Source organism: Stegodyphus dumicola, chromosome 7 (assembly GCF_044657685.1).
Source record: "Stegodyphus dumicola isolate Sdum_Otavi_A_Nest chromosome 7, ASM4465768v1".
Classification (NCBI taxonomy): Eukaryota; Metazoa; Arthropoda; class Arachnida; order Araneae; family Eresidae; genus Stegodyphus; species Stegodyphus dumicola.
The window spans coordinates 160816925-160881957 of NC_140774.1; the positions used below are offsets into that span (position 1 = coordinate 160816925).

At 32.9% G+C, this 65033-nt stretch overlaps 1 protein-coding gene across 1 annotated transcript; it reads left to right on the plus strand.

Annotated features, from left to right (window-relative positions):
• Positions 1–21069: 21069 nt before the first annotated feature.
• Positions 21070–49890, plus strand: LOC118185539 (uncharacterized). Its single transcript, XM_085820995.1, has 6 exons — positions 21070–21209; positions 21292–21394; positions 40770–40870; positions 47400–47459; positions 48536–48592; positions 49378–49890. The coding sequence occupies exons 2-6, from the start codon at positions 21390–21392 to the stop codon at positions 49455–49457; spliced, it is 303 nt and encodes a 100-aa protein (XP_085677121.1). The 5' UTR covers positions 21070–21209; positions 21292–21389; the 3' UTR covers positions 49458–49890.
• Positions 49891–65033: the final 15143 nt, after the last annotated feature.

A 65033-nucleotide genomic window follows, 5' to 3' on the forward strand; every position in this document is an offset into this window, starting at 1 on the left:
ATCATTCCACTATTAAATTTTAAAAAGGAAATCCAAATAGAATTTTGAAAATATATCTCTTGACTCACATTGTATTGTCAGCCACAATGAGTGTACGGGCAAAATTTACGCTAAAAAACCTATTAGGAAATAATTTAAAAAGTCGGTGGCAAAGTTTTGACCGTACTGACAAACATCATAGTTGATGATTTTTTTTTTTTTTTAAGTTTATAAAAACGCAGCAACTCCAGGGCTACCTTCAATTCGGAAGGGATGCCTTGGTGGAGGTCTTTCTAAGGGAAGCCGGCTAGCATCTACATTACACATGGGAAAAACCACGAAAACGCCCACGTAAGCCAACCCGTTTTTCGGGAGCGACTTTAGCACTCTGCCGCTTGTGAGCACTTGAACGACGTTAAAGAGTTTATTTAATAACGTTTGAAAATTTCAAATCTTTGGTTGGTTTATTTGATTTTGGTAAAGCATTCAAGGGCTATGAACCTTAGGAGAGGGATGTCTTCCTGGAGGACTTCTTAAGGGAAACAGACTCGTACAAACTTAATAATAATAAGGTTTAATTATAAATAACGTTATAATATAAATAAGGTTAATTTAATACTAATAAAGTGTAATAAGGTTTTTTCATGTATAATTTTGTATAATCTTTAAGATTATACATGAAAACAACCACGAAAACGCCCATGCAGCCAGCCTAATTACGGGTTTCGAGCCTCACACCGAACTACCAGTGTTCGGCGACTTTACCATTGGCTGGTGGTAAAGGTTCGGCGCCGGTGGTTCCCAAATCTTTGTAATGGATATATTTTAGAATGTCAGAATTTCAAAGCCCCGTAAAAAATGTAATATTATATACAACGATGTAGAAATGTGGAAAATCTTCAATTAATACTTTTTATAATTCTTATTTTAAAAAAAGGACTAAGTTTTTATTTTATAATCTGTGGGAATTTCAAAAATGTTTATCTGATACTTTTTTAGATCCTGAAATTTTTCAGCAACCTCCAAAAATTCGCCAGAAATTAAATTGCAGTTTTCATATTGTAGAGACATTAGGTACTTTTTTGGAAGCATGCAAGGTGAAAAATTAACAAGGCCTTCGCCGGGAATCGAACCACGGACCTCTGGAAAACCGGCCGAGCGTGCAGAACCACTACACCACAAAGGCACGCTAGGAAGGAGGGAGAAATACCTTATAATATAAAAGGGCTAGCTAGAAGGGGTCAAGGGGTGACATCTTCCCGGGAGCAGCATCCAGGAAGTGCGAAACTGTTGCTACGAAATTTTAGAATTATATGTTTTCCATTCTTGGCAAACAGAAGAGATCGCCAAATCTTCATTTGTCTCCGGGAACTACGACTCTGCCTAAATACAACAATTTTTCACAAAATATTAACGTCTGAAAAATTTCCCAGCTCGTTTACACAGTTGCTAATAGTACATTCAATTTAAGTACTGCGAGCCTGAATTACTATTTCAGATGGTATTTATCGACATAATCATTTAGCAACTACGACACAATCTACCTTTCCTTTCTACATTCAAAAAAAAAAAAAAAAAAAAAAAAGTCGATGCTTTCATTCTCTAAAGTTTTATTTATATTGCATAATGTTTTCACAAATTCTAGGAGGAATGACTTGTTGGTCAAAATCTTTATTGTTAACCGTATTGTTCAGTTGTGAATCTCTGGATAATAATCATGAAGCGCTTGAATTAGCAAAATTTACGATTATTTTGTCGAATTCGAAGCACATATCTTTTTATAGACACATTAAATTCTAAGCTTTCATCTCTAAAAGTGCATGACATTTAATGCCATTAGCGTATCTGTAAATCATTGTAATAAGGCTAACTTCATGCCCAGTTGGTTACCGCAGAAGGAAATTCTACGTTTTTCAGAAGAAAACACACGATTTATCAGCAATCATAATTATTCTAATAGAGATCTCTTCAGCCCTCGAAATCATCTCAAGCATCACATTGTCTTGACCAGAGATTGGACACAGAAAATGTTGACCCTCGTTTTACTACACGCAACTTTTATGACATAGCCGGTTGACCACCGGTGAAGAGCAAACGATTTTTGCTTTCACGTGTCTTAATTTGGTGAAGAAAATATGTGGGCCACGGAGTTTTATCGACCCTTCGTTTGCAGGAAACAACAAAACTGTTCATTATTCAACTTCTTTCCATTGTGCAATTTTCAAACGTCATCATTGTCTACGACAAACTTTTTCTTTCGTTCTATATTTACTACCTCGGAAGTGTCTACTATTTTCTCGGTTAATTATTCAATAGGAATATAATTAGTTCAAAATGTAGTTTAAATTCTCTTCTCTTCTTTTTATAGAAGTACTTATCTAAAAGTAGGCTTAATTAGATGTTATAAATTAAACGAATTTAAATTAAGTCATTTTAGAAGTAATTTTCATTTCGTGATTCTTCGGAATTAAATGAGAATTTTTTTTTTCAGATAGAGCTGGAATTACCAAAATAATAATAATACCAATAATTTCTATTTACAGAACTTTTAAATGACATTGTAACACAGAAGAATTAACGGCAGTGTTTTGCTTCAAGAATGATTGGCTTAATTTAGATTAAGGTTTAATTTGTAGATCTCGTTACTTATTGGCGGATAAAATCTAATTGTTCAAAAAGTTCTGAAAATGAATTCACATAAGTATTGAGTTACTTTGATCGAAAATTTTATCTTTATGCAGATAACGGGATATCCAATACTTCTTTAGGTAAAGTTATACTTTTCCTGCGCTTTGGCACGGATTTATTCGACAGGAATATTCCGCTTTGTTTCATTCCTCTAAGTTTTCGAAGAAATATCCTGTTTACATACTTTCTTCAATTCATTCCATACAGGTTCGATAGGATTTAAAACCAAAGAATATGCAGGAATTCTAATAACCTCAAAACAGATCACGATTCTGATAGAATTTGAATGTATTTTGTATTCCAAATGTGGTGCAGATGCTTTCAAATTTTCATTAAGAATATTTATATACTGATCTTTATTATTTCCCATAAAAAGTAAATTTTCCACCGCAGACGCAGTGAAACATACCTAAATTATTTACTTCCAACTTCATGCTGAACAGCAGGCAATAGGTTTTTCAGATTCAATTCTTCAATTTGGCTTTCGCCTCACCCATCGAACACAAATACTATATTAATTTTTCACTCATCTGCAAATGTAACATTATTTCAATATGATAAATATTTTCTTACCGTGGATTTTCTCCATCAGGCGTATTTTTATTGTTCTGTTATTGATGAAGAATTTTCGGTACTCTTCTATTATAAGAAACCGGATTCAGAAATGTATGGAAGTATGTGTTCATTTATGAATGTATATATGTGCATGTATGTATGTATATACACACGTACGTACATACAGACACACGTGCACTCATATATACCTTTCTGATTCCGGTCCTGATAACAGAAGAGTACCGAATTTTCTTTTTGCTGATGACTCATTCTGTCTATGTGAACTTTTCTAACAGTTTCAAAGTAAAATTTTATTTTAAGCACGTCTTCTAAAACCGCTGCAAGTTTTTACAGAATTATTTCAGGTTTTGTTTGATTTTGCTTAGGATAAATCTTCAACTCCTTCGTGTTATAGCGGAATGTGATCCATACTAGTGCATTTTGAAGAGATCCAAGACATTTCCGTCGTTTTAATACATGAAAGATAGCTGAACTCTTTCCATTAAGGATTTTTTAAATATTTGAACACTTTTATCATTTAAAACCGTGAATAGTTACATTTTGAGCGGGAAACGTTTCGTTAATTTATAGCATCTTACCATTTTTACTAGAGATATGGAACTATTGCTAAACTAGTTGCTCAAATGCAGATGTCCAACTTCCAACTTCATGCTGAACAGCAGGCAATAGGTTTTTCAGATTCAGTTCTTCAATTTTGCTTTCGCCTCACCCATCGAACACAAATACTATATTAGTTTTTCACTCATCTGCAAATGTAACATTATTTCAATATGATCAATATTTTCTTACTTGCATGTGGTATATTTTTACTTAAAACCAAAAAAAGTATGACAAGACATTGCTTTCTAAAGCATCTCGTCGAAACTTTCGAATGTTCCAAATTATTATGGGAATTGCAGATTGATATTTTTGGAATAAATTATTTTATTACAAAGAGTACTTTGTTAATATTTGTTTTGTAATAAGCAAGTCTTAAAACTGAAAAAAAATTATATATATGAAAAAATTGGGAGTCTGTTCTTCAGTATTACAATATTTATGCAAATAAATCAAGAACACAAGGGACCACAACAAGCGGAGGATACTGTACAGATTTTAAGTAAGTATATTACTAAATAAATTATAAACTAGATTACTAAACGGATTGTTTAATTTAAATGATTAATGAGAAAGATGATGTCCAATTTCACTTATAAGTTTTGGAACGATTTTGATTTCACATTTTGAAATCCAGTTTCCTGTTTTCCAAACTGAACTTATTTTTAAAGTCAACACACGTGCGCACACACACACGCATACACGTAAAAAGAACTGAAAGATGTCAGATTTTAACTGTCCCCCAAAACAATTTGGTAATTTGATTTTTTTTTTTTTTTTTTTTTTCCCGCTGTCATTGAGCTCGCAATCTACCAGCCTGTTGGTTCACTTACTCTTTTTAACCCTTTTTTTCTGTCTTTTTAGCTTTATTATTAAGCATCATTTTCTTTTCAGTTACGCCATATACAATTCAATAGCAAAACTACAAAAATTTTAAAAGCAGCATAGCAGTACACGTTTAGAACTTTAAAATTCCCGACGCAGCGTTAAGTGTTGGTATACACTTTTCTTTTGTTTTCGGTCTTTTCTCAGTTCATGATATCAATGTTCCGTTTTCTCACTAAGATAGCTTTACAAAACTGTTTTTAAAGTTTTAGTAATAACGTTTTATGTGTTTATTTTATTTATGGCGCTTACGCCACGTAAAATTCGCCACATAAAACTCTTGGCGTTTACGCCACATAAAATTCGACTTAACATCAAAATCACAAAATGTTTAAAAGCAGCGTATCTTTAGAATTTCCGATAGACAGTTTACGCGCTAGAGATAAAAGATTTTATTCCGAACAGTGTTGCCACTACTCGCTTTGAAATCTTTGAGTTTGTTCATTAAGGTTTTAGAAAATATGAAACAGACTTTACCACATAGCACAAATAATGCGTGTACAAAATTTGAATTCAATAGTTTATCACGAAGTAGATTAAAATCGGTGAAAAACTCTTGACCATACGGCAAACACTATGAATGAACTAAATAAAAGCTTATAAAAATTAACTATACACAGCATGAAAAATTACAGCAAATAGCTTAAGCAGAATGCGGATATTGAACAATTTATCTTTATGCGTACGGGATATATCGCCAGTTCTCATAATCACTCAAAAATTAAACTCTGGTGTGCAGTTCAAACTAACTCTGGTTTGAACCATTAAATATCTTTATTGATTAACAATCAACTCATCCTTTCTAACGGATCCCGGAGATTTAGCTGACAACTGTTAGCCAGCACAAACAGTTAAACGACAGGGCATTTAGCCGACAAGGACATTTAGCCAACTTTCCGACAGCACATTTAACTGGCAAGACTGTAGACAGTATTTTTGGGAGCAGGCAAGATGAAAAATTAGCAACGCCTTCGCTGGGAATCGAACCGCGGACCTCTCAATTACGCGCTGAGCGTGCAGACCAGTACACCACGAAGGCTCGCTAAGAAGGCGGGAGAAAGTACCTTGTAAGACATCTAATTAATAAGTACAGGTAAAAGTGGGCGGAACAATAGAATTTCACCTTATGTTGCACAGGTAGTCCCACTGCTCAACTGTGCGGCTGTGCCCCAGTAGTGAGAAAGAATACCCCGGCGAGTGGTCTAAGAGTAACTAACCTCTCCTCTCCTACTAATAATCACTCGAGAGGCCTTTCGGCTCGCCGTGTATTTTGAGTGCCTCTCTCCGCACAGATACTAATGAATATCCATGCCTTCTCTGGGATTCGAAACTGGACCTATCAATACGCATTCAGCATCACTCACAACCTAGAGGCAACAATTTCTGGTATGCATGGCATATTGTACTACATCAATTATCATACAACCATGCAGATTGTGGCAGGATTGCCTTGACTAGATTTATTCATCGAAAGAGAAGCGGCTATAGTAATCGGCTCGTTTCGTTGCAAGCGGCAACGAAACGCAAGAAAAGCGGCTTGTTTCGTCGCAAACGGCGTTTCCTGGTAGCCACAAACAGGTCTCTTTGTGGTGAGTCAATGTTCATACAGAACTTGAGCAGCATAAACCTCATCTTCCCTGCCATGCACCTGAAACAATCTTGTCGAGATCATTCACTTTAACAGGATACTCCAGATCAGTCACTAGAAAGTGTATATACGGATGGCTCCAAAACACCAGAAGGTGCCGGGAGCGGGTTTAGTGTTCTTGTAGAGGGTGACGCGACAGAGTATGGAGACGGAAATTAGGGTTTGGAAAACTTCGTTTTTCATGCTCAATTAATTACCATTAGAGTTATTAGAGTTGCACCGTAGTACATGAAAAAACATCCCAACATGTTCAAGCACATTTTACACCGATTCTGCCTCGTGCCTAGCAATAGCAGCCGAGACCAATTCCAGAAATCCAATAGTACAGTGTATTCGAAGCAGTCTCTTACAAATGCCAGTTTCAGAAAGATCCATTCTTAGTTGTATTCCTGCTCATACGTGAATTACAGGCAATGAGTCAGTGGACACTGCTGCCGAAGAAGCAACGAACTCCGATTCATTAAGAAAAGTCCCAACGACGCCTATCACATTCCTGAAGAGACAGACTCCTCAAAAATTAGTCAAAAAAATAGCAAGAGCAAAGGGACCAGGCCATGACAGGATGTCGGGTTTATAAGTTGCTTCTCAATAAAATGCCTTCTCAAAGTATATCTTCAGCTTCAATAGAAAGTGCTGACGAGACCAGGCATAGGTAAGACAATAGAAGCAATTTACAGTTTGCACTTGTCTTACTAGTAAAACAAACAATTTAAGAAAAAATATTTTTCCGCATTTTCAATTTCTGCTGCTCATAAAACCTAAGAAATTTCCTCTTACTTGAGCAATTATTTTCAAAGAAGAGGAAGTCTTTTTTTTTTTTTTTTTTTTTTTTTTAATTACTGGTAGTCACTCTGTATCGATTATCTAAGCTTATGTAATATTGTAGCATAAAATAATAGTAACATAAAATCTAAAGTGTAATATTTTTATCGGCAGTTCAGAATTAAAAATAATAGCTAAGCATTTGCCCTAAAGTAATAAAAGATGTAAATCGATTTTATGAAATTTTAGATGCTTTACTAAATATCTCTGAGCCACAAAACAAAGATTCGTTTTTAAATGTAATAAAAACAGCTAATTTTGTATTCAGAACTGCTAATAATGATTATAGTGATAAGCAGAAAACTAGAGCATTCATTTTGGAACAAATTTCAAAACTTATTTTTAAAAAGGAAGGTATTCCAGAGCTTAAACTTCTCTTGAATCCACCGCAGAAGGACTTCTCAATTTTTTTAGATAAATCGTAATTCTAGCGGCATTTCTTTTATGTAAGTGAAGCAACTGGTTCCAGTTGGAACCACTTGGAACCAATTTTAATAATAAATATACCTTGAAAATCGATTCTAAGTTCTGAATGTAAACTTGTCTTTGCTTCGGATACAAACCTCGAACATAGAATGAGTTTTTTTTTAGAACAGAAAAGCCCCCACCCATATATCAAAGGCTTTTTCCCTAGGAAATGCAATCAAGTCAGGAGAGCGAGTAAATGTTTCGTTCCCTGAAAGTAAAAAGTGCCCCAAAATTCATGCAAGAAATGATTTTATATTTAAAATTTATATTTAAAATTTTATATTTAAAATTTATATTTAAAATCATATATTTTATTAATTCATAAAGTATACATTATAGGATTATTTATGAAGTAGCATATCGGGTAATTGGCCTCTACGGATTAGCTAGTATATACACACTCTTTTATTGAAATTCTCCATAACATCACTTAAATGTGGCTGAATTGCGTTGACACAAAGCTCAAATTCTTCTTTTAAAGCGTTGGTGATAGTGGACTTATTGATATAAATCTTAGACTTTAAAAAACCTTGCCAAAAAAAAAAAAAAAAAAAAAAAAAAAAAACGTCCAGGGTCGTTAAATCGCCTGATATATGCGGCCAGTTCTGATCACCTAAATGAGAAATTGCACGACCAGGAAATGACTGTTGCAATAATTGAATTGTTTCTCCGGCTGACAGGCATGTGGCATCGTCTTTTTGAGTTGTTCACATCCGTACCTTGCAATTTAGGCGAAACCACTGGATTACCATGACGCGATAGCGTGTACCATTTCCTTTTATTGCCTGACCAGACACATTTTCGAAGAAGATCGGTCCGATAATGTCTCCAGCCCAAAATCCGCACTAAACAGTTATACGTTTGTGGATGTGTTTGCTTCTCACAATCATCACTCATCTATTCTTTGAACCTCAAATGTGACAACAAGCTATCATAATGAAACTAACGCTCATCACTGAAAATAACTTTGTTCGAAAAATCAACATTTTGTTCCAAAATCCATTCAACGAATTCTCTTCGTTGTGTGGGGTCAGTAGGCTTCAGGTTTTAAATCAATTGAAGTTTGTGAGCATGAAGATGCAAATCTATCGTGAGAATACGCTGTAGAGAGCTGCTCAAAATATCCAATTCTTGACTACGATGTCGAATTGATGTCCTTCGACTCTCGCAACACTCTCATGAACTGCTTCGATATTTTGATTGAACGACTTGGACGGCCAGACTGTTTAAGATTATTAATTGATCGAGTCATCTAAATTTCTTAATTAATCTCTAACTAGATAATGAACTATTCCGACCATACTTTGTGAACTGTAGTTGCCAAACCAGAAAAGCTATGAATCGTAGCTGCCAAACTTTCATTATCTTAAAATATTGCTCACCAATGGAAATGCGACGCGTTGTTCTTTCATATAACTCTCCATTTTTAATAACTGTCATCTGTTACTCTGTCTTTTTGTCTTCGTTGACAACACTTTATCATACAAATGGCACAAAATTCAAATCTTGCATGAAGTTTGTGACGCTCTTTACCAAATGTAAGCATCCTTGTCGTGCAGGTGCCATGCTAGTGACTACAAATTGCAAAGCTTTATCTTGTTATCCTTTTTATTTATCTAGTTATTTTTTTATTTATCTTGTTATCCTTTTTATTGGTGTAACCAAACGCAGGAGAGCACTGCTGTCACTTGCGCAGAGCAATCCTACGCTTATTCTCAAGTTGTTATCGGATAGTACTCAAGGAAAATTTCCTCTTGACAGTTTGAATCTTACGGACTGAGCATCCGAATCAGAAAGTCTTGAGTTCTTCTTTCTTTATTTTCAAAGCTACACTTTTCCGTTAAAACTTACTTCCATATTCTCATACTGTTTCTAGTATTCTCATTATTCTTTCTAATTAAGCTCTAATCGTTTTATCTTTTTCATTGGTAAGTTGAAAAAAACAATGGATTTTGTACCTATCATCCTTTGAAATAGAACATTATACCATATAATCAGGGCTTAAATTCAGACTGAGGTCGGCTGAGCTATTTTTTAGCATTTGAGTGGCATTGTAATACCAGTCGGACCCCAAATAAGACAATGTCCATTAATACATTTTTATTTAACTATTGGTAATTAATTTAATAAATTTCTATTCATCTCTACAGTTTTTAAATTTTAATTTAATTATTTTAAATTTTAATTAATATTTTTTTCATTCCTTCCTGACAGTCTTCCGTAGGACTCCGGCACTTCTAACTTTAGAATTTAATCACTGAGGTATCTATATTTTCTTCACTATTTTATATTCTATTTGTTCCTATGCAATTAATGTTTTCAGAGGTGTAAGCAATTTACATTATGGATGATTCTGAAACACCTAAGGATTTTTGAAAATAATTTTGGAGCATTATTATGGGTATGATTAGGTACTATTCTTGATTGACTTAATTATGTGATGATTTTGAAGTTAGTACTCAAAGTTCAAAACTGCTAAAATTATATTATACTTATTACATCTAGTTGCTAAAATTATGCTGAAAAACTGCAATGTTTCGAAAAAATAATGTTTTTAAATGGAAGCAAATGTTTAAGTAGCAAGCTCTTTCAATAAACCTTTTTAAGAATTATACAACATTTTTTATGCTGTAGATTTGTTTATCAAATACATGTCTTGCAACAAAATGTTAATTTTTTAAAAGCAACAGAAATTTAAAAACGATTTATAGTAATTTATTAGAAAATACATCAGTAAATGTCTTAATTTCGATAATATAAACGGAAACACGCTCACCTAATATAGTACTATTCGCATCGGTGTTAGGAGAGAGGATTTTTAACAAGCGAAAAACTCTCATTTGTGACTTTCACAGCATAAATTAGGTGTTAGCGCTTTCTTTCCTTTAACTGCTACTACTGACGTCACAACCCCAGTTCCAAAGCGGCCCCTACTTCTGGGCGGCCTTGTTCTTTTGGTGGTGATGGCACAATCTTCTGGGCGACACCTGTAACTGAAAGCAGATTTACCTGAAACCGTGTACAAAAACATGCGACAATGTTTTCCATATTTATTAAACAAAAGGCTATTTCCGGAGTACACAACGAGAAGGCTTATGGACAAGTAACAAGCATCACATTTTTGTCCCATTTAATGTTATGCAAGGTATAGATTTTAAAATTAGACCAAAAAAAAACTTGAGAAAATTTTGAAATCAATTTCGTGAGCAATCATACATACATCAATCAGACATCATCATACATCAATCAGGCATGAGTTCCTCTATTTCAGAAGGGGAAAAGAACATTTCAGGAGTAGGAGGAGCAACACGATTTTGTATGGAAACCAATAATGGTGCAAAGCAAAAACGAATGCAACGTGATCTGTCAAGACAAATAGTAATTAAACGTAAATAAGCTAAGCTACAGTCAAAAGTCTTTAATCCGGACTCGTCTGGACTTCGGCGATTCCGGATTATCGATTTTTCCGGATTATAGATCATCAGTTTAAATCTGGTAAGATGGCATGCAGAAATTATAAAATTAAAAATATGAAACCGTAATTTATGAAATAAAGAGCAATTATGATCTAAAGGGTATCAAAATTTACCAAAAAAAACTTAATATTTATTTGTTTACTTTATTAAACATTTCTTTCAACGCGCGCATGCGTAAAGCATACATTACGCATAGTCGAAATTAGAAAATTACGACCAGAAAACTATTTGATTTGCATTCGTGATATTTATAATGACGGAAAATTCGATTTTAATCATATCAAAGACAGAGTACATCGAGATGAAATACTGCATTTAGTAAGGAATTATAAGCCGAATATAATAAAAACATCTACCCTGAAGATAAGGATAGTGCTGACAGATCAACTTCTAGTTCATTGCGCTCTGCGACGTCCCCCCCCCCCCGCGCAGAGCAGCGTGAAACTGATAAACAGATTTCGGAATGGTTAGAGAAACAAAGAAGTCTTTATCCATTTTTTGCAGCAATTCCAAATTTTGTTTGATGGACATCGAAACATGCTTTCCCTTTGTAGATCCTTTTGCAGCTCCAGCATCGGAAATTCTATTTGACATAATCGGAAGTTCCAACTTACTTTTATAAAATTGCTCTAACAGTCTGCAAAAAATAATAAGCCGGATCCAATTCGAAGATTAAGGAACAACGCAATCTGCAACATTAACTGAAATAGATAATTAGATAATTTTAGCTTAGCTTATACCGTCCGTTATACATTAAACGCGCATGCGTAAACGTATTACGTACGTATGCGTAAACGTATGCGTCAACGCATTTGACGCATGCGCAGAAAGTTTGTAGCTCTGAGGTCCGGATTATAGATCATTCCGGATTATGGGTGTCCGGTGTTAACGACTTTTGACTGTATTAGAATTTTGGAAGCTTTGGGAACAACTAGATTAGAAAATAAAATGTTATTAATTAAAGAAGAAATCCTTTTTAGCATTTTTATGCTAAAAAGAAGGGTTAAAGAAAGGTTAAAGAAGTTCGATTTATTATCTGGGTTAGCTTTACGGATAGTGTTTGCAGATGATTATGATTAAATGTTCGATTATGATTGGTTATCTAAAGTTCGTTTATTTCTCTTTTTTAAACACTTGTAACGTAGCCAACAATCAAAATCTGGATTTGAATTTCAAGGCTAAATAAATTTAATTTTATAAAACTATGTACAGTAGATACACTTAATTTTAAAATACATCTTTTCTATAACAGAGCGAGAGAAGGCCTACGTCCATTTTCTTCCTGTCTGAATTCAAATCTCCTTCTTAGCTACTACGGGGAAAACGTCCGTCTCCTTCCGGCAGAGGCGAGGCGAAGTTTTCCTGCCCCTTCCTGACCGGCCCAAAACTCTAAGCATGGTGTAAGCCATGGAAGTTCGCTTTCAATCCCCGCGTTTCTTGAGAAAAGGGACGACGTGATTCATGCTCTCTAATTTAAAATTTCAAAATTCTTTCAGTTTGGACGATGTATGTCAAACCACCTTGATACGATATACTAAATTTTAATAAGAATTCAATTGAGAAATGGAATCTTTGAGAATTGAACAACGAATGTTACTGATAGACAAGGAAATGATTTGGAAGTTAAACTTATGGAGAATCTGAGCAGTTTTGTTGCTTACAGAAAAAGTAAATAGGTTGCGGATAATTATGGTCAAATTTTACGAAAACATTGTCGAATGTTTTTGTATAAATGTACGCGTTGTCAGCTAAACTTGCTGCCGATAAATACATGGTCAGCAAAATGTGTTGTCAGCAACTGACTGTGTCGGCTAAATGTCCTGTTGGCTGACAGCTGTAGGCAAGTCGTTGTCAGCTAAGTGTCACGGACCATCTCAAAATGATATTCATATAGTGTAGAACAGTCTTAATGAAGAATCGACCATAAAATTTCGAATATTTTTTAAATTTCATAAAAGTCACTAAGTGGGCGAAAAAGTGCCAAATGTAGCCAACTGTACACAAAAATTTTTTAAAGCTCCAGTCAAGAGCGTATTTGACTATAATTTCGCATTCTACTTGAGCTATTTTTTAAATTTAAACGTTGTTGTACGAGGAATAAAAAGCTGTGCAATTTTGTAAGAGAAATAAAAATTTATATACGAAACATGAGGCCCCAAATTCATCTACGCAAACAATAAACCCTAAAGTTTTCACCGTAAAAGCAAGGAATGAATAATTAAATAAATCAAACAATACAAAATATCACAATAATAGGTAACAATAACAGTGCAATCAAATGAATTTAAATATTTATGGAAATTTAGAGCAATACGAATTTACTATAATAAAAAATTCTGAAACGAATTTTGAAAAATAGCAACACTACATTGCATTAAGTGTGGTGTATATACAAATGGCGTATATGCAAAATTTGGTCTCTATCACAGAAGTATGTTAAAAATCCTCGACAAAATTCTGACTGTAATAAAAGACGTGAACTAAATATAAGGTTGTTCGGAGTGATCAGGCAGGTTTTTAAGAGAATTCAAAGCATTAATAAACTCAACTTGAACATAACATAGCTTGTTTAACAGCTTATTAAGTATATCATTCATTTCCCTACCATTTAAATTATTGTCAGTGTCTAAGTCCGAATTTTTCTTTTCACTGTCAATATCTTTCGAAGAAGGGGTTTAAAAATCACAAGGCTCGAAGAGAAAAATCGCATTAAAAGCACAATTATTATTCAGAAAGCACACAATAATTGAAGAAACACTTGGTCCACGAAAAGCTTACAGAAATATGTCCTTCTTCTTGCTCGACGTCTGCAAGCCGAATCTAACATACAGGTACAACTATAATTTAGGTATTCCTGTTTCCTCCAACTTAATGGCACTCACCCCTCAGAACCAGGCACCTCAGAAGAGTCCCCTTACCCCTCAGAACCAGGCACAGGTGTTTAACCCTTGCCCTCGCACCTCGGAGAGAAGGACGCTTCGCTTTGGCGACTCCGGTCGTTGATTACGATTTGCTGCCTGCTAGTTGCTCGGGCTCATCTGCTCTAGGACTTGCTAGACGCGGGGCCGGCGGATCAGTGACCTTTCCGGAGGCCCTAGAACCACTGGGTTCATAATTTGTATACCCCGTGGCCAAGACTGCCGGACTGCCTAGGTACATATCCTAGCCAGTAGCTTCACAGAGTTCTCTACGTCAACCCCCGGGCGATCCATACAAGTACAGGAAGAAGTGGTGGGATTGATTGTACATTACTTATAGTCCTGCCACAATAATTGTGTAGTTCTTTCTAAAAAAGTATTTCTTAAAAATACATAACCTAAAAAGGTATTTCTAAAAATAAAGAGAAAAACGAATAGCAGAGCAAAAATACGATGCTTTTATTGGAATTACAAACTATAGCTTTATATATATATATATATATATATATATACATATATATTATTATTATTATTATTATTATTATTATTATTATTATTTTATTAACATACTTTAATACTTCCCTTTGTAAAAAAAATAATAATAAATTAAAAGAAAAAAGTCACAAAAGTCCCATCTTATCACAAAGAATTAACAGTCTCGGTTTAAATAAAGGTTTAGTCATTATGTCAGCAACTTGCGCCTCTGTAGGTACCTGCTGCACAATGATTTCCTTTTCTAGAACTTTCTCTCGTATGAAAAAGTGCTTGATATCAATGTGTTTTGTGTGTCGATGAAACTCCGGGTTTTGTGACAGTCTCACTGCAGCGGCGTTGTCTACTTGAATTACTGGAGTTTCACGTAACTTGGTTACATCACTAAATAGTCGCTTTAACCAAATTACTTCTCTAGAACATTCACTAGCTGCAATTACTTCTGCTTCAGTCGTCGAAGTTGCAACAACTGATTGCCTTTGGCTAATCCATGATATAGCTCCACCACTATATAATATCACTACTCCACTCGTTGATTTTCCTGTTTCTTGACAGCCTCCAAAATCTGCATCACTATAGCATTCTAGAATTCCTGGTTTGTATTTATTCTTGTATGTAACACCTTTAGTTAGAGAACCTGCTATGTATCTGAATACACGTTTCACTTTTGTCCAATCATCTTTCGAAGGATTTTCTAGGTAACGTAATAGAATGCCAACACAGTAAGCTAAATCTGGTCTTGTGCCTACCATAAGATACATTAAAGCTCCTACAGCTTCTCTATAAGGAAAAATTTCTCTGTTTGATTTATCTTCCTTTTACTTTTCAGTTAGACCTTCCTTCAGGATAGGAGTTGACACTGGCTTGCAATCTTCCATCCCAAATTTTTGAAGAATTTTTCTTGCATAAGCTTGCTGACTAATTTTAATACTTCCATCTTCAAGATGTTTAATTTCAAGTCCAAGAAAGTACACTGCTGGTTTAGTTGTGATTCTGAATCTCGACTTCAATTCTCTGAGAAATTTTTCAAATTCTTGTAGATCTGTTGATGCTACTAAACCATCATCTACATATAAACATACGATTAGCTTCTTGCCGTTATTGTTTCTTATATATAAGCATGGATCAGCTTCACTTGTCTTGAAGCCTAGCTGTGACACAAAATCTCCAAAATATTTATTCCAGCAGCGTGATGATTGTTTAAGTCCATACAAACTGCGTTTTAACTTACAGACTTTCTTCGAACCGTCACTATATCCTTCTGGTTTCTGCATGTATATAGATTCTTCAAGTTTTCCATATAAGAATGCTGAACCGATATCAAACTGAGAAAGATGCATTTTTTTATTGGCTGCGATGCTCAAAACTGAACGAATAGTTCCTAACTTTGTTACTGGACTAAACGTTTGATCATAATCAACTCCAAAACGTTGAGTACATCCTTTGGCAACAAGTCTAGTCTTGAATTTATCAATAGATCCATCGGGATTCCTTTTGATCTTATAAACCCACTTGCATGGTATAGCTTTAGCATCTTTTAGTAATTTTTCTAAACTCCATGTTTCATTCTCTATCAATGATTTCATCTCTGAATCCATAGCTTCTTTCCAATTAACACTTTGCTTACATTTGATCGCTTCTTCATAAGATTCGGGCTCTTTAGAATCAATAATAAAAGCTTCACTTATCATTATATAATCTCAAAACGCTTTGGCTTTCTCAAGTCAGCTCTATCTCTTAGGAATCTTGACTGTGCATTATTGTGCAAATTAATATCTTCACATTCTTCTCTTTCAGAAGGTTCTTCTGATATATTTCCAGATATTTCTTTGTTGTGTTCTTTTTCTGAATTATCTTCTTCACAAAGAAACTTTTCTGACTTATCTTTTTCTGAATTTTGTTGATGTTCAGAGCCAGAAATTAGGCTATCTTGATCTTGAATAGGTAACTGCACTCTTTCTTCACAATTTGTAAGCTTTTCGTTAAATATAACATCCCGTGAACAGATCACACTATTGGTTTCTTTTATCCATAGTCGGTATCTTTCGTCTCCATCATAACCAATTAAATAAGCTTTTGTAGCCTTATTATCCATTTTCCTTCTTCTTTGTTTAGGAATATGGGCATAACACACAGATCCTACTATACGAAGATGCTTAATTCGAGGTTTCTTTTTAAACCATAGCTCATAAGGACTCATGCCTTCTACTAATGATTTGCCAGTTCTGTTTAGTACATATATGGCAGTGTTGAGTAGTTCAGCCCACATTGCTGCAGGAAAATGAGCTTCAGAATTTGAGTACTTAAATGTTCTTGCCATTTCGATTATTGTACGTATGTCTCTTTCACTAGAGCCATTTTGTTCAGGAGAATAAGGTGCTGTTAGTCTTTGAGTTATACCTTCAGAATGCAAAATAGCACGCACTTTGTCATTGTCAAACTCGCCTCCATTATCGCTGAGAAATTCTTTGACTGGATGTCCTAAAATTTCAGCGTGTGCAAGCATGTGTTGTAACATATTTACAACAGCAGATTTTTCCTTGATAAAATACCCATAACAAAACTTTGTGTAGCTATCTTTAAACACAACTAAGTATCTTTTCTTCTGGAAAGATTCATCAAAAGGTCCACAGACATCAGCTGAAATTAATTCACCAGGCTTGCTGGCTGGCTTTCTTATGCCAAATGGTAAACGGTGTGCTTTGCCAAAAATGCATGGTTCACACAATTTTCTTTCAAATGGGATTTTAATTCCTAATTCTTTCTCAAGCATGTTCTTAATGTGACGTTTATCTTGATGTCCCCATCTCTGATGATATAACTCTAACAAGGACTTGTCTGCTTCAGCAGCATGAACTTCTATAATTTTATCAGGCTTAATAGGTTCGATAGCTGCCTTGTATAAAGTACCATATACTTTGCGAGTTCCAAAAAGCACTACTTGACCATTAACCTTTAACCAGCATTCTGTAACTGTTGAAATAAATTTACTATTCGGATTTCTATCGTGAGCAGCAAGTAAAGAAAATAAATTTCTGTTTATCTCAGGGATATACCAAACATCTTTAAGGTAAATTCTTTGGATTTTACTACCAATAGTTGTTTTGACACCTACTGTACCTTTACCAAGAGCAACTAAAGTTTCTTTTCCAGCAGCATTGATGCTACAGGGACTATCAAACTTCATAAAGTCAATAAAGTATGTGAAACGATTCATGATATCTCTTGTAGCTCCACTATCAATCCAAAAAGATGTCTGATCAGTCTTATCCTCTTCGTCAATGGACCTCAGTATTACACTACCTGTATTTCCTTCATTGGTTTTCGTCAACCTATTCTTGGGTGGTCTTCCATCAGCAATCCACTGCTTACAATCTTTTACCCAGTGTCCTTTCTTTTTGCAATAATTGCAAATATCTTCTTTTCTTGGTTTTCTTTTGAATTTGTCTTTTTTATATTGCTTTTGTTTTTCAGATTTTGACATTACTAATGCCACTTGTTCATTTGTATTGCCTTTCTCATGACTTTTAAATTCTCTTTCATGAGAGCAAAGCTGTGCTGTTAACTCATCAACTGTTCTTTTGTCTTCATTCAAGAGTAACCAACTTGACTTAAACAAATGGTATTGTCCTGGTAAGACATCTAAAATCTTGCAATTGAGTAGCATGTCAGGTAACTTATTTTCATTTTTCTTTTCAAGTCCTGAATTCAACTCATTCCATAAGTTTTTTAATTTGGAAAGATGAGCTGCCAGATTATCATTTTCATTCCACTTGAATTGAAAAAATTGCATGCATATATTATACAATTGATTTTCTGATGATGCTTCAAATAACTTATGTACCACACTTCTCTAGCAGTCTGAAATCTCATAACTTTTTGCAGAGTTTCTTCCGTCATGGAATTCGTTAATACCATCATAGCACTAGTGTTTGCATTTTGAAACTTCTTAACAGCTTCATTATATTTCTCTTGTTGAGCAATCGGAGCATCTACAGGAAGAATTTCTAGTTTCACTATAGTTCCTTCTACAATTTCTAAAGCACCAGGATGATAATTTAAAACAAATTTTATCCTGTATTTCCATATAAGCCAATCGCTTTCACCTGATAAAGGCTTTACTTGGACCTTAGATAATTCCATACTTTGATTTCTAAACAACTTTCGATTGCTATAACGAAAACAAAACACTTACTTGATTAGGCTTAACGAGTTCCGTTTCTTCGAGAAAACATCAATTCAAAACATTTGACGCAATATGGGAGCTTGCTTGACCCATAACCTAAAAAAGTATTTCTTAAAAATACATAACCTAAAAAGGTATTTCTAAAAATAAGAGTAAAACGAATAGCAGAGCAAAAATACGATGCTTTTATTGGAATTACAAACTATAGCTTTTTTTTTTTATTATTATTTTTATTAACATACTTTAATACTTTCCAGAGAGAAACCCATAGCCTCCTAGTATAAAAGTAGGTTAAAAATCGTCGACAAAATCGTCGGTCACTTATCGGTCACCCTCTTCACCACTATCAACTTCTCGAAAGTTCTTTCGACTCACAGTATATTTTGAGTGCTCCCTTCCCTTACTGCACAGACACGATATGTTTAGAAACAACCATGCGTTCTCCGGTATTCGAACCCGAGCCCATCGGTACGGCAGTCAATGTCATTGACCACTATACCGGCTAGGCCAGCAGTCGTCAACCCTGAGAACTTCACGGACCACTACATATATAATTTTATATTTGGCGGACCACTAATATGAATTAAAAAAACCCTTATATCAGACCAACATATTAATACGCAAAAACAACATTCAACTTTCCAATACATGTAATTTAATTCTAATTTTCATTTGTTAGTATAATTTTTGAAACATTTGGTGTTTAGCAGCATGCCTTTATGAAAATTCAGGCTCCGCCCCTGATTATGATTGTAACAATTAAAACACTGTTAACATCTCGCTGATACACACATTTCGTTCACACTGAAAAGTTATATATGAAAAGTACAAAATCTAAAGTTTTTGTACAGAAAGAGTCACATTTCAATATCACTGAAGAGGAACTTCACGAAATGCAAGAACAAACCGGCAAACGCAAAGCAATATCAACTGAAAGTATTATGCCGCCAGTTTTTAATTATTGTAAACATAGTAATCACCGCTTACTCAGCAATGACGCCATCGATCAACACTTAGACAAAACAAAAACCGAAACTTTCAGTGATGCAATTATAAACAAGAATGCATATGGTTCTCATACAAATCCATCAAGTTGCCTATTAACACGGACAAAAACTATGTTATTAGCGACTATAATAGCATATGTGGGGAAGAGCAGAATCGCCCACTGCTTGGAGCGTTTTTAAATTGCAAATACTTGGTATCCATGTATACGTCGACCTATTTTCACTTAAAAAAACATCCCAGAATTGCACAAAAATGGCATTGCGCACTCCCATGACTTTATCCATGTACACATCGACCTATTTTCACTTTAAAAGTTTAAAAAAAATTGACAAAAATCCAATTCTTCTTACTCTTGTAAAGAGCGCCAAACAAATAAGTGGGCGATTTTGCACTTTAGCCGCATATATTTGTTATTCAAAAGGAAAGAGAATTCTAGTTCGCGCTATTATTTATAACAGCAGCATGTCCATGGATGCCAACTCTCACTTTCAAATGTCGTTATACACTTGCATAACACTCGTCACTGCAGTAATACACCTGCATAAGTAGCTAAAAAGTCGCTAAATTCAGAAAGAATTTCGCTAAAAGTAGTAGCTAAAATTAAAAAACTAATAATAATCCATATCACTAGGCTAGGTGTCTGTTATTCCATGCAAGAAATAAGTTTTAGATTCCATGTTAGAACAAAACCTATGAATACTGGTAACTCGATTCATGTTCAAGTTCAGGGCAACGGGCTGGCTGTACAGCAGTTTTCGTGATTACCCGTATAGGTAACGTGAATATAAGCCAGTTCCACTTAAATCTTCCACGTATGTACTCTTTGCTAGTGAAATGTAAATAAAATTCCGCCAAGTTTCTAGTTGTTTGACTTAGATTTCAGTCATAAAGTTCAGAAAAATGAGCACTTTTGCATTTTTCTAACTTGGCTGCAGTAACGACTGGGGCAGGATACGATGAAGTCTTTGTATTTACTGAATCATATCTATTCTGTGATGATTACCTAAGGTCCGTAGAAAGAACGGACCTTGATGATTGTATTTTAAAGAGAGCCGTTATACGATCTTAAAGTGTTAAAGTGACTGTTTTTAAATAACAGACAACAGTAAATAAATCCCAATCTTCGCACGTACAGCCCTTAGCAAGATACCATTCACTATATATCTGCATATGCATTATCCTCATTATACAGAACAATTAAATGCATGCAAAATGGATTTGTGATTGTAATACAGACATAAGTAGGAGGTTGGGAATGAAATTAGGTAGTGTACGATGACTGACAGCCCACTTACAAGTTTTGTACAAAATATTTTCTAGAGCCTTAACAAAGAATTTACTTTGATCATAACTGTCACTGACGTTTTTTTTTTTTTTTTCCCCTTTCTTTCTTTAATCAAAATTGTTTTTAACTTTGGCAGGGATGTCAGTTGTTGGAAAATTCGAATTTATTTTGCTTGCTTTTTGTATGTAACTCTTAGTTTTAACAGTGTAATTTTTCATTGTGTGTGATAAAATTGTAATCTGCCTTTTTTCTTTTTCCTTTAGTATTCTGAAACTTTAAAATCCTGCAAAATTTCAAATGTAAATTGAGATCAGCATCGGAGCTAAGAAAGTGAAGCGTGTGTTTAAAATATTTTTGAATAATGAGGTAATATTGTTTATTAACGATTTTAGTTTTAAATTTAAGTAGGGGGTGACGACCAAATTAAATTTATTTATATTTCTTAATGGTTTTCTTATAATAAAATAAATACATTTTTTAGTGAAACTGGAAAATAAGTGCATTCTGGAGAGCATTTGAAAATCTCGGATTGTAATTCTCGCTTTTTTTTCCATAGTATTTCTGTTGAAATTTCCAGAATGTATAAAAACGGAAGCGAATACTAATATTTTTACATGACCATTTTTATGCAAAATATTTGTGTTTTCTACTGTACATTTCTATTATTCTGTACATTTTTCGAAAGTTCTGTTGTATTGGGGTAATGTAATATGAAAACAGGGCTCTAGTGTAGAATTGTGTGCCTCTTCGATTAGCGACATTTTTTTTTTTTAAATTTTGGCGATGAAACCTCGCTTCTGTTTACCATGATAGTTTTAACTTTGTTTTAGCTTCCTGAATGAAAATAGTTTGATGTGTACATGGACAAATTTAAGGCAGTGCACAATGCCTAGTTTGTGCAATTCTAGGATGTTTTTTTAAGTGAAAACAGATCGATGTGTACATGGGCACAGAGTTTGTGAAATTCTTTGACTTCTTATTTTGTTTTAGTGTGTGGACCATCTTGATATTTTGCCTTCCAAGCGCTGATCTTGGCGTCAAAAAAGAATCGCCAAGAAAAAAGGGGCACCCAATTGTAAACTTTTACCGAAAACAGTGTTGTCAATATAATATCAACCTCTGAAGATATAATTCAGGACAATTTTTTGAATGAATCTTGGTGTAATATTCATGATGCTGAACTATATTATTCATGATTTAATAAGCTGGTCATGCCAAGTAAGCATTCACAATTAAAGAAAAGTACTATCACTAGAAAGATCATTATTTACCTCTGCAGTAATGAGAGTTCCATAGTCAAAGCAAAATGTATTTTAATTCCTGATCAGTTGCATAACTGGGGTGGTGCAAGAGGGGGCATCTGTACCCGAGTACAACAACCAGGAGTGCCAAAGTGATGTTACAAAATTTTAGAATGAAACATTTTTCATTCTTGGTACACAGAAAGGGGGCACAAGATCTTTAGTTGTCCCCGGGTGCTGAAAACCCAAGCTATGCCTCTGCTTCTGATGAATTAAATATTTAACATTAATGTCAATTAAATAACTTTCAGGATTGCTTTGGAAATCATTATTCACTTGTGATAAAGTGCGATAGAATTATAAATATCCAGACTAAAAGACATAAAGATCCATCCACCTTTTTGCAAATAAAATAATGGTGTTATATTTGTTCTGTGGGTCAACTATGTGATTACTGTAGCAGATGTAATGAAGGTATTGCCTTTAGCCTGCTTAATCAGGTGTTTGAGTAGACCTTTTTTCTAAAGTTATTCTTATTAATGGTTATATTATTGCAAATATTGTTAGTTTCTGGTGGTTTACACTCCCACTGAAAAGTCATGAACTCATTGCCAATTTTGGAAAGGGGTAAAGTGAAGAATCACCCGCTTATATGGTGCGTATTAATGTGTACATGGACGAAGTCAAGTGAGTGTGCAGTGCCAAGTTTGTGTAATTCTCTGTTTTTTTTTTTTCAAGTGAAAATAGGTCAATGTGTACATGGATACTAAGTTTGTGCAATTCTTTGACTTGTTATACCCAGTTTGTGCAGTTCTTTGGCTTATTATTTTCAAGTTGGCGATTTTGCGAAAGGCATGAAGCAGTGGGTAATTCTGCATTTTCCACTTTGGAGAGTATTGACGAACTCGTTGGCGATTAATTTTTTGCCAAGGTAATGCGTGAAAGACCCTAGCCATTTTAAAAATGGTAACTTGCTAAGAACTCAGAGCAATCAATCAGTAAAATTAAAAAAAGGAAGAAACATCTGATACTTACTTTTTTGAGAAATATATATATATATACAATTTCTTTTTCAATTATATATATATATATATACACAATTTCTTTTTCAATTATATATATATATATATATTTTTCTGTTTCCCTCATGTATATATCGATTTGTTTTCACTTAAAAAACATTATAAAATCGCACAAACTCATTCATTGCATGCTGGGCTAAACAGACATGTGCTACATACATGCTTGGGTTGCCACATAAATATTTTTGGCCATATCAAGGAATGCCATATAACTGCTTTCACATGCTGCTTTTTAACATACTGCTTTTTTCGTAAATATCTTTTCACACCTTCTGGGTGGGGATGCAAATAATCTTAAAGCACGACCAGTGGCATGGCGAGGGGGCCAAGGGGGTGTATGATGCCCTGGGCGTCGCTCGCAAAAGGAGCGCAAATGGTCTCCAAACAAGATTTTCCGGAAAAAGTTAAGTTTTTATTTTGATCAATTTCTGGAAAATATATTTAAAATTAATATTTATTGTAATATAATTAATTATTTATTTTCACAATTTGTCTGATAAAATGTGTAATAAAATGTTTGCAGTACATCAACTAAATATCTCCGCATACAAAATGTTGGGTAGAGTAGACTTTAAGGTACCCCTTGTATTATGGCGAAGTTGTTGTTTGATTTATCGCCAAGTTGTTGTTTCATTTATGGTAGCCTGAGTAGTTGAATGTTATGGAAACCCTATTGTAACGTAATCGGATGCATGATTCTGGGAAATTTTGAATCATGGGATGTTTTGTAAGTGCTCATGTGGTGTATGTTGGTTTGATTCTTTAGACGGTAGAATGGTCGAATATAGTAAGATTAATTTGAAGTTTCTGTACGATTTGGAGCAAAAGGGGAAAAGAGCTTTAATTGACTGGTGGGTAAATGAAGGTTTACTTTGTAGCCATTATAAGCGTCCTGTATGTAGGAAGGCTATGCGTCTAGTCAAATGTAAAAACCATTTAGATGCATTTGAAGCAGTTTGTAGGAAGAAAGGTTCAGATGGTCACTATGTGAAGCGTTCGATCAGAAAGAGTACCTGGTTTGAAAAAAGTCATTTGAGTATGATTGATATTTTGATTTTTACGTGGCTCTGGGTGTACGAAGTGAACTCGAAAATCATGGTAAGTTAATATTTGCTTTTGGTAGTGCTTAAATGTATAACATATTTTTCCTTTTTTATGTTATTTTATTGTTTGGTTTAAAATGTATTTTATTGAGATTATGTATTTTTTGTTTGCCTATATTTTAGAATTTGGTGCTCCTTTGACTTTTTAAGTGAAAATATATCGATGTGTAGATGGACAAAGTAAAGGGAGTGCGCAATGCAAGTTTGTGCAATTCTGGAATTTTTTTTAAGTGAAAATAGGTCGACGTGTACATGGATAAAGTTAAGAGTGCGCAATGCCATTTTTGTGAAATTTGGGGATTTTTTTAAAGTGAAAATAGGTCGACGTATACATGGCTAAAGTCAAAAGAGTGTGCAATGCCATTTCTGTGCAATTCAGGGATTTTTTTTTAAGTGAAAATAAGTCAATGTGTACATGGATACTGAGTTTGTGCAATTGTTTGTCTTGTTATTTTGGCTTTGTGTACGCATGCCAAAATAACGAGTCAAAGAATTGCATAAAATCGGTAGCCATGTACCGCCAAAAATCACCAAGTTTCGCTAAAGGGTACCCTAAACTGTACTTTTACCAAAACGTTTTTTCCGACCACTTTATTTTTCTAAAAATAGATACATTGGCTGATCTTTAGAATATGGTAACTGGTAGTTTCGCGACATTTTGGAGGCGATAAAGGTTACTACCTGGGACTTTGGTAATAATGTGAGCAGTACTCAGTTCCGATTACCCATTATTTTGTGTGAGGGAAATGAGAGATCATGGGATATGTCATGTGATATTAATGGACGAATTACGGTTCTTTAATCGGAAAAGGGGAGAAATCTGGAAAAAATCTGGAAATTTTGTATTTGGCTTTATTCTGTGTCGTGTGAAACAGTGTTCGTTAATTTTTGGATCCCATGGCCCTAACTAAAGTGAATTCGAAATGGTTATTTAGTGGGATTGAAAGGGGTAAGTAATAAGTGTTTCTTTAAGGTTGTGCGAGATAGAAGTAAAGATGTTTTATTAAGTTATTTATTTTACCTGGTACCTTGCTGTGAACTATAAGTATGATTTTAAAGATCCTGAAACAGAAATAAGAAAAGTTTATCGGACACGTAATCAAGATTCTGAAGAAGATTAGGTAAGTTAGTATTTTTAATTATTTGAGGATATTATTTTTATGCATAGTTCTAAATGTAAGGTGGAAGTAAAATAATTTGGTATTATTGGGAAAATTGTTATTAGCAATGATTTAGTTTAAAGTAATTAGGATTCTAACCTAATTTTTATTAATTTAATGTATGTGCTTATTTATATTTTAAGTAGTGTTTTTGAATTTAATTATATTTTAATTAAATGATGGCTATTTTGTGAATTTTATGTTTGTAGGAATTTGGTATACGTTTTAGTTGAAGTAAACGTGCATCGGAATAATTTAAATATTTGACACTAAGTATTTGTAATGTTTGCGGTATGAATTCATTGGTGACATTTATAATATAATAGATAATTTAGAGGTAAAAGTTTTTGGATATTTTATTTATTTTATACGTGGAAATGTTCATATTTGGAAAGGGTATATACTTTTTCGTTATTAGATAATTTCATATATGTTCTTTTTAACGGGTTTAAAGATTCAGAAAATTGTCATGCATTTTCGTGAAATTTTTCTAATTTATGAGAAAAAAGGAGTGTACATGGATATGGTGAAGAGTGTGCGCAATATCATTTTTGTGCAATTCTGGGATTTTTTTTTTTTAAGTAAAAATAAGTCGATGTGTACGTGGTTTAGTGATATTTTAATTAAATGATAGTTATTTTGTGAATTTTATGTTTGTAGGAATTTGGTATACGTTTTAGTTGAAGTAAACGTGCATGGAAGTAATTTAAATATTTGACACTAAGTATTTGTAATGCTTGCGGTATGAATTCGTTGGTGACGTTTATAATATAATAGATGATTTAGAGGTAAAAGTTTTTGGATATTTTATTTATTTTATATGTAGAAATGTTCATATTTGGAAAGGATATATACTTTTTCGCGATCAGGTAATTTCATATATGTTCTTTTTACCGGGTTTAAAGATTCAGAAAATGGTCATGTATTTTCGTGAAATTTTTCTAATTTATGAGAAAAAAGCAGTGTACATGGATATAGTGAAGAGTGTGCGCAATGCCATTTTTGTGTAATTCTGGGATGTTTTTTTAAGTAAAAATAAGTCGACGTGTACATGGTTTATGTCTATGTGTTATTTTGAAAAACACGTAAGGAGTATGGTATTGTGCACTTTTTCCCAATTTTGCAGTGAATATTTGTCATGATTAAGCAGTTTTGTTAGATAAAATTTCTAGCATAAGTGTAATTCGGCTAGTAGATTGTTGGAAGAAGTGTTCAGTAGATAAAAAGAAAAGAAACATGTCTTTACTTCGTGAAGACAAAATGGCGGCGGGAAAAAAAAAATAGAGGGTTGCTGTAGGAGAGTTGGTCGCCAAATTTTCGCCAAAAAATCGCCAAGTTACCATAATGTAAAGATCAACCGATACACACACACACATATATATATATATATATATGTATTTAAATGAAATGAACGTATAGCTTCCACTTTATATTTTAAAACAATAACACGACCTTGTCTCGAATTTCTCAAACATATCCAGTTTCCAGAAACCGATTCCATAGTCTGAAAATGACATTTTGGGAAACTCCTAACGCTTCCACTACAATAGATTGCCTTTGATTCTCCTGTAAATGACTGATGGCCTTTCTGGCTACCGATTCATCGCATATTCACTGCTATGAAACATTCAATGCATGTCAATTGTTTTTATTCTTTTACTACAAAAGGAATGCTGCAGGTCGCTTCTTACTCCTTATCTAAAACGCATAGTTTTCGATGTCACAGACTAAATTTGCATATTCCCAGCTTTGTAAATTTTCCTTTATAATCTTTTCTATTTCCTTTTGTTAAAAAAGTTGTCGATTATTTGGTTATTTCATACCGAACCCACAATATCCCCTAATTGTTTTGAGCAGTGAATGTGACTGCAAGATGTTACTCCGCTGTGAAACAGAAACAGAATCTAAAACTCCATTACAGATCTATAGAGCAAATGTTGTTCCAAACCTAAGAGTCTCACTTCAAATACTCCTTACTATTTTATCATCAAAGGCTAATGAACATTCGTTCAGCAGATTGAAATAGATTTTGACATATTTAGAATCAACGATCGAACAAGATCCCCTAAGTCATCTAGCATTTTTAAATGTGGAAAGAGAAAAATTGAAAGGATCGACTTTGATGAAGTAATTGATAAATTTGCTTCATCCAGGGCAAGAAAAATGATACATAGTAATTAATTGTATTAATGTATTATAATATTATATTATTATTTATAAATATATCTACTTATCTATAATATGTATTAAAATTTTATTTGTTTAAAAATTGTACTTTTTTAAAAACAATTACATAAAAATATGTAAAATAAATAATGCTTTTTTAACTAATTCTAATCATCGTATGTCTGATTTTTCCGTCGACACACATATATTTCCAAATCCAATGCTAGGGTAGTTAGGTAGTGACTATTCTTAATATATTTTAGTGTATTTTATGGCAGATTCAGCAGTTTATTATTATTTGCATTGTTTTCTTATTACGAATATATTCTATTGATTATATTACTGTGTTTTTTTTTGGGGGGGGGCGCCAAAAGTGTATTTTGCCCCGGTTGCCAGTTATGCTTTCGACTCCACTGAGCACCACTTTTTTTCTTTTTTTTTCCAAAATACACATCCCATTTTTATTTCAATTAAAATTAAACAAATTTGTGTGTTTGCATATGTATTTACACAGGATTTGAAACTAAATACATAATCAGTTACTGTACTAAAAATTATTTTGTTTATTTTAATATTAAAATTCTTTGCCTAAAGAAATTAAGCTACTTTCTGATTATCCATATCCCCGTTTCAACATTTAATCTAATTGGCATATTTTTTATATAGTTTCGAGTCTATATATAACGATAACCAATGCAAGTATATACATGCCATACACCCATTCGAGAACCTGTGGTTTTATACACTTCATATTTAATCATCATCTCTCTGGTCAGTGAATGGAATAATGAAATTTAAGTTTCTTAAGTAATTATTTATATTTGAGATAAGTTAAGAGTAAGAAATTTTATCACAGTTTTAGATATATTCTTTAAATAATTTGTTTAAATTCAGAAACATACCAATAATATATGTAAAAAGCGTTTAAAGCCTGGAATTTGAATCTTTTTGGCCTGTTGACCACATAGATTTTTGATTTTCCTCATAACATTTCTTGTTTATTTTAAAGTACTTTATTTTATTAGTATTTATTAGTCTCTTCAAACCTGATGCTGGGGGAATGTTTTCCGATCAGTCCATGGCCTTGTAGCACTGAACATTACTGTGTTCTCTAGCATATTTCCCAGTTAAGCTTAACATGGAAGAATGTTCATAAATAAGTATAAAAAAAACTCATAAAATCAGATTTTTATTGAAATATTTGGATTCTTTCAGATAGTTATTAAATGTTCATTTTTATAATATAAAGAAAAATCCTAGTATTTAAAATTAAACTTAAATTTCAAAATAAAACAAACATTAGTAATAATGATTGAGTTTACATACTTAAGTTACTTCCATACAATAATGAAGCAAACCACTTAAGGATTTAAGTACCCGTGCCTGTTATAGCTTGTCATATTTATACATAAAAGTTTAAGCTGCTTGCATTGTGTGAAACATTTTTAAACTCAATGCCCATTGTAAGTGCACATTGCACATTTTACGTTCCAAGAATAAAATAGTTAATAATGTTCATTAAAAAAAATTAACACTAAAGACATTCCACTCAAATAAGTTTCATGGCATTTCGGCATCATTTATTCTCATATTTAAAATGTCAGCCAGTGATACTTCACTACCATATCACATTTGATATGTTGGGAATATGGAAGGAAACTGAAGTGTATCATATATAATACTCTGAAATGAAGAGGCTAATAGAGCAATGAGCTATCAAGATAACCAATATACAAACAATTCACAAAGATTCACAAGCAAACCAATTCACAAAGATGTCAAGGAACTGACAACTTTTCATGGTTGTGCATATAACCAAAGCGTACTGAAACATGTCACCATATCTATTGAGAAAAAAGTCATGATTCGTAGAGTAAACAAAGAATAGTAGGCCTATATTCAGTAAACATGAATTTTTCTGTTAATTTTTAGGGACTATGTACACTGTTAGACACACACACACACACAAAAAAAAAAAAAAAAAAAAAAAAGACGCACCAAGAAAATATAAAGCAAAATGGACATAAATTGATCTGCATACAGGTTTCGACGGGAAATGCAAAATTTTACATTTTGGCTGTCAATGAATGAACGGTTGTCGCTACAGCACATCTGATCTGTGCAACTGGGAGGATATTTAAGAGGAGAAATTATGATTCCAGGTCATAAATTCTTCACGAATTTCAATCCGTGTACTCTGGTAGAGAGTAACTATGCCTTGCGTACAGGTGCGTGAACGATATGCGCATGTATCAGAATTTGAGAGAGGTCGTGTAGTTGGGTTCAAAGAAGCCGGTTGGTCTAATCGGCAAATAGGTCGACATTTGAGCAGGAGTGATGCCACCATTAGATGATGTTAGCAGAAATAGGTAAACCATGGCCGCACACAGCATCAAGAAGGAAGCGGTATGCCTAGAGAGAAATGACAGAATGTGAAGACTGAGCAATCGTCAGAGCGGCACTCATAGCCCCAGATGCATCATTATCATCGATTGTACGTGCAACTCGTGCTTCTGTGACCTCAAAGACCATTCAGAGATGGCTCACAGAAAGGGGGCTCAGGTCACGGCACCCCTTGCGCTGACTACCATTGACCTCTGTACAACATCAAGCCCGTTTGCAGTCATTTACACTGGAATGTTACTGATTGGAGTAGAATAGTCTTCAGTGATGAGTCCTGCTTTGAACTGAGTCCCGATGACCAGTGAAGGCGAGCCTGGAGATGTCCCGGACAGCAGTGTGATACCAACCTGACTGTCTTCCGGCAGACGTTCCAACAACCAGGAGAGATAAGTCTGGGGTGCCATTTCATTTCATAGTAGGACCCCTTTGGTTGTCATCCATCGCAACCTTACAGCACAGCGGTACATCGATGAAGTTTTAAGGCCGTTGTGTTGCCCTTCATGTCACGCCACCCTGGGCTTACATTTCAGCAAGAAAATGCCCGCCCCCACACTGCACACATTTCTACTGCTTGCCGAACATCACGTTGGCCAGCAAGGCACTGGATCTCTCTCCTATTGAGCATGTTCGAATCATTATGGGCAGGGCCCTCCAAACAGCTTGGGATGTTTGACGATCTAATGCGGCAGTTGGACAGAATTTGGCACGATATCCCTCAGGAGGGCATTCGCAACCTCTATCAATCAATGATAACTGCTTGCATAAGGGCCAGAGGTGGACTGACTTTTTCACTTTGTGAAGCTCTATCATTTCAATAAATCATCATTTTCTCAAACTGTAATCATTTGTTTTTCTCAGGAAGTCGCCAGGGTTGTGTTGTTCTAAATAGGTGCGGGTACCGGACGACACCCAATTTGTCATATTAAGCCATCCGGGTGTCCGGGCCCTGCATTCACCTGTCACCTGTACATGTACATCACTTCTACCGATTTTCATCCCATTCGGATAACTCCTTCTTGGTACGTCGTTTTTTTTTTCTCTAAGAGTGTATTTATCATCTATATGTTGTATATTTGTCTAAATTTGAATCATTGAATTTTTTTAAAAATCTGAAACATTGTGAACATTCATCTAAATCTGAATGTTATGCATGTTTTCAAGGTTGTGTACTGCTGAAAAGCCTTTCAAAAACTTTATCATTTAAATGTTTGTTTTAAAAGCACTCATATGAGTTAACTAAGCAGATGTTCCTGTAAAAAGAAGGGGGCGGGGAAGCATTTCAAACCACTAAGGCTGATAAAAAGATAATTTACAGTACATTGTAACTAAGAACTAGAGAAGGAAATTTTGTAGTTAGAAGCATTGTTATCATGTCCTTTGGAAATGTCATTCAGTATCTGCCCCATTTGCTTTATTGCACTACAGCCATCTTTGTTTCTATGACATGAATGCATGTTCATTTTATGGATTGCCTTCTGCTCTCAGGATTGAAATAAAATAATCAAGATTCATCACACATGATGATTCCATAAAAGATTTCTGAGTGATCCCAAGAGAAACCAAAAGATCATCAAATATATTATTCCTGATTTCCATCATCCCCTTATCAAGAGTCATGTAACCAGTGAGCATACATTTTTTATGTGCCTTAGTCTTTAGATTAGCATTAACACAGATCCTTTTATGATATGTATGAGTTGCCATTGCCTGTCTCATGTTTATACATTTGTCATTTTGGCTGAGTTCCTCAACGACTAGTGCATTTTCATCAGTTTTGAGGATTGACAGCCTAGGTGGCTGCAGGTGGTCCTGGATGTTGTAAATTATGATGGTTAAACCTGTGAAGCCAATGCACACATTATATTGATTCGGTGTGTTTTCCCTATAAACTGACGCTTAGTTATCCATAGATTTGTTGAGGAATGTGATCACTGTACCATTTGCATAGTGGGATATCACACTGATCTTCCATGGTGGCTTATTTACAGCAACAGGAAGTAAAAATTAATTATAAGTTAGGCAGTATTAAAGGAAAAATGCTTCTACCTATAAGATTTCATTTATGTAGTGCTTACCATTTCTGAGTTGCAGTAGATTTTTGGTCAGCTTTTACATAGTGTCTTATTGAGATGGGTTCCAGAAACTGTTGTGTAAAGGAGATAAATGAGGAGAAAATTAAACTAATTTTGAACATGACATTCATGTATATGTGGGAAAGAAAAGTAAATCACAAGAAGTGTTGGAATTGACCTCCTTTAACTTCTAAATGCAGTTCAATGTGGTTACAAGTTCATGAATTTGGCTGCCAGAATCTCAGGTTGTAAGTTCCCTGTATCACTGCCCAGATTTCATCTCTGGCATTTTGCTGTAACTGATTGAGTGGTCAAATATTTTTGTAATGACGGGACAATTTCTGGGATCCATTTTGAGTGGAACACCTCATATAGCAGTACTACTAAACATACAAATAGGAAATTGCAAACAGGATATCCAGAATTTATATTTGTAATTTATTATCTATAAAGCTTCATCAGTTGGTTAATTAAATTTCTTTGATTGCTTAGATTCACAAAGATTTCTCTTCGTTGATTAATGTGATTCTAATTCGTTTCTTGATTTATACTTTCAAAATTCTATTATCTTATCTCCTCATTTTAGTACTGTTTTCATGACAGAATGCACCACATTCTTTTTTTTTTTTTTTCCTTTTCATTCTGCCTACTAATGATTGTGCAAATTTGGTTGTTTGTTTCTGTCATCTGTGCACAGATTTTTTCCCATTGAAGAAGAGGGATCTATTTCAAACAACATAGAGTTTTATTTAAAATCTGTGTTAATTTAAGATGTGTTTTTGCTTGACTTTAAATTTTTTTGTTGGTGTGTTTTTCTTTAAATTGCATTATTATTAAGCTTAACAGAAATTTGGAGAATAAATTTTGTATATGCAGCCTAGGCGGGAAAGTGGTTAGTGACTCTGATTGCCATACCGAAGAGGCTGGGTTCGAATCCTGGGGAAGGCATTGATGTGAATTTCTCTCTCTCTTCATAGGAGATAACAGTGACCCACCTATTAGGTACCTCCATAATGTAGTGACCATGGCTTCTGACCATAGTAGTAGTAGCTAATGCCTATAACAAGCTGGTGCCTGCTATTGAAATAATAATAAAAATAATATATTGTTTTTTTGTTTGTTTACTAATAAAATACTAATCTAAGTACCTTTAGATTATTTTCTATCCTGCCAGGAAGACACGAACTTATTTTTCACCAAGTTCCATATAAGAGCAATCAATCAATAAAATTAAAAACACAAGAAACATTGATAATAAAGCACTTACCTTTTTTTTTTAAAAAAAATCCTCATTTTTTGCTCTCTCCATGTACACAGCATTCTTTTCCATTTAAAAAAGTATCAGTGAATTGCATAAACTGAGCAGTCTACAGTTTCCATATTGTACAGCTGTCAAAATACATTTACTATGCACATACCTGGGTTGTCATGTAAATACTTTTTGCTGATGTCGTAGATTGACAGGTAACTATTTTGGCAGCATATCTCTTTCCCCCATGAAAATTTCGGACTGCAAATGCTCAGAAAGTACCATAATACTATATAAAATATTAAAAATAATGTATAACTTGGATTTTTGATAATTCAGTTAATAAAATAGTTGTCACTTTCTGATTATCTGCATTCCTCAGTTTCAGCTTTCAGTGGAACTGCGTATTTTTGGAGTTATTTTCAAGTATATATGTGATAACAAATAACCACACATAATAAGCAGTGATAAAGAATTAGCTGCTAAAAATGTTGCAGGTAAAAAAAGGTAAAATAAATAAATAAATAAATAAAAAATAAAAAGGAAATTGATACAATATTTGACAATCTAGAATTTTAAAATGCTATTTTTCAAGTTCCCAGATTATCAATTCTCAGAATGAAAGTAACATAAAATAATAAGCTAACAGATACACGCAGAACTTTAGTACATGCATTTATTCATATATGTGTTTATCTGCTTATATTGTGTTTATAAATTATTGGTAAAAAAAAGTTTATTTTCAGTTAGTTGTAGTTTGAGTTAAATGTAAGATGTATTTTTTTTTTTTTTTTCTTTTGTGAGTGCAAACTTATTGAATCAGGTAACAGTGTAGAAGTTTAAAAGTATGAAAAATGCAGCCAGACATCAACAAAGCTTTGAAAATCATCTTAGTGCTAGAAGATATTTCATATTGCAGTTTCTATACAAACACTACATATTTCCAGTAATAATAGATACGCTGATTGTGGATTAAATATGTAGTACTGATAAGGTAGAGTGAAGAAATGATCAAAGTGATGTATTTTACACTAGTAAATGTATATTAAATTAAATAAAAGTATCAGACTGAGATCTGTGAAACTTGCATGTTGCATACAGATGCAGATCTGTGGCTAAATAGTAAAAGTGCCTAAATGCTGGTAATTTGACATGGATACACATCCTTGTGAATGGACTGGCTGCATATAAGTTTTTGGGGTTTTCCTAATGTGTAATGTGAATACTACCCAGTTTCCATTAAAAACTCCTCCATGAAGGCAACATTTCTTTTAGATAGATAGCCTTCCTAAAAATCCAATTGCCTACTACGGTAAATTTGCTGAATACTGGTAAGTTTGACCTTAGTTTAAATCCCACAGAAGGAACTAGCTAAATGGGAGTTTCTTTGTTTTACTTATGTGTAACATGAATAGAGCCAATTTCCTGTTACAAGCTCTCTGTGAAGACTTTCTTCCCTTTAGGCAGGTGGCCTTAGTGTGCTTTACCATAATCCGCAAAAACAGCTTGCCTTTTTATAACAGAATCAGTCCTTGTTGTTATTTTTTTTTCGATTGAGTACAGAGTTCAAAGTTGGCAGACCTTCTTTCATTTATATACCGTATATGTCTAAATGTAAGCCAATCTGTGTATAAGCTAAGATTGCTTTTTTTTTAAATTTATCCAAACCTGTTTATAAATTGAAATGAAGAAAAAAAATGTATCATTCAAACATGTCACCATAAGAGCAAAAATCTTGTCAAGCAGGTAAAACAGGTACTTATGTATTATCACAACTACCTTGGTGAAGTTTGGCAAATTTTATGGAAGAAGAAAAACAGTTACTTGATTGTTTAAAAAAAAAAAAAAAAAAAAAAAAAAAAAATTCATTATTTACATTTCAACTATATATTTATCTCTAAAATAACCAGTAAACCTAGTTACAAATAGGTTTTTGTTAATTCAGAAGTCAAACAACAAAAATCAGCGTTAATTTACAAAATTTTCACAGGACTAGTTTCGATGGTTTTACCGAACCATCATCTTCAGCTGCAAAACCGCAAAATGATGGTTTCAGCTGCAAAACCGCAAAACAAAAAGGTTTTTGTTACTGTTTTAAAAATTTCTTAGCTATCGCTTTTTGAAAAGATTCAAACCATTACTCCTTTAGAAAGTTTATGGCAAAATACTTTATTGCTCAGAAATTTCACCTGTTTCCTCTATTATAGAAAAATCCCACAAACATGAATTTTAAAATCATATTTAAAATAACAAAATAATCATAAGTTTTCTACAAAAGCAGTTAGAGCTTGCAATATAGCAAAAATAACACATTTGAAAATAGCGTTGAAAACTAAATATTTGCCATGTATATAATTGTCTGAATAATTGTTATTTGCGTGGTTGACAGAGTTTAATGCATTCTGAAAATTTGGCAACTTCTACTAAAGTGGTTGCAATAATACGTAAAGCAAGCAAGCTGTAAAAGGTAAGCACTGTAGAAGGTTATTATTTTTCAATCAGATGACTGTAAAGTAAAACACCAGGCACCTAAAGGTTTTGACTCTGGTAATGTTATCTGAAGCTATTACATTTTTTCATTCATTTGTTGTCTTGTATACGATCTGTGGTATCTGTGTTAGCCTTATGTTCTGTGCCATTATATTTCTTGTCTGAAAGAAATTGAATATGGCAGATTGCAAACTGCAGATGATCATGTTTGATGAAAATATCAAAACCACTACTCTGTATTTCTCTGTAAATGAAAAACAAGGTCGAGAATAGAAAAACAAGGTGCAAATTTCGCTAGTATCAGATTTTTTTTTTTTGTATTACCGATGATGCACCCAACTGCAATTTTTGTATTACCGATGATGCAAGAGTGCGGATGGCTCTCCATTCCCTTTCAACCATTTGTCACAGTTCATCTTCTGAGCAAGGCAGAGGCAGAGTCTGCAAATGACATCCAATCACATCCCACACATGTTCGATTAGTGACAGGTCAGGAGAGTACGGTGGCCAGAGAAGCATGTGTATACCTTGCAGAGCATGTTGGCAGATGCGAGTACTGTGTGGTCGGGCGTTATCCTGCTGAAAAATTGCATTAGGCAGCCCCTGAAGGTAGAGGATTGCCACCGGCCGCAATACATTATCCAGGTATCGTTGGGCCGTCATAGTGCCCTGAATATAAACTAGAGGTGGCCTGGAATCGTAGGCAATAGTGCCCTAAACCATTATGCCACGTTGTCGTGCGGTGGGGCATTCCACAGTTACTGCCGGATTAGATCTGTCTCCACGTCGACACCACACATGTATGCGGCGACTGTCACTGGATAAACAGAAGCGTAACTCATCTGAGAACATAACGTTTCGCCATTCTGTCATCCACATTGCTCCAGTCCGGCACCAATCTAAACGTTGACATCTTTGCTGTGGGGTCAGTGGCAGTCTTCTTAATGGACGCAGTGTGTGCAGGCCTTGTTCAACCATTTTCCGACGGGAAATGGTTCTGGTTGACAATGGGAACATCCAGGGTATCTTGCATATGCTGCAGAATCGTGGTACAAGTGACTTGGGGGACCGCCACAGCTTGTCGGCAGATGCGTCGATCCATCGATCCACGCGTGCTGAGTCACTGTGGCTGCACCTGCACCCCTCCTTCTTCCCACATTTTCTTGTTCCAACCATGTTTGCCATAGCCGATGCACCGTGCTCGCATCCATGTGGGTATCAGCTGCGATTTGACGTAAGGACCAACTCACTTTTCTCAGTCTGATCACCATACCCCTCGTAAAATCTGTCTGCTGGAAGTGCCTTCGTTGATGGTAGCCTGGCATTCTCTCCTATTACACGTATCCTCCGGGACAAAAACCAACTTTCTTCGATAATTCGTCTGTCAGAAATAATGACATGAATATTGCCCGTTCTGCACGTTTTTTACCTTATTTCTTACTTCACGTGCGCCGTAGAGCTGTGCATTTCACATCATTCGCATAACTCGGTGATGTACGTCTACTCTAAAATTTGCATAAATTTCTGACCACTCCTTCTTGGTGTTGTATTGTCAATGTCGAGCAGTGTATGTACGTCTTGAATTGTGTTTAAATTATCATGTAAAAGAATAAAGTGGCAGTGGTTACATCTTTCATATGTTTGTTTTAGGAGCTTGAGAGTTCAGTAGCCAAGCCTTTGGTCATTTGGAAATTAAGGTGTAATTTTACTTAATTTAAAACTGGATAATTTGATGGGAGTTTTTTAGGGCACCTTTATTAATTATCTTGAAGTATGCTATTATTTAAATCGCAGGAAACTTATTGATAAATCACCAGCATATGTTGCAAAACCATCATTATGTAGTCTGACACTTCTAATCATGGTCATTTAGGGTTTGTTCATTATTAGATAAGCACTGAGTAAGCTGTGTGTTATCTTATTTTCTTTTTTCATATAAATGTTATAAGCTCATGATCACTTACAGATCACTCGTCATGAGAAGAGCTTTGAGTATTGTGCATGTTAAAATGTCTTCTTTTCCTCCCCCTCTTTTTTTAAATGCTGTTAATAATTTGTAATTTACTATGAAGCAAAGATGATACAACTTTCTTTCAAGAAAGAAGCATTTTAGCTTGTATTTGGATGGCTAAAATGGCTTTGTTTTTGCTTTAGTATATTTTCCTTGTACCAGGTGTCATGAGTTTGATTTGGTTCTTTCTTGGTAATAATTGCCATGATAACCATCGCTCATGTGATCATATTTTTTATGTAATAAGTTTTTTCCCAATGGATTCCACAGTTTGAGATTGACAGGAGATAAAGAATTGGCTGTCTGTTGCTTTAAGAAAGAATGTTCTTCACAAGGCAAGATTGCATTCGAATAACCATATCATGAAATTAAAATATAACTCAAAGACATAATGTCACTCATGGTGAGGGAAAGAAAGGTGAGTCAATGCAAATGTGGTTTGTTGAGTCATGCATTCCTTTCATTGCTGCTGTATGATTCATTTGCTGACAGTTAACACCTGTTCAGTTTTGAAACTGCTTCAAATGAATCACAAAAAAGACGATTGGAAAAATTACATGAGAGAGATATATGGCAATTCCTTGCTTAATGTTAAAACTGACAAATGGAACAACTTTGTGAAAATTAATGAAAAGTTACCTGGAAAAAAAAAGTGCAGGCTCTAGTCGCACTATGAGCTTCAGGAGGATTTCTGGCATGAAATTAAAGAATGTTCTGTGGTGTTCTGTTTTCAATCATTTTCTTTCACCTAATTTTGAGCCAGTAGCATGGTAATGGAGAAAATAATCTAAAATGCAATAAAGTCACCAAAAAAAAAAAAAAAAAAAAAAAAAAAAAGCATGGTAAATCTTAACAGATATTGCATGGTAACAGGAAAATATCCTTTTGCTTGCTTGTAAGAGTTATTTTTATTGGTAAAGTTCCATATGTTCATCTGTATCCGTAATCATTTAAAAAGATCTCTATGAGCCTGTAGCATACAACAGTATAATACTAAGAGTAATGAAAATATTTACTATTATATATTAGATTCAACTGGAGTTAGTTATCTTATCTTATGATGCTGTTTTCAACTGCATTTTACAGAATTACGAGGGCTATCCAGAAAGTAGATTACGTTTTGGAATAAAAAAATAAACAAAGTATAGGAAACAAATTTTATTATATACAGATGAAAGCCACACTCAAATACTACTTTTCTACATAGTCACCATACAAATTAAGGCATTTATCGTAGCGATGTACGAGCTTGGAAATTCCTTCGTCGAAAAATTCGGCCGCCTGCGCCTTCAACCACTTCGTTACCTCTTCTTGCAGCTGTGCGTCGTCATCAAAACGCTGCATAGCCAGCCACTTCTTCATTGCTGGGAATAGGTGGAAGTCGCTCGGTGCCAGGTCGGGACTGTACGGCGGATGAGGAAACAACTCCCACTTGAAAGATTCAAGAACTTTACGAGTGACATTTGCCGTGTGGGGCCGGGCGTTGTCGTGAATCAACAAGATCTTAGAGCTCAACATTCCTCTGCGCTTGTTTTGAATTGCTCTTCTGAGTTTTTGGAGAGTTTGGCAATACCTTTGAGAGTTTATTGTAGTGCCTCTTTCCAGGAAGTCCACCAAAATTACACCTTTTCTGTCCCAAAAAACAGTCGCCATCATCTTCCTTGCCGACATTGTTTGCATGCATTTCTTGGGTTTTTGGGGAGAACTTGTGTGCCCCCACTGCATTGATTGCAATTTCGTTTCACAGTTCACATGTTTCACCCATGTTTCGTCACCAGTAACGATGCGATCGAGTAAAGAGTCACCATTCTTATGGTAAGCGTCCAAAAAGTTCAACGCTGCAGCCATTCGCTGATTTTTGTGGTCCTCTGTCAAGATTTTTGGAATCCATCTTGCACAAAACTTGTGGTAACCAAGCTTTTCGCTGATGATTTCGTGCAACAAACTTCGCGAAATTTGTGGAAAACTCAAAGAAAGTTCCGTTATTGTGAAATTTCGATTTTCACGGACTTTAGCATCGACTTTTTCGAGAAGTTCGGCGGTCACTATGCTGGGTCTCCCACTTCGATCTTCGTCGTGAACATTGGTTCGGCCATTTTGAAATCTTATGACCCACTGACGCACTCCACCTTCAGTGATAATGTTGTCCCCATACACTTCACGAAGCTGCCGATAGATTTCTATCGGTTTACAGTTTTTTGCAGTCAGAAACCTTATTACTGAGCGCACCTCACAGCTCGCGGGATTTTCAATTAACACAGACATTTCAAACCGTCACAGTATCTGAACGGAGCACAGCACGAACCTCTCACTAGCACGGCTAGATGCAGACTGAGCTGCGCAACGCTCTGACCCCAAGATGGCCGCGTTAGCCCCGCGCCTAGCGGACACAGACGGAAACGTAATCTACTTCCTGGATGGCCCTCGTATAATAAGTAATTAAAAATGCTGCTTGAAAATAAGTCTCATTTGTTCTGTATCTACATGGTTTTCCAAATTTATCAAATTTTAATATCTAAAATAATGTATTATTTCACCATTGCTTATAATCTGAATAATATAACTTTCCGATAGTTAATATCCATTATTTAATATCTATTGTACTGATGTTAAGACCTGTAAAAACTATCAGCATTATATATGAAACAAAGTAATTTTTTTAAATATGTTCTAAACTATGACTGTAAAGTTGTTTTAGCAGTTAGATCTTTTCCTTAATTTAAAAACATTTTTAATTATATATATATATTTTTTAACTTCTAAGCTCTAAGCCACCATTTCACCATTTAAATGGAAGAAGACAGTATGCGCAACGAACTAGTCCTGAGTCGCCACATTTGGAAGTTATAAAATATATACATGACTGTAAGTATAATATTTTCCTTGTTCTGCATTTGATACATATAAAATTCCTATATTAGTACAAAAATTAGTAATTTTTATTTCTTCCTCTGGTTAAAATAAGCATTCAGAATTCTTTAATTTTTTTATTGAATGTATATCTTATGTATAAGTATTATATATCTTTAGAACTGCTTTTCATATGCTATTACGGTCTTAAAAGTGACTTGTTTAATATTTTGGAAAATCTCATGGTGTTTGAAAAATATCAAACATCTTATTTTTTTAAATTTGATATTTGAAATATTTTTATGATAAAGTGAAATTCAGATAGCTAATATTATGTTGGTTATGTGCTTAACAAAATTTTTGTTTTGCAAATGGGGAAAGGTATATATGTAACTACTTTTTTTTAAATTTTATTTTCTTCTTAATTTTCTGCTGAAATGCACAGTGATAAAATGCTTCTTTTATAACAACTTGTTATTTTACCTTAGCAATTATGTGTTAAGGATAATGACACATAAAGTTCACTGCTATCAAGGGCAGACCATTGCAGATTATTTAAAAATAAAAGTAAACTTTTTCTGTAAAGGATTTCAGTACTTCCTTGCTTATCAGGCGATTAGGCTTACAACTCTGACAACTAAACACATTGGCTGCTTTAACGAGAAAGTAACAGGAACTGTTTTCTTTTTATGTGATTTGTGTTCCAAGATGTTCTTTTAAGTGTATTGTAGCCCTACAAGCAGCTGATCTGCATATATGCATTTAAAAGTATTTGTCAAGATACTTTTAAATACACCCACATGCATTTTGAGTTATGAGGATTTCTTATGTATTTATTTATAAGGATGTATATTGGAAAAAAGGAGTCAAGGTACAAAGTGAGATCGTCATTTTGAAATTATAATCAAGAAAATATGTCTTATTCATGGCCTTTTGTGGAACTTTAGTGTTTCAGGGTCAAAACCCTTGGCTGTTTTGAGGGTTAATTGAAGAATATTCTCCACTCATGGTAATGCTTTCACTTGCCTCAAATAAATTAAATGTATTAAATTAAATACAATATGAAAGTGATTTGAAAAATATGTTAGATTTGTAATTTAGAAATTTGTCTAATTATATTTATTATTAAATATTAGATTTATTGGCATGCCAAACGATAGCTTTCACGTGCTTTGCCTTAATCAGTAAATTTTATTTATAGTGCACACTTATTTTAATGAAACAAACAAAAAAAATTTTTGCCAAATTTTCAAATTTACAATATATTTGCTAATTTCAGGATGCAGAATTTTAGAACACAAGGGAGAAAAAAGGTTTTACTACACTATTATTTGTCGCTCTTTCTTAATTTTTTATGTTGTTTAATATGTTGTAAGTTTTTGCTTAAGAGTAAATACATGTGCATCTTATTTATTTTAAAATTATTTTTGATCAATTTGCATAAAATTTGCTTTGAACTTATAATTGTGGCACTTAAAATTCTGTAATTGTTTCTTTTTTTTTTTTCCTCTCTTTATCCATTTTCTTATTAAATTTTTGTCTCTCCCTAAATTATCACTTTAGTTGTCTTTTTTTTTTTTTTTTTTTTTTTTTTTTAATGTGTTTTTATAGTAAATACTTAATTGACTGCTCAATGTTCTTTGAATACACAGTCTTTTTTTCTGTTTCTGTAATAGAAACGTTAAGTTCACTCTTCAATTTTTACATTCAGTAGAATTATCATGTTTTAAGCATATTTTTGCAAATACATGACAGTAGCCAATTCATGCATGTTCATATCACTTGCATAGCTTTATGCACTTATATTTATTTGTCATTTTGCCGAGCAGCAGCCATCTGCTGAAAAAATGTAAATGTCGCCCATACAGATCCTCATAAAATTTTCTTCCTTTATTAGACGTTTCTGTTTCTAACTATTTATTAATAGAATGGCCAATTTTTCACTAAATCTGGCAACCTTGCCTTTCCTTGCCACTTTCTGGCAACTTTAACCTCACTTTGCAGGAAAGCTATCTTACCACGGCTGGGCATTTCGTAACATTACATGAATTTTTTCTTGGTTTTGTAAAAGCATCTACAAGTTTCTCATCAACTTCTATTCAGATACATCTGCTGTTTTTCCCCATTCTTTCTTTTTTTAATCAACATCTTAGTAGCCCTAAACCCATTAAAAGTTTTAAACAAAAATCAGTTTGAGTAATTTATTCTGAAATCATGACCGTTTAAAAAGACCCCAATGAGTTTGAAATAAAACTGGAAATGATGTCCATTATGATATCGGAGATGCTTCATTTTCATTTTAATTAGAAAAAAAATAGGTACTTGTGTGGTGCAATATCTACCATAAAAGAAAATTGGCAAGCACAATATGTATATCATTAAAAAAAGTGCCAATCAAAAAAACATTATGGGAAAAGTGAAGCAAAGCAGAATTATGCCTACATTTATTACTTGCACACATCTTCTCACTTACACTTATTTCTTGCATATAGTTTCTTTTTGGCATATATCTACAGTTGCTGTTAATATAGTTTTGAAAGGTTTTAATATGGTTTATCTGGCATATTGATGCCACATAAATTCTTCTGGATACAATTTAATGTGGTGCAGAGCATATGTCATTGCTTTTCATTTCACCATTTTGTGGAACCCCCATAATCTATGTTTTGGATGTGAGCATTTTCATATGAATAAAGTTAAATTTATAATTTATTCTCAGATGATTGTATCCAGCTTTCTCCAGTTCCTGCGTATTGTATGTCTGCCAGCAATCTACATAAGTAGTTAGTCTTTCCTCCACATGCTTCATAATAATTTCCATAACAGTTTTTGAATCTGTTTTTGGTACATAATGAGACCAGTTTCCAAAGTATGGAATTTCATTGACTGTTTCAATTTTATTATTTTCTGATTGTTGCAATAAAAATAATATATTTCCATGTAACAAACAATATTCATTTCACCTCTACTTTTATTCTGATACCGACAGACAAAAACGCATTATGTCAAATAAATAAAAAGGTACATGTATGTTATTCCATCAACAGTGCAACTATTGACAAGTAGTGTGATTTATCACTAGTTGAGGATAAGCATGACATAACAAAACTCTGATAAATCTGTGCTTTCATTTGCTATACACTTTAATTAGTTCTTAATAAGCTATCTTTTGTTCATATGAAAAAGGTCATAATTTAATTTTTAATGCTGAATTTTTTTCCTAACATTTTGAAACAAAAAAATAATCGGTATTTGGGACATGCCTTTTACAATTAGCAGTGGATTACTTTAAAAATTAAAGGATCTTAACTGAAAAAAAGTGGATTACTTAATGGATACAATACAATCAGTTGGAAAACTTAATGGATACAATACAATGAGTTGAATATGGCTGATCAAACGGTAATAGATTGGATCAGTTTGAAATCTGTACATATAGGATTTCTTAATAAAGCTTCTAGTAAAATCAGAGGATCCAGCAAAATAGAAGAAACTGAAAAAAGCCATTTTACAAAGAGTGGAAACAAACTGGATTGAATACTGTTTGTTTATGTAATAAAGAGGTGTCAATTCCTTAAAAATTCTACATGTTTAAATTATGAAAGTTGGTGACAGGATCTCCACCAACTTTCATAATTTCATAGGGTATCTAACTTTCAACGACGTGCTAATACTTACGTACGTACAAATAAATTTATTTAGCAATTTGTTTATTTTTATTGGTACTTCGATGTACGTACTTAAGACGTACATCGAAATACCAATAAAAATAAACAAATTGCTGGAATAAAAAAATTGTATCAGACAGGAATCTGAAAAAAGAAAGAAAGAAAGAAATAAGTTTGTTTGGATGAGGAGACAGAGGGTATTGCATTATGCAGAATGCCTTGTCTAGCTAAAAGTTCATAAATACACTCATGTCCATAAATTAAGGATAATTTGGAGTCACGCGGAAATCGAACTCTAAAATAAATATATCACCTGTAAAATCACTACACACATCTTCAAGAATCATATGCAAATTTCAAGAAGTAACCAGATGACGCCGATGGTACGTCACAATGACGAGAGTGTAAGAGAGTGATTTATAAGGAATACAGGCAAAGAAGTAAAATTGTTCGCAGGCGCTTTATAAGCACTTCAGTGCAATAACCGAATAGTTATGACACAAAGGATGCATTTGGATGATTTTTTACGTGGTAGAATTATCGGCCGTCTGGAATGTGGGCGTACCCAACTTGAAATATCAGACGAACTTGGAATTGCCCAGAGTGTCATCTCCGGGCTTTGGCAACGATTCCAAGATGATGGTAACGTGAGTAGACGTTACAGCATAGGTCGCCACAGAGATATAACGCCGAATGAGGACCGGTATTTGGCAGTTACTGCCAAAAGAAACAGGCGGAGCACAGCCTCAGACCTATCTCGTCAGCTCTCTTCAGCCACTGGTACGACAATTTCAAGGCAGACTGTGTAGTACAGACGCTTAGGGCAGATTGGTCTATATGCTCGTAGACTTGTTAGATGCGTTCCACTTACTGCAACTCACTGTCGCTTGCGGTTAGCCTGGAGCAGAGAGCATGCATTGTGGACACCGCAACAGTGGGCTTGTGTGATGTTTTCCGACGATTCCAGGTTTAGCTTGCAGTCTGATTCTCGTCAGACTTTCATATGGAGAGTTCCAGGTACCCGTTACCACCAAGAAAACATCATTGAACGACACCGTTACGGTGGTGGAGGAGTGCTCGTTTGAGGTGGAATTATTCTGGGTTCCAGAACTGACCTTCATGTTCAAATTGGAACCATGACAAGCCAAATCTATCAGAACGTCATTCTGGAACAACATGTACATTTGTTTCGGGGCGCCATGGGCGCACAATTTGTGTTTATGGATGACAAAGCCCGTCCTCACCGTGCAAACATCTTAAGCGAATGCCTTTAATCGGAGGATATCACCCGTATGGACTAGCCAGCGTTCTCACCGGACTTGAATCCAGTAGAGCACGTGTGGGACATGCTTGGCCGACAAGTTGCAGCCCGTCAACCTCCTCCTACATGTCTACCAGAACTTCGGAGGGCATTGCTTTTTGAGTGGTGTAATATCCCCCAAGATCAGATCGAGAATTTGATACTCAGTTTGCCTAGGCGTTGTACGGACTGTATTGCATCGTCTGGGAGACATACAATGTATTAACAATCATACTAACCATGTAACATTGGTTTTTTGTAAATATGTTTTTTTTTTTTTTTTGTAATTTGCTCCAGGGAGAAAAAATCGCTAATTTTTTTAATAATATCAAACATATAGCATCTTTTTTTGCTCTTTACCTTTTGTTTAATAAATAAGCTTTACAAATAAGTCAAATTTGTTTTGCTTCTAACTCTTTCTTTGCCTGAATTTCTTATTAAAACATTGTCATGCTACAAACTATTTATAAAATTGTAGTAAAACTTTTAATAATCCAAAAATAAAGCATAACTTAATCATGTTATTTAACTTAAAGTAATTTTATCCATGAAAGCTAAAGGATTGGATTAGATGCTTTTGATTAATTTGCATGCTTCACATTGTTAGACTGTAGTCTGTCAATGTCAGCTTTTCTGGCATTAAAATGACATCTGAAACATCAGGTTATACTTCTTTTGTGGGGGAACAGAATTATTTAGTCATTAGTTTATAACTGTATTATTATTTTTTTTTAAAAAAATTATTAAAACATTATTATGCTGAAAAACTTGTAGAGTCGTAGTAGAGAGTGGAATATAAAATTGTAGAATAAGATAATATTTTGTATGTTATTTGATTGAAATAAAAAATTATTTAGGTTTATTTTTGAAAAGTATAAATTGATTGGGTTGGATTATGAAGTAGTAGTGACATATTACCATAAAGAGTACCTTTATGGTAGACTCTGAGAAAAAACAGCCCATATTTCATATCACACATGAAAAAATCTCATGTAGCCTGTTCAGCTGTCAAGAATAGAACCCCAAATCAAAGTCAGTGTTTTGTATCTTTTGTATTCTATAACAGTCCGTTTTTAAAGTGTAATAACTGTAAACATTATTTTCCTATTGAAAAGTTCCTTACAAAGCATATAAAAACTTTTCAGAAGTCCATAAGAACTACAGTGTGTTTTTAGATCTTTATCCCTGTTCTTACATTTACAGTTATTTCCAGATAAAATATTGAACTTTCAAACTCCATAAGTATTATTTTCTACTTCTAGTTGAACAACAGTTTTATAAAAAGTAACCTTTTCATAAAAGAAACTAAAAAATCATTTTTAAAAATAACCAGTATTTTTCAAGATTTGAAAGGGTGTATTCTACCAAAGTAATTTTATTATTAATTTTCTCCTTTCAATGATTTTTCCTCCTCTTAAAATAGTGTGACATGACTTGTTAAAGAATCTGAGAATTTAAAAAATGTGTAATTATGCTTAATGTATAACATTTATATTTATGCAAAATATGTGCAGTGTTTTTTCATTGAAAATATGTGGAATATTTAATGCATTAATGATGCATATTGCTTTTTTAGCATGGAAAAATGTTTGTAGAGAAATTGAAGTGACAAGATCCTGTGGCACAGATGGAAAAGGTTAGAATTAGTAATTTGCAAAAATTTTAGAAATACTTTCACCTTTTCCAAATTAATAATATAACATATTACAATCTGTATGAATTTCAGTGAGTATCTAACTGCAATATTAATTTAATACTAAAGGCATTACTAAGTATTAGATAGTCCAGATAATTTCTTTAATTAGATACTCTAAGAAGTTGATTTAATGTTATTAAAAATAATAGGAAATATAATAACCAGTCTAATAAAAATCTGAAAATACAATAATTTATGTATTGTATCAGGATTTCCACTTGTTGGAAAATCCTAGAAAGTCAGGAAATGAAAAATAGTCTGCTAAATTGAGTGTTCAGTACAAATTTTAACATTTTCAAAATGCCAGGATGTTTAATAAAAATAATAATGAAGACAGCTTAGTCCTTTCAAATAATAAAAAGTTAACATTTTGAATAGTAACACATAAACAAAAACAAACCAAAAAAAAAATGCTGTCTTTAAAAGAGAACAAGTAAAGAGTTATTGCAATCTTTGTTTCCCTTGCAAAAAATATTTTACTCAACTGATATCCAAAGCAATTTTACAAACTCACACTCTCCTTTACACTTGTTATAGTCTATTACTTTAACTCTCTGAGCGGCATCACCAGCTTTATCTGATAATATGAAACATTCTATTAAAAATTAAGCTCTGTAGTGTAGTTTGAAGTGTGGTTATTGCTTCTAAATAGCTCAGTTTGTTAAACAATTATGGGTTGCTTAATTTTGAAAGATAAAATCAGAATACTCTGAAAACTAATAGAAATTAATGTAGATGATAAGTTATAAATTAAATGTTTCATGCAATGGCAATCTTGCCAATTCATATGGATGATAAATATCCAAATTGGATGTTTATTTATTCCTTGAATCTGAGTTCCAAGAATTATTTTTTGTTGCTATGCTATTTTTTAAAATATTTGTACTTAAAATCATCACAGAATTAATTTTTGAAGATTAAATTCTGTTTCTAAAACTAAATGTTCATAAATTAAATATGCATGAATCTCTTAAGTGAGAATGTGAATAAAAAAACTTAGCATTTTTCTGTTGTAGCTCCAAGTGTTGCATATTATTCAAGCAATCTGCCTGATGAGCAACTTCCACGTCCAGGTATGATACATGAAAAGTATTACAAAATAAGTAACATTCAGCTAATGTTATACAGTTTTTCAGAAAAATTATTATATTCCATCATATTTGCAACTTTTTAGGAATTTTTTTTTTTCCAATTTTTACAATCTTTCATGAAAAACTCCTTTTTTTTTTTTTTATGAAATTTGTAATATTTTGTAAAGGTGCCAAAAATTGTGCTAGTTTGATGATTTATTGTCAGATTTGCATTATAAATGCGTACTCTCGACACAAATTCTGATTACTATTTTAATTTGTTTTCTCTATTACATTAAAAAAAACTACATTACCTTTTCAAGATGTAATTTTTTTTTTTTTTTTTTTGGTGTGTGTGTGCATTGCAAGATTTTGAATCTGATTGATACTTTGGTGATTTTGAAAACAATTTGTATGCAAATATTTTGATTCAATGATTCAAGCTAATTTATTTTGCAGTCAGATTTTTATAACTAAAATATGCTTTGTAATAACATAATCCCAAACGTTTTTCATTTGGAATATATTAGTTACATACTTAACTCTTTCAGTTTAAAAACTAGAATCGGGTTAAATTTTTATATTAGCAAAGCAATTGAAAAATAGCTTTGTTATTGACATATATTATAAATCTTGTTTTAAAAGCTTTTCAAATTATGTTAAAGAATACAAATTGAATTGAATTGAAATTGAATATTGAATTAAAATTGAATATGACTATTTAATTGAATGTTATGCAGGAAGTAAAATCTTTTCAAATTAATGAATAAAATACCTCTCTTTTCCAGATTTTAAGCCTTTTGACTTGGATAGTTTTCTAGAACAAAGATCATTAAATTTACAAGCCAACAAACAGTCACCCCAATGAAAGAATGTCCATCTTATGCTGATGGCTAAACCATAAACAGCAATATATTTTTAAGACTTGTTAGAAACAGACTGTAAAATAGTCAAAATTATGTTTTTAAGTTTTAGTTTGTTTGAAAAGTTAAGTGGATGACTACTTGTGTCCAATTAAAACTGACATATTTTTTATAATCTGAAATATAAAATCATCAATTATTTATATATTACTTTTTATATTGATATGAGTAAAATTGTTCAGTGTGCATTTGCTTGACTTTTCTTTAACTTTTAGAAAGGTAGTTTTTATAATTACATATATCTATTTTTATTTAAAAGTTTGTTAATCTTTTTAGTTAATCTATAGCTATTATGAATGAAAATTATGTTGCCTTGTAAATAATTTGTACAAGGCACATATGTACCACTTTTTTTTCAATAAAAAAAAAAGTTCTCTACATGTCTGCGTTAAATTTTACACATTTTCCCTGTCAGTTAGTATTGTGATTCACTATACCTCAGAGCAGTTTATAGAGGGAATTAATGCATATCATTCAGTTTTGCGAATAAAAATAGCTAACAAATCTCAAAATTTGAACTAGTCAAGACAAATAAAAAGATATATAATGATTCTTTAAGAAAAGTTTTAGTGCTGTTATTTCTTTGGTCTTTTGCATAATGCATTCTGAACTTGGGTTATTTAGAGAATATTGAAAATTAATTATGCAATTTTTTGTTTTATAAGAAGCCTGTACCTCATAATTTTTATACTACTCTCCATATGAAATAGTTTTGAAATTAATTTTATTTCTTTGCATAAAGAACTCTATGGTATACATGTGTGTAAGGGATTAGTAAAAAGTCTGAAATAGTAATGGAATTTAGAAACTAAGTTGTTTAGAATTTATTTATTAAAATGCAAGTGAAGACTTTATGATAAGACAACACTGTTTTTATTTTTTCTAACAACAAATGAATGACAAACTACTGTTTCCCTCATATTCAAATAAATATTTCTTTTCTTTGGATGGGGGGGGGAAGTCTCATAATACAAAACACAAACATGAGCCTTACATGTTGTACAAGTAATCTACGTATACTATTATTTGAGAAGGTTGTAGAGTCATTAGGATTTTAAGCAGAAGACGTGAAAAGCCCTCCCTGGGACTAGAAGCTGGACCTCTCAAATACGTGTCAAGTATGCTTCCAATTACACCACAAAGACATGCAGAAAGGAGGGACAAAATGCCTTATACAGTACAAAGTCCGAAATCTGGACTTCGGCGATTCCAGATTTGGGATTTTTCCAGATATTAGATCATCAGTCTAAATCTAGTAAGATGGCATGTGGAAATTATAAAATTAACAATATGAAATTGTGATTTATGAAATAATGAAGTGTTTATGATCTAAAAGGTATCAAGATTTACAAAAAAAAAAAAAAAAAAAAAAAAAGCTTGATATTTATTTGTTTACCTTATTAAACATCTCTTTCAATGTAAGATGTTTAAGTTGCTTCATTTTTTTTTTTTTTTTCCTTTTGTGTGTGTGTGTGTGTGTGTGTGTGTGTATGCTAATACTTTCTGTTTAATTCTGTAGACAGACATAATCTCTTGTTTAGTTACGTTGTTGAAGTCATGTAACTGCTGTTTCGAGAATTCTGACTAACTTATGAATCGAAATTTTCTCGTTTTCAGTAAGTTCTCTGTCACTTTCTTTACTATCAGTAGCAGTATTTTCTGGATCTAGAACCATATTACAGATTTTGCCATTCATTAATTGATTGATGATTGAGAAGAATTCTCATCACAATGACAAATTTCTTTTATATCATCTTCATTTATTACTGCTTCTCCACATTTCTTTACAAAATCCATTAATTGAAAGATTTCACCTTTGTTTCGCGATATCCGAAAACCTTTAAAATTAGATCATCAAATTTAGCTATCCTTCACTATACATATTTGGCTGTGCATCATGAGCTTGGCAACTAATGACAAGTTGTTCCGTTAAATTTTATCTTGCTTCTGTTGCGCACTGAGACAGTTCAGCCTGAATTGTATTGAAATCTGTAGTATGGTTCTAGATCCAGGAACAACTCCTGACAGTGAGGTTATTGAAAATTAGAGCCTATCATCATCAAATTTAGCTATCCTTCACTATACATATTTGGCTCTGCATCATGAGCTTGGCGACTAATGACAAGTTGTTCCGTTAAATTTTATCTTGCTTCTGTTGCGCACTGAGACAGTTAAGCCTGAATTGTATTGAAATCTGTAGTATGGTTTTAGATCCAGGAACCATTCCTGATAGTGAAGAAAGTGACAGAGAGGTTATTGAAAATGAAAAATTTTGATTGACAAATTAGTTGAAATTTGCGACAGAGCAACTACAAGACTTGAACAGTGAAACTGTGTAACTGAACAAAAAATTATGTCTGTCTATAGAATTGAAGAAAATAGCACAAAAAACGAAGTGACTTAAACAATTTACATTCAAAGAAATGTTTAATAAAGTAAACAAATAAATATTAAACTTTTTTTGGTAAATTTTGATACCCTTTAGATTGTAAATGCTCCACTATTGCATATTTTTTATTTTATAATTTCTACATGTCACCTTACTAGATTTAAACTGATGATCTAATATCCGGAAAAATCCCAAATCTGGAATCGCCAAAGTCTCGATGAGTCCGGATCTCGAACTTCGTACTGTATATGTTTTGTCAAAATTTTGAGAGAGTGTTGTTTTGAGTGCATAAAAAATAACAGTAAAAATGAATTGTTTTTCTATAACTGATTTCTAATTCTTGGCTCAAAATCTTAAAGAAACTGTGTGCACGCTATAAAGAAACTGCAATTCCAAATTTATGCTAGTGTTCATGAAAGATGACCACACAATTTACTTCCTTGACTGCTGATCCTAATCATATCCAGATGTAGTATTTGGTAAATTCTAAGCATAAACATGACTTAATACTATGAGATAAAAATACAACGATATGATTACATATTTTTCTGGAGCATATAAATAACGTGAAGAATCCTGGTAATAATAGATGTTTCTTGAGATCTGTGAATATAAAAAATAGTAAGAAATGTTTGGTTGAAATTCAAAGACAAAATGCTATACAATACAATCAAATATTTATGAAAAATTCTATGAATATTGTTAAATGGCCATTTAACAATATTTTTTATAACATTTTTATGAACGATCACTAATGGAAACAAAAAATGACTATCATTTTAGTCACTTAATTTAAAACAAAACAAAAAATGCAATTTATAATGTTAAATATAATTAGTTATAGATAAATAATAAAGTTCTTTCATATAGCAATATATAATAAATATTGATGTGAAATCTGCACCTTTTTTTTTTTTCTGATAAATATTGAATTCGGGGTCTGATTTTCGATATACACTTTCATTTTCCACACAAAGGGGGTGATTTTATCCTTACTCTTATATACAATCACACTAAATTCTAGTCTGTGACAACTGAAAAGCTGCCTTTGTCTGTTCTTGGTTAGACTCATGTTGCATGCATAGCCTTGTAATTGCAATGTACAGTTTAACAAAAATGTCTGTTGTTCAAATAAAAAAGCATGAATGGCACAAACAGTAATGGACTGGTTTGAGAATCATTTCATATCTGAGGCTTGGCAACATTCGAAGGTAGTTTACTGGATGATACAAAAATTGTCCTGATTACAGACAACAGCTTGGTTCATGTTTCACTTAAAGTTTCAATAAAAAGATAATGTCTCTTATTCTTTCCTCCAAACTGTACATCAATCATTCAGAAAGAAACAGGCAACCATTTGCTTTGATGTGCTTCTTCCGCGAACAACTATTCTTGGATTTGGCTTGTCTTGGAATACCCATGTAGTCGACTACTGTTTTGTTTCAGGCTCATATGCATAGATTCATGATTCGTCACCTGTATAGATGTTATACACAGCCTTTGATACACCTTGAACATATTTTTCCAACATTTCCTTGCACCAGTTGATACAAGCCTTCTTTTGAGCATTTGTCAGATTATGTGGGATCTAACGTGAACAAATCCATTTTACGGCCCCAAATGTTCATGTAATATCATATTGATGCTTGTCATACTAATGCTCAAAGATGCCTCAATCTCATAGTATGTCACATGATGATCTTGCTTTATCAGTTCACACACAGCATTGATATTTTCGGGCACAACTTTCACAGAATTCATCCTGGACTGAACATTGACCATGATTGAATTCGTTAATACCAGTTTTTTACAGTGCTGTAGGATGGTGCTTTATCACTGTATCAATCATTCATCCAATGGATATAAAAGTTCTGTGCACATTAATATATATAATGCAGCTTTTTTAAAATCTATCCTTAAATTTTCTGAAAGTGACAGTATCATTTAAGAAGTTTGAAAATATTTTAACAATGAAATCTACTGTGTGGAGCATTGCAAGGTCATAGGAAAATGTGTTTGCAGATATTTTTAAAATGCTTTGCATGATTTATGGCCAGCTACCATATTTCATAATGATGATGATCGTGATAATAGCTACTAATCTGAAGACAGTTGGATATCACAAGCAAATGTGAATTTCCCAATTAATGGAATTAGACAAGAAATGCAGATGAGTGATAATAAATAAAAATGCTATCACAAAAGTTTTCCACTGTGATGATAATGCTCAAATCATCAGTCAACAAATGGATTGCAAAATCTGTAATTTGGTTTTAAATCCAGAAAATATCACTACTCGTAATGAAGAAAGTGACAAAGAGGTTGTTGGGAATGAAAAGATTTTCACTGACAGTTTAGTAAGAATTCCTGACACAGCAATTGCAGGATTTGAACAATGGAATTTTGTAACTGAATAAGAAATTATGTCTGTCTATAAAATTAAGAGTATTAGTACAGAAATAGAGAAGAGAAAATATTAGCACAAAAAAATGAACAGCTCAAAGAACCTAAAAGAAATAATTAATAAAATTAACAAATGAATATTCAACATCTCATAAATGCTTTGTTATTTCATGAACAACTATTTCATATTTTTAATTTTATAATGTCTACTTGTCATCTTAAATGTAAAATGCAGAATCACCAAAGTCTGATGATTCTGAATCACAGATTTTGTACTGTATATCTTCCTGAACACTACTTAACATACTAAATTTAAGATATATATTTCTTTCAAGTGTTTTTATTTTTTTCTAATAATATCTAGTTAGAAGAAAAGCAGAACTATTATGACAGAAAAATACTTTCTAATTTTTGGCACTTTTTCATTTGAAAACATCTGCACCTAACCCATATCTGCATATTCATAAATCAGTCATCAATTAATACATCAGTTAATTCATTAATATTTAATTCATCAATATCATCAGTTAATATCTCTTATTAATATTTTAATTCATTTGATGCCTCACATTAGCATCATAATTGGTACCTCCCTGTACAATGTCTCACTTAACATTTCTGAATTTTTAATTCTCTTATTTTCAGTTTTTATGACTCCTCACGTCAAGAAATTTAAAAGCAGTAGGAACATAAAATCAAAGTCTTCTTAATAAATGTATTTTTACTGAAAGAAAATTATTTGACAAATCAATTCCACTTATATAGTAATAGAAATATGTAGGTTATCCTGAAAAATAATAAATTTTTAATATTTTTCAATAGGGAAACACCGAAAGTGTAGCAATCAAAAGGTTTCACTTTCATTTAAAGCAAATTCATACAAGATGAAAATCATGAAGTACAGGGTATAAATGATTCATCATCTTTCAGAATGCTGTATTTTCAAAAGTATTACATATATAAAAATAATACAGAAGAGAAAACTCCAAAATTAGCTCTATACACTAAAAATGTTCTTATATGTTCTGAGTCACAAGATGCACATTGAAACAGTAATTGCATCCAATCCATATCTTTTATAGTATACTCCTGTGTTGACAATTACCACTGTCATGTCAACAGATTCATTCCCTAAACTGGACGGTTATTCTATGCTACGAGAGTCGACAGCAAGTTTGGGCCGCCAGATTTCGCTGATAGTAAAAAACAGGTCTGCTCGACATCCTATATTCTCTGAGTACGGAAATTGTCGAAAGCGCGTGAAAAAGTGTTGCTGCATCGTCAATCAGGGTTGTGCAGTTGACGTACTAAGTAGACAATGGCTTTGTATGTGTTTTCGCTGCTGATTTTTTCATATTTAAATGAATAATACGGTGGCAAATTTATATTTAAATTTATAGAAAATATGTTGATGCTTTTGCTCTGCCAAAGGATGTTTTCATTGCGTATTTCAGATTGCCAGAATTTATAGTTATTTTAATTTGCGATGAACTGAGAGAGTATTTGTAGCCCCATTCAGAAAACAAGAACCCAATTTCTACTGAAAGAAAGGTTATACTATTCTTGAAATTATAGATATAAATTGTAATTGTAGGCTTTAAAAATGTAGAAGATAATAAGATTATCAAGCACATAAACCTTCTTCATTTAATACAAATATAGACATCCGATAAGCTTCTACTCGATTTATGTACAGCCAGAATTACGTTTACTTTAAAATCTAACAGTTGAATACCTTATGAACAATACTGTGAACACAAAAAGGAATGTTGTTCATTATTAGGCGAAATTCACACTACTGTAAAATAATAATAATAAAAAATTATAAAACTATAAAATAGCTTTATAATATTTTTTTCAGTAGCTGTACTACTACTAGTGTGATACTTTTAAAAATAAGTTTTAGCCCAGAGGGGCAATTAATTTTGTTTTGCCATTTTGTGGCGTTTCACTTTTCAAATCGGTGCCACCAAGTATTATCGCACTCTATTATATTTAAAGAAATTAAATAATGAGGAATCTGCAGAATGTATGAATGTTTCTCGCACTGTGATAAAACAACGGTACCTAGAGCCATGAAATTCTGAATAACGTAATCCTCCATCCTAATATAGGCATCTGGAGGCCCAAATTTGGAACTTTGAATTTGTTTTATTATCTATTTCATATTTTGTAAAGCATTTATGAGTTTTTGATTAAGAAACCCAATGATTTCAAAGTGAGCAATGGCAACATTGTACGAAAAAAAAAAAAAAAGAGGAAAAAAACATTTTCATCTCCAGCGCGCAAGACTATGTATCGGAAATTCAAAAATATGTTTTTTTTTTAAATTATATGATATTGCTGTTGAATTGAATTTTACGGTTTAAGTGCGAAAAACATGATATTTAGTAAATAAAGGTAACATGCAAAACGTTAAAAAAATGGCCCTTTGGGAGTAATAGAACATCTGAAGGCTTTCAGGTTTTTTTTTTTTTTTCTTTCGTGTGTGTGTGTATGTAATTTTATTACGTTTTAAAACTGGTTTCTAAGTGAGGACTTTCTAAGGGAAACTGGCTCGTATACACGTTACACATGGGGAAAGCCACGAAAACGCCGGCCAGCTCGTTTGCGGGATTCGAACCTCGGACCAAACTACCTGGGTTCAGCGGGTAGTTTGGTAGTTCAGCGACTCTACCGCTCGGCGGCTGGTGGGCTTTTTAGTAGAATTATACTGCATTATGCTATAAAGTAACAATGCTATAAGACTGAGGGTTTGTTCATGGAATAGTACTTTTGTAACATATTATAGTACAGTCAAAAGTCGTTAATTCGGACTCGTCGGGACTTCGGCTTTTCCGGACTATAGATCATCAGTTTAAATCTGGTAAGATGGCATACAGAAATTATAAAATTAAAAATATGAAACCGTAATTTATGAAATAAAGAACAATTATGATCTAAAGGATATCAAAATTTACAAAAAAAAGCTTAATATTTATTTGTTTACTTTATTAAACATTTCTTTCAATGTAAGTTGTTTAAGTTGCTTCGTTTTTTATGTGATAATACATTCTCTTTAATTCTATAAACTGACATAATTTCTTGTTCAGTTACAAAGTTCCGCTGTTCAAGTCCTATAATTGCTGTGTCTACCGACTAATTTGTCAATTGAAATTTTTTCGTTTTCAATAACCTCTGTCACTTTCTTCACTATCGGAAGCGAATTATAATGACGAGGAATTTGATTTAAATCATATCAAAGACAGAGTACATCATGATGAAATACTACATTTAGTAAGGAATTATAAGCCAAATAAAATAAAAACATCTGCCCTGAAGATAAGGATAATGCTGACAGATCAACTTCCAATTCATTGCACGGCGTTAAAGATAAACAAAGTTTAGATAAACAAATGTTAAAGTTTAGATAAATAAAGGATATGCCTTTATCCATTTTTTGCAGCAATTCCACTTTTTGTTTAATGAACTTCGAAATATACTTTCGCTTTGTAGATCCTTTACATATTAATAAATATATATCAGAAATTCTATTTGACATAATCGAAAGTTCAAGCTTATTTTTATAAAATTGCTCTAACAGTCTGCAAAAAATAAGAAGCCGGATCCAATTCGAAGATTAAGGAACAACGCAATCTGCAACATTAACTGAAATAGATAATTAGATAATTTTAGCTTAGCTTATACCGTCCGTTATACATTAAACGCGCACTCGTAAACGTATTTTGCCCACGCGCACAAGCATATTCGCAGCCGTAAAGGTCGTACACGCATGCGTCAACGCGACGCATGCGCAGAAAGTTTGTAGCTTTGAGGTAGCCGAATTAACGACTTTTGACTGTATTAAAAAATCAGTTTCTTTGCAAACTTTAAAAAACAAAAATTACTGTTCATAGCATTCTCATTTTTATATTGTAAAAGAGATATTGATTATTATTAGTTTTCTATTTAAAATGTGTCAAAACGCTGGTTTGACAAGGACTTCAACTGCAGGAGACCTACACTGATTATTTTTACTTTAGTACTTGCATTGTGAAAATATTACTATCTTTTAATTATTTTCACAGAATAAAATCTTTTGAGAAGGAAGAATATTTAAACTAAGCTGTTCTTATATATATATAAAATTAAGATAACAGCAATGTAATATTAAAAAAAAGGTATTAGTAATTGTGTGACAAAAATTGCAAAACGAATTAATCACACATACAGGATAGATTAGTTTAATTTTAGTTGCATATTTTATATTGAAAAAATATTTTCTTTCATGTTAATTATAGAAGAAATTATTTAAAATAAAGCATTTTGATGCGTGTGTGATAGTTGAATGCAGCAGCAATCGGCCATACTGTAATAACGAATGAATTTTATTTCTTTTCTTGAAAGAAATAATTTTCATAGAAAAAGAAAATAAAAAAGGGAAGAAATATTAAGAAAGAAATATTTTCTTTCTAATTTCTTATTTAAAGAAACATTTTTTCAATAGTAACTGTAAAATTGTGGGAAAACAGTTTTAATGTAAGCATGGAAAAAAAATAAATAAAATAAACTTAGTTTGCTATTAGATTGTAATGCAAATTAATCATATTATAAATTTAAATGATTAAAATTGTTTATTTCTAAAAGGATTTGAAGTAAGCTAAATTCATTTACTCTTATCTATTTACCATTGCTTTCGTGGTATCCCATATCACTCTTTATTTCTTAGCTCTAAATTCCTGTGTTAACTTTCCCATTAAAAAACAGGACTTTCCTTCACATAACACAGCAGCATATTCTGCTGCGTGTTGGTCATAATACTGTTTTGTGCAATTTTTTTTTGAATTACAAATGGGAGAATATTCCTAGAACTTCAGCCAGCGTGCGCTATAAATTTTGTCACTTGTCTGTACTGCAATTGGTCTAAAGCTCCTTGAAGCCTTGTCCCCTTTCAGTAAAGTTAAATGGACTCACCTGCTCACCAATTGAGGACCACAGAATGGCTTTCTCCGATAAGTTGTGATAGCTGTCCATACCGGTTTTCTTGAGTCAATATTGTTCGCTAAAGTTGTAGACAGATCCAGTGATCATAGAATAGGCGTCCTGGCCAGAGTCGGACAAGACATAACTTCAGTTACACTGTATGTCCACTGTAATTGCAATTATGAAGTAACTGTATAACCTAATTACAGTTAAAATGTGATTGTAATAGCAATTACAATGTAATTGTAGTTGCAGTAAATGATTACAATTATATAATAAGGAAAGTAACACTCCCTGATAATCAGTTACATAGCTTAGGGAAATCGTGATCATAACTGAAAATTACAATAATTGACAGTATATATGATTCACCATTTTGGATAGCAAGTTGTTAAGTAATATATAGAGATAATTGCATGTAAGAAAATTATTAGTAAGTTCCACCTAGAATCATCCTGCTTAATTTTTGTATTAATGCAGCTTGTAACAGCAATGTAAATTATTAATTAATCCTTTGCTAACTACTACACATATTTTCAGTAAATATGTAAAATGAATATAGTTAAAGTGGAATTTATTTACAAGAGCTAATTTCTAATTTCGGCTGTTTCATGTAGAACTAAATATACATAACTTTGTTAAACAAATATGCATGTTTATAATGTTTGCAGACAGATATAGGAATTTGATTAATTAATAATTAATAATGGATTTGATGAATGGAAAAGCAAAGATTGTATGCCTGTGGAAAGAGATGCCTTTCTGGACAATTTCCTAAGGGATCTGATGATATATATATATTATACAGGAGTAAATCATGGAAACTTCATATAATCTTCCCGTTCGAATTCTATTTTTTTACCTTAGTCCGCAGAAACATGTCTGATCCATAATCGTCCTGCTTAATTACTACGTGTAATAAAATTTTCAGTAATGCTAGAGATTGCAAATTAGTTTATTATTTTTTCAATAAAAAGTTATAAATCATTATTTACTTACAAGTATGTGACTGCATCAGTGCAATCTATTTTCCAGAGCTTCAGGTTAAAAATAAACAAGCATAATTTTGTGAAGTGCTTGTAGATGGCTGTTCAAGCAGAAGGTCAGATTATATGAATTACGGCAAAGCATATAAAGGCTATCGTCTAAGGAGAGATATACTTTCATGGATAACTTTCTAAAGGAAACTGGCTGGTATTCACATTACAAAGGGGAAAACCATGAAAAACAAAAGCCAGCTCATATAGTGAGATTTAAACCAGGTCAAACTAATAATGTTAGCAAGCTGCTGGTGGACAGGTATAATTATAACTCGGCTGCTGGTGGACATTAAGTGCAGAAAAATGGTTTTATGTTCCTTCCGAAACCATTATGCATAATTGTTGAGTGAAGTCCAACTTGCAGTAATGATACTAGCTGCGAAATAGGCCTTTATTAAATATATCCTTATTTTTAATGAAACACATTTTTTTTACAAGTGGTTGCACCTCCTTGAATTAGTTTCCATAGTTTCAGATAGAAATAAACAGGCATAATGTTAAAAAGCATCTGAAGATGAGAACTGGCAACAGAAAAATTGAATTATTTTCTATCCAAAACCATCTTGTGTGAAATCCAACATAAAGGAATAGTATTAACTACAAAATAGGATTTTATTAAATATAACCCATCTTTTAATAAATAGGTAAAATATATATTTTACTGGTGGATGCACCTGCTTGAGCTGGAAAATTGGTTTGTATATCTGGAAGGAAAACCATGAAGATACTCGAACATCTAGACTGTTTACTGTAATGCAAATCCATATCAATCTACCTCCATTAAAAATAATAAATTATCTACTCGGTTACTGTTAAGCCAAAACTTTGTTTTGCTTTCTTTTAATTCTTTTGCAGTTATATTGTGATTCTAAATGCCATTATGTTATAATTGCAATTACAGCTACATTGATTATAGTAATAACTAAAAAGTAACTACAATGAATCACAGTCAATAAAAGATAGCTTAAATTTTAATGATAAATTATAAAAACCTCACGCTTTGTCAAATGACAGTATTATGAGAAACTGCTGTATGCAACAACATTTGAAAGTTTAATCAAGATTTTATATTTCATGCAAAGACAGCACTTCCCAAAACTTACTTCTAAATTATTTACATTCACTAATTTCAAAGGCATAATCATGTCTGCAAATTTTGTTTTCTGAGGACAATATTTTTATATCACATCAAGTAAAAATAATGCACCTACCTAAAGGTGTAATAAACGAAGTGTTAATAAATTTAACAATAATTACATAATTCTAGTCAATTTACATACATAGTATAAACTGCACCTATAATTTTATTGTAGCTGTAATTATAAGCTGTGCAATTACAGTAATACTGTAATTAAATTACAATGGGAAACAGCAATTTCGTTATCTTAAATCTGTGACTTGTTTTTGATTACAATTTTTGGCCTCTGAATACAAAAATAACCTCAGTGTTTTATCTATCGTATAAACTTTTTTAAGCTACAGGATATATTCTCTTTGTTTCAAAAGTCATACAAAATATGCACATAAATGAAAATAAAAAGAAAACATACCAAATATCCTGTTTACAAAGAAGTCTTATTCATACAAAGCTATATATAGTTACTGCAATTAAATTTTGCTCGCATAAATAGTAAAGTTTTCTTACTGAAAAATGGTAAACATACATATTAAGGTAAAAATTTTCACTTATGGCTTTTTCTGGAGTGCTTAATCTGTGGATATTCTTGCTTGATGCTTCAACACTAGTCAGCCATCACATTTATACATCCTATCTACCTCAGTATGCCTCAATAACCTTAAAATCTTGGTGAAATCACTCACCCTGATTGCACCAAGATTTTTCAGGAAGCTATTAAGATGCTATGTAAAAATACAATTTGAGGCTCATGTTGCAATCAAGCATTTTGAAGCTTTCCAAAAGTAGCTGATGAATTTTGCTGCAATTCTGTGCTCATACATTTCAAAGAAAGCCTTTGACAATGTTTCTGAATGCGAACCAAACATTCTTTTGAAGTTCTGTCATTGTTCCTATAAAATATTCATCTTTTAAGGAGCTGCCAAATCTGAGGACCATCAAACACACAGGCCTTTATCTTTTCAAATGACAGGCTAGGAAACGCTGACATGAGATACTTGAAACAGTCTCTTTCAGTTGGCAAAGATTTAATAAATTGCTTCACGAGATCTAATTTTAAATGCAGAGGTAGAAATATAATGTTTATATCAACAAGTAGTTAATGTAGAATGTTTGGATCACAAAATTTCAAGTCAGGTCTTGGTGGCCAATTCATGCCAGATGCTTCTCATGAGCTCTGCTGACCTCTATACACAAAAAACAGGGATACTTGGTATATCTGCTTTGCTGGCCAATGAAGAAGTAGACCATTTTAAGGTCAACATAGATAATCCATTGGTGCAAGAGATATAGCAAAAAATCAATGACCTCTCTTTATGTCTTCATATTCTTCACATAAACAAACTGAATGGCCTACTGGGACTGCACCAAATAAATTTTCATTATGGAGGAGAACACACATCAAGCTCCGCTTTGATCTATCGATGAACAGTCGCCATTGAGTTGCCTTACAGGCTGAAATTCTCAAATCTTCTATTAAACCATATACGTTATGTATATGGTTTCTTCTATTAAACCATATACACAAATCCATCATCACTTGTGAAGTATTGAAATATATTTTCGATATTCTTTGATCGAAAGTAAAATACCTTAGCTTCTTTTTCAAGCAAGTTTTCCTCATGCAGTTTTGATGCCAACAGCTCTATAAAGATTTTCTGGATAGTCCAAAATCATTCAACTCATGCTGGTCAAATCCGTTATAAACAAATTATCCTCAAATTCAAAATCTTCATAGTAGGGATTAATTCGATATTCACCAGAATCATATTCCTGTATTTTCAAAGACGGTAATTTTCTGAAAACAGGCACAGAGAGTTCAGATGAGTGAAACATTAGATGTATAGCTGATAGTAAACCAGGAAACTCTATTTTAAAATTGTTTTTCTTGTTATATTCTGATGTTTTCATTATACAAAAGTAACAATTATTTGAATAATCTTTGGGCTCTCGCCAAATCATAGGTATACCAAATGGAAATTTAGACAGTGTAACCTTCAACCACATCTGTAAATTCTTGAAACACTGTTTGCACACTTTGAGAGGGGCCCATGATTCATCTTGATCACCAGTTTTCACTTTAAAATAGGCTTGCCTGATAAATGTACTGATTTTTGTTCTTAGACTGGGAATAGTAAAACTGTAACATATATAACAATGCGAATAGGTGTTATTTAAGTGCTCATGACATGAACTAGTGGTAGTAGTTAGTAATGGAGGACGTGGGCACCATCCATCTACAATTAGGGTTAATTGGTTCTGCCTACATCCGCCCTTATCTAGTATTTATTAATAAATCCAATTTTACATTGCAACAAGTAATAGTAAACATTGTAATAGTTTGTACATTGCCATATAAAAAAAAGTAAATAAAAATCTTAAAGTAGTACTTTATAGTCCTTCATGAAGTGTATCTTTGTAATTCTTTATAAAATGTTGAAATTTGTCCTTAGTAAAAAAACGTATGAAACTTATTCCCTTGTTCTTCTTCAAGAAGTTCTTTTCTTTCCTTTAATCTTCGTTAAATCTTAATTTCTTTCCTCCACTTTACACGTATTTTTTTCCTATATAGCCTTTTATCTTTTTACTTAATAAAGCGAATAAGAAATCCATCTTTATGAAATATTTGTTAACATATTCTTTCCATCTTCTACAAAAAAATTTCCTTTTTCTTATTAAAACCTTTATTTGCAATTTTTTACCTTTTCCCTTTGAAACCTTTATTTGCGATTTTATACTTGTTCCCTTTAAAATCTTTTTCCTTTGAAGCCTCCTTCTTCTGCCTTTCCATAAACGATTAAGTAGTCCTTCATTAGCTATATCATCTTGAATACTACTCCTTATTTCCTAAACTTTAGTTATCCTTATACTTTGGAGTAAATTCATCTATATCTCAAATCCTTAAACTTCTCTTCCTGTAACTTCCGTTATGTTCCTTTCATTCTTCATATAAAGATCAAATATGAAATCCATCATTATGAATTATTTCTTCTTAAATCCTCACTTCCCTTTTCATTAATTTCATCTTCTTCTCATCCTTGTGGTTTCTTCATAAATAACTTAAAATCTTATTCTCTATTTTTTTAATAAAACATCTTCCTGTAAAATTTTCCCCTTCTTCTTTTAATGAAACATTCTTATTTAATGAAAAATGTCTTAACTAGAAAATAGACAGTAGATTTTACTGGTTAGCAAATACAAAGGTACATTTATTATAATTGTAATGTGACATTAGTTCCTTTTCTTATTCCTTTGTTTGGCTGAATCATGTAGAGCTTTCCCCTTCTTCCTTTATTGAACAGTTAAGAAAAACATTCTTGTTAGTTACTTTTTCCTTGGCTCCTCTTTCCTTCTTCATAAATTACTTGTCCTTTTAACTTCCTCTTATAAAAGTTAAATAATTTTCTCTTTCTTCTTTGTAGAATCTTCCTGTAAGAATTTAAATGCTCCATTTTCATAGGTAGTCTCCATATTCTTCTTTAAAGGAACAGTTGAAAGATCTGCACTTTAGATTTACTTTTACCCTTAAATCGTAATTCTTTATAAATTTCTTCTTCTGCATGGTAAATGCCTGTTTTAAAATGCAATGCCC

Bases quoted from the DNA above. Each gene is read 5' to 3' on its own strand.
- LOC118185539 (XM_085820995.1), top strand. The intron at 40,871-47,399 runs GTAAGTATAATA...TTGCTTTTTTAG, and splicing joins TATAAAATATATACATGACT to CATGGAAAAATGTTTGTAGA. The intron at 47,460-48,535 runs GTTAGAATTAGT...TTTCTGTTGTAG, and splicing joins CTGTGGCACAGATGGAAAAG to CTCCAAGTGTTGCATATTAT.